Here is a 70,726-nt window from a genome sequence, read left to right on the forward strand (position 1 = left end):
GTCAATAGTTACTTCTCATCTGTGTCTGGGGCAGGTGGTCCCCAGCCCCTATCGACAGAAGCATAGCCACCGAGGTCATGTCATAGTTCTGGAAAGGAGTTGCACTTGGATCTGAGCCTCCTTAAGCAAATGAAAGTGACACGGTTCTTCTTCACCCCCTAAAGAGGATACAGTGTGGTGTCAAGGATTCTTCAGGTCATCCAGGTGGTGCTTAGGATGCATGGGGGGAGGGTACTCCAGGGCTGGTGGGCAGAGGACTGAACCAGGGTCAGCCCATGCAAGGCATATGCCTTAATTCCTGTACTATCTCTCAGCCACCCTCTCCCCTCACGAAGGATACTATTTATCAGCAGAGCTCAACTGAGATAAAGATGACAACCAGAAGCAAAGAAGTCTCTTGAGCAGAAAACCTCCAGACAAAGTTATCCTTTTAAGTGGCTGGAGAAATAATACAGTGGATAGGGCACTTGCCTTGCACATGCTGACCCCAGTTGGATTCCAGCACCCCATAAGGTCTCCTAAGCCAGCCAGGAGTGATTCTTGATTGTGAGCCAGGTAAGCCTTGAGCACTGCCAGGTATAGCCTCTAAACCAAAGAAAATAGAAAAAAAAAAGACCCAACAACCAAGAAACCAACAGAGTAATCCTTTAAAGATAGTACTAAGCAGCACCGCGGCTAATGAACTGAAGTAAAACCCACTGGAAACACAACATTTATTAAGGTGATAGAAACAATAACAAGTCTTTTAACCCCCCTTAAACTCAAAATCTGCTAAATTAGGCTTCCCTGTTTTCTCTGAGAAATGAGAGTCTGTCGCCAGAAATAGATAAACAAAACTATGCATGTGGGTATTTATTAAATTCTACCAAACCTACTAAAATCCCAAAAAGCATTTTAGACTGTCAATTATGACCACAAAGTCTGCGGCTTCTGTTTCTTTACAGAGACAACTTAAAGACAACACGAAAGTAAAATCAAATAAAGAAGTGAAAATAAAATGCAATAACAAATATAAGGGACAAAGAAAGTTCACATAAATATATAATTCATATTACACATCAAGAAGATAAATTCCCTACAAGGACAAAATTAATCTGAAGACTGAGTTATAGAGTCAGATAAATGGCTCAAAAGGGTGAATGCATGTCTTGCACGCAGGAGGCCTGGGTTCGATCCCCAGCATCACCAGGAGAAACCCCCTCACTGGCACAGAGTCAAGAAGCCCCTGAGAACTGCCAAATGTGGGTCAAACCTTCTCCTACCCCCCAAAAATATTGCATTATAAAGGGAAGGGGGGAGGCAAAATGACAGTACAGTGGTAAGGCCCTTGTCTTGCATACAGGTGACACAGGTTCAATCCCCTGCATCCCATACGGTCTGCCAGGAGTGATTCCTGAGTTCAGAGCTAGTAGTAACCCCTGAGCATTGCTGGGTGTGGCTCCCAAAAAATTAAAAATAAAAGGAATGTAGCTATTTATCACCAATAAGAAACATGATTAAAACCAAAGACTTTAAAATATATATAAAATGGGAATATTGTAAGTTCTCCTCTGTGTGTAAGCAACATGTTATATAAATTGATTTTACAGACACAAATATTAAGAGTGACTATATTGGATAATGAGCCAAACAATTCTCAAGTTTTAGGTCTTAAGTAATTTAATTATAAAGTTAGGTAAAGGATTTAGGAGGTAGCTCAGTGGTAGAGGGCATGCTTCACAAGAATGAGGACCTGGGAGCTCATCTACCACTCTACACACACACACACACACACACACACACACACACACACACACACACACACAGAGCACAAATGAAAAAAAGACATACAAAGGTCTGCTGGACCTATAATGTAGTAGGTAGAGCAGCATTTGCCTTGCACAAAGCTGACCCAGGTTCGATCCATCCCCGGCCTCCCATATGGTTCCCTGAGCTCTGACAGGAGTGATCCCCGAGTGCAGGGCCAGGAGGAAGTCTTGAACATAGCTGGCTTTGGCCCCAAAACAGAGGGGGGGAGAGAAAGAGAGGGGGAGAGAAAGAGAGAGAAAGGCTGAAAAAGGCTGGAAATCATCAAGGAGAAAAATATGTTAATTTGACTGCTTTTAAATTCCTTAGCACTTCATTAACTTCATTAGTTTATTTTCATTTCATTTTATTTTTTTCTATTTTGCCTAACTGACTTTTTTGGGGAACAATTTCTAAGACATACTTTTATTTTTTTTAATTTTATTTGTTTATTTGCCTTTTTTTTTTTTTTACACAGTTACAAAGTTGGGCTTCGGTCGTACAATGTTCCAACACCTATTCCTTCACCAGTGTGCGTTTCCTATCACCAGTGTTCCCAGTTTCCCTCCTTCCACCCCCCACTCCCAGTCTGCCTCTATGGCAGGCACTTTTCACTTTTCTTCTCTCTCTCTCTCTCTCTCTCTCTCTCTCTCTCTCTCTCTCTCTCTCTCTCTTTCTCTTTCCTTTTGGGTGTTATGGTTTGCAGTACAGGTTACTGACAGGTAATTATGTATATCTCTTTACCTACTCTCAGCAGTAAGTTCTTGTCTAGAGTGATCATTTCCAACTATCATTGTCAGAGTGGTCCTTTATCTTTAAGGAGAGAGAATTTTTTTTATTGAATCACCATGGGATACAGTTGAGTTTCAGTCATACAATGACCCACCCCTCCATCAGTGCACATTCTCTACCACTATCCCCAGTATACCCCCCACTTTTCAACCCTCCCCCTGCCTCTGTGGCGACAATTTCCCCCATGCTCTCTACTTTTGGGCATTATGGTTTGCAATATAGATACTGAGAAGCTATCATGTCTGGTCCTTTATCTACTTTCAGCACACATCTCCTATCCCTAATGATTCCTCCAACCATCATTGACTTAGTGATCCCCTAAAAAGAGAGAAAATTAAGTCAGAAATTAAAAGAGAAAAGTAATCTTAAGCATATAATTCTACTTTTCAATGGTTATTGAAACAAACATGCAACAAAATGTAATTTTTATTAATTATTAATGCTTTGAAATTATATGTGGATGTCTTTATTTGTAGACAAGAACTATCTAAGTGCTAAATCCGATGAATTTCCAGGGGCTCACTTCCAGGGGCTGTCTGAGTCTGCCTCCCCGCGGAAGCAGGAGCCCAAGGCTGATCAGCTCCGTCCTTTCCAAGCTGGCATTGGAAATACTGCTAACAGCTATTTGGGAAGAGCATGTAAATATGGGAATTTAAAAAATACTTTATTTGTAGCTGACCTGATTATAAACCTAAAAGTTCCAAGAAAAGCAACCCCAAAATTACTAGAAATAAAAAAATGAATTCAGCAAGGATGTTGCCAAAAGAAACCCTCATAGAACAGTGACATTTCTGTCAGTGAAATATAGCTTCACATTAATAAAAACATAAAACAAGAAAAGAGAGAAGGATTCCATTCATAACCACAAACCAAAAATAAATTTATTTGGGGTTTTCTTTGAACCACAAGATATTCCAAGAAAATTATTAAATCATAACAGGTAACATAAAGGAAGATGTGAATAAATGGAAAGAGATATATACCAGATAGATATATGCCATCAATGAGAAAATCGTATCTCAGAAATGTGAGAGTATTTTCAAAGTCAATAGATTTAATGCAATAACTACTTTTAGTTCTTTACAAAACAATTGTATTATGCATACAATCTCCTGTTAACAGCCAGAAGTAACCGTTGGAGTCCAAAGTCAGAAGTAGCCCCTGAGCACTTTTGAGCATGGCTCAAGTTCTCTCCTAAAAAAGACCTGTAGCAAGTATATTGCTCCTCAAATTGGAACATACACAGAGACATACACACAGGCACACTCATCTGTAGAATCACTTCCTTGGTATAGAATTTTAAAGTAGGATTAATTCTAAATTCTAGGCTATTCTTTTCCCTTGTCAGGCAGCGTGGCGATTACTAAACAGGCATGAACTCGGTGGCGCGGGGCAAGGGGGAAAAAGAAAAGTTATGTAACAAACAGCGGGACTTAATATCTCTATATTCTTAGCAGTGGAGAACTATCAAATGCCTCCTTGGCAATAGGACTGTCTTTTTCTTTTTTGGGGGAAACCCCAACAACGGTAGTGAGTTGTGTGTTGAAACATGGAATGTAATCGAGATAAAGCGTAAACGAAGTGAAACTTATCACTTACAAGGGTGGGGACTGGGGAGGTGGGAGGGGGCGGCAGGTATACTGGGGGGGTTGGTGATGGAAGATGGGCACTGGTGAAGGGAAGGGTGTTTGAGTATTGTATAACTGACATAATCCTGAGAACTATGTAATCCTCCACATGGTGATTCAATAAAATTAAAAAAAAAAATAAAATTCTAGGCTATTCTTCTTAGAGTCTACTCCAGGTCAGGCAATGGTCTTTGCAATACTATGGCCACAATATGTGGTATTATTTCTGACTTTATGTTTTTTACTCCCCACATATAACAAATGAAAAATATATACAGGGCAAGGGATGTGGCTCAAGTGGTCGAGTCCTTGGGTTCCAGGCTTCATTACCACAAGTCCTCTGGAGCTCCCCACACAATTGGGTGTGGCCTCCCACAGGCATTACTATAACAACACAACAAATAGATGCAGAGCCCATCATGTCTTTCCACCTTCCCTCCTCCACCTGGAAGCCATGATGGCCTCTTGCCTGACCCTCTCCTGGTCAGCATCTCAGAGGTCTTGTCTGTTGCTGCTCCTCTTCCACAGCTGAACACGTTCCTCCTCCATGAACTTAGCATTCCTTGTCAGCTGCTGTACTTTCTTCTGGAAATCACTTTCCTCCACTTAATTGTACATTTTCTTCCTTTCTTTGGCTCAAATGCCCTCTTCCAATGGGATCCTTCTGAAGTTGCCCCATCAAACACTTAATTCTTCCCCACCTTACTTATTATATCTCGATCTTTTATCTACTTACGTGCTAATTTGTTCTTGGGTTTGAGACCACACCTGGCAGGCTGTAAAGGCTATTCCTAGCTGTGCTTGGGGACACTTCTATTGGGAATATTACTTGGTTTCAGGATGGAACTTGGATGTCCTCCTTGCAAAGCCTGTGCTCAACTGGTTGAGTTTTCTCTTCTGCCCTGAATTTATCTAAAAATTTGTCTCTCCAAGTTCTCCTCCATCAGAATGTGAACTCCATGAGAGTATTGATGATTGTTCATAGCTGTATACCCTTGGCATCTAGAATAAATGTCTGGTACCTGCTAGGTGCTCAATAAATATTTCTCAAGTGAACAAAGTAGAATAAAAAATTCTGTCTCATAGATTTCCTAGTTTGTACTTAAGTCATAACAAGGAGAAAAACAAGTAGAGCTGGATATATAGTATAGGAGTTAAGGCACTTGCCTTGCATGTAGCTGATCCCAGTTCAATCGCTGGTATTGCAAGTGTCCCAAGCACCCCCTGGAGTGATTCTGAACAGAGCCAGAGTTAGCTTTTTAAAAAATTTTTTAATTAGAGAATCACTGTGATGTACAGTTACAAATTTATGAACTTTTGTGTTTGCATTTCACTCATACAGTGATCGTTTACCCATCCCTCCACCAGTGCCCATTTACCTCCACCAATGATCCCAGTATCCCACTCACCACCCCCACCCCAACCTTTTGCGGCAGGGCATTCCTTTTTTGTTCTCTCTCCTTTTGGGTGTTGTAGTTTGCAATAGAGGTATTGAGTGGCCTTCATGTTCAGTCTGTAGTCTACTTTTAGTTCACATATTCCAACCCGAATGGGTCCTCACAACATCCTCTACTTGGTGTTCTCTTCTCTATCTGAGCTGCCTTTTCCCCCAGCATGTGAGGCCAGTTTCCAAGCTGTGGGGCAGACCTCCTGGTCCTTATTTCTACAACTCTTGGGTGTTAGTCTCCCACTCTGTTATTTTATAGTCCACAGATGAGAGCAGTCTTTCTATGTCTGTCTCTCTCTTTCTGACTCATTTCACTTAACATGATACTTTCCATGTTGATCCACTTATATGCAAATTTCATGACTTCATCTTTTCTAACAGCTGCATAGTATTCCATTGTGTAGATGTGCCAACGTTTCTTTAACCAGTCATCTGGTTTTGGGCACTCTGTTTTTTTCCAGATTTTGGCTATTGTAAACAGTGATGCAATGAACATACAAATGCAGATGTAATTTCTACTATACCTTTTTGCCTCTCCAGGATATATTCCCAGGAGTGGTATTACTGGATCAAATGGGAGCTCAATTTCTAATTTTTTGAGAATTGTCCATATTGTTTTCCAAAAGGGCTGAACCAGTTGGCATTCCCACCAGCAGTGAAGGAGAGTCCCCTTCTCCCCATGTCCACGCCAACACTGGTTGCTTTTGTTCTTGCCAGAAGTTAGCTTTGAGTAACTCTAGGTGTGGTCCCAAAACCCCCAAGTAAAGCAAAACACAACCATACAAAAAGATTTCATCACTTACTCATTGATTATTTGGGTCATAGAAAGGAAATTTATGATGTTAAAGGAAGTTCATATATTGGAGTAGTATCACAGATCTTACTGAAAGAGTAAATTTTAGATGTACCAGAGTAAAATAGACTAGTATTTTTAAAGTTTAAAACAAATTGATTTTGTTAGAATGGTTGAGCTATAAAGTCTGTTGAAATAGACTTTTTTTGTGAGGTTATTTTTCTTTCCAATTTTTATTTTGGCACTGTGATTTACAAAACCGTTAATAGAGTTTCATGCATGCAGTGTTCCAGCTCCACTCCCACCACCAGTGTCAGCTTCCTTCCACAAACATCTTAAGTTTCCTTTCTACACCTCACTCCACCCCACTGGAAAAATCAACTTTTAGAAAATGTAGTTATTATAGTTTGGGTCATATATTTGCAAAAAGCACATATCAAACTTTAAGTGTTGACACTTAGAGTTTTGATCTACACAGTTACCTCACCTCAACCCACCAAACAAACCAAGACTCTCCACCAATGCCTTTTTGTTGTATTGGGTCTCCCTCATCATTCGTGTCATGCTCCCCCAACACACACACACACACACACACACACACACTCATGCACATTCTCAAAATGACTTACTTGGCCTTTTCAGTTCTACAATCCAGGGCCAAGTGTTTGGCATCATTTGACACCTTCGATGCTCTTATTTTGTTTCTCTATATGTCACAGAGTCACAGATGAGTGAGATCATCCAATATTTATCCTCCTTCTGACTTCACTTAGCATGATATTCTCCAGTTTCATCCAAGTTGCAGTGAACTGCATGATTTCATCATTTCTGACGGGTAGGCACAATATTTTTTTAAATAAAAAAAAATTACACAGTTAGCTCCTATTTGAAGGAGCCATAAATATTTGACTATTGAAGAAGCAAAGATTTTTAAGGACAAGATAAAGCTTTGAGTATGGAGATTTCTGAAATTTACAGGAGATAGCTATTTAGAGAGCTACAGAAATAAAAGCTATGTGGGAACTATAATTTTTAGAAACTTGCTCCAAAATAGGAAAGAACTTATACAAATAAACAGCTCACATCTGGATTTTACTCTAGAAGGTGAAACAAATTGTCCCAAATAAAAAGGAAGAAGAAACATCACAGAGAAATGTGATGTTTATACAATATTTATACAACAAAAAGAGGCTTATATACACAACTTTGAGGTATCATTATAGAGCTATTAAACTACAAGAAGCAGATAAAGACCTGAAGAGATAGTACAGTGGGTAAGGTGCTTGCTTTACATGAAGCTGACCCCATTTTGATAGTTGGCTGTAGGATAACACAGGGTTTGTTCTTTCAGCCTTGCTGCAGAGAACTTAGGTTTACCTGATTACACCCATCACAGTGCTCCCGAATCACTCCCATTTCTTTGTTTATCTGTAAACTCTTCTCTGTACCCTCCTTCCCAACTAGTTAATCACCTTTTCCCTGATCAGATTCTGTTAGCTTGTGTGATCAGATTCTTTTAAGGACTCTGAACTTGTATTGTTAGTTAGTGTCTTTCATAGCTTACCTTCAAGCAATGTCCTTTCTGTATGGACACTAGGGAGAACATTAATATTGTGCTTCATAACTTGGGAGTTGATTGACTCCAATAATATCTACTCCTGGGCATCTGCTTTCTCGTCTCAGTTCCCTTAGTTCCTAACACCCCAAATGTAGGGTCCTGACGAGGGATGGAATGGACCCAGGGCAAGCTGTGAGCTACCCTGGCATCAAAATGGGCCAGGCCAAAGCACCACAGTACTCAACTATAAGTTGAGGGCATGATCATGGACAATGCTGTCATGATCCAAAGGTAACAACGAGATTAGGACCCTGCTGGGGTTAGGAAGATTAACCTGGCTTGAGGACTGTGGTCTGGAATGTATAGTGAGATGTCCTCAGGAAGAACCAAACTTTAAGATTATATCTCTTACTGTGCTCATACAGAATGATATTGCTAGAAATATTAGAAGTAGATTTACTACAACTATGTAAGTGGATTACTAGCTGAGGAAAGGAGAAAGGGACACACCCCTGTTTGGATCCCACCCTTGAGCAGATCTAGTAATCTTCTTTTTTTTTTTCTTTTTGGGTCACACCTGACGATGCACAGGGGTTAGTCCTGGCTCTGCACTCAGGAGTTACTCTTGGTGGTGCTCAGGGGACCATATGGGATGCTGGGAATCGAACCTGGGTCGGCCGCATGCAAGGCAAATGCCCTACCCACTGTGCTATTATTCCAGCCCCAGAACTAGTAATCTTCTTAGATGAGATTTTGTCCTTGAGGAGTGGTCTTACCTCTTTGTTGATGTGTTAATGTTCCGACCCACCTTTGTGTTACCACCCTATGTGATTGCTATATAAACTAAGACTGTAGGAGAAGTAGAAGAGAACACACAGAAGCACAGGGAACACACAGAAGCAGGGGGAACACACAGAAGCAGGGGGAACACACAGAAGCACGGGAGAAGACAGAAGCAGGGGAGACATTGAAGCAGAACACAAAGCGAAAGAAGTGAGAGTGAGTGGGGCTTGGGAGAGAGAGAGATAGAAGGGCGCTCGAGAGAGAAGCAGAACGGGAACAGAGATTGGATTAAACTACAACTGATACCGAGCAGCCTGGCACTCTTTCCTTCCTTCACCTGCCCATCTCCATCAGCCTCCCTAGAGTGGGGGAGGTGGCGTAAGACTACCAAACGCAGGCAGCGGGAGAGATAGAGCCCCACTGGCCTCTTTTGTGAACACACAGTTGGCACTGCGTATGGACCCAGCACCACCAGGAGTGATCCATGAGCATAGAGCCAGGAGAAAGCCCTGAGCACCACTGGGCATGTCCCCTCCCCCAATAAAAAAAAAAGTAAAATTAAAAATAAAATAGAAAAAGCAAATAAAAATTATAAATCTCATGTTAACAGAACTATACGGAAATAGGCATATGTATGTTGGCTGGTGATAATACTTAATCCCTTAAACAATCAACTGATGTCTATCCAAAGCTATACAATGTTTATATCTGCTGGGATATTTATTCTACTTTAGGAAGCTTATCTACAAGGAAGTAAGTACACCAAAAATTAAGCAAACAAAAAATCTGTTTTAGATTGTGTAGGAGAGCCAAACTTGGAAACAACCCAAGTGCCAATAGTAAAGAAATTTCTAAGCAAACTTTCTTTTGATAATATGTTGGGTCTTAAAAAAAAGTGACAGTATGGGGACTTTTGAAATGATGGTATGTGAATGTCCACAAAACAGAGTTACCTCTGATGTGTTAAATTTAAAGTTTGATCTTTTTGACATCAAACTAAGATTGCCTTTGGTCTAGAATTTGAAACTTTGGGACTATATACTTCTGGGTCTGCTTTTATGGTGAGGAATCATCAAACCTAGGGTTCTGCCCTCCACGATATTGAAGATAAAGGTATCGTCAAAGGTGACACGGAACTAAGCAATCTAGTAAAAACAGAGATCAACAAATGGGACTACATTAAACTAAAAAGCTTCTGCACCGCAAGAGATACAGTGACCAGAATACAAAGACTATCCACAGAATGGGAAAGGATATTTACACAATACCCATCAGATAAGGGGTTGATATCAATGGTATATAAAGCACTGGTTGAACTCTACAAGAAGAAAACATCCAACCCCATCAAAAAATGGGGCGAAGAAATGAACAGAAACTTTACCAAGGAAGAAATACGAATGGCCAAAAGGCACATGAAAAAGTGCTCTGCATCACTAATCATCAGAGAGATGCAGATCAAAACAACTTTGAGATACCACCTCACACCACAGAGACTAGCACACATCCAAAAGAACAAAAGCAACCGCTGTTGGAGAGGATGTGGGGAGAAAGGGACCCTTCTTCACTGCTGGTGGGAATGCCGACTGGTTCAGCCCTTCTGGAAAACAATTTGGACGACTCTCAAAAAATTAGATATTGAATTCCCATTTGACCCAGCAATACCACTGCTGGGAATATATCCCAGAGAGGCAAAAAAGTACAATCGAAACAACATCTGCACATGTATGTTCATCGCAGCACTGTTTACAATAGCCAGAATCTGGAAAAAACCCGAATGCCCCAGAACGGATGACTGGTTGAGGAAACTTTGGTACATCTATACAATGGAATACTATGCAGCTGTTAGAAAAAAGGAGGTCAAGAATTTTGTAGTTAAGTGGATGGGCATGAAAAGTTTCATGCTGAGTGAAATGAGTCAGAAAGAGAGAGACAGACATAGAAAGATTGCACTCATCTATGGTATATAGAATAACAGAGTGGGAGACTAACACCCAAGAACTGTAGAAATAAGTACCAGGAGGTTGACTCCATGGCTTCGAGGCTGGCCTCACGTTCCGGGGAAAGGTCAACTCAGAGAAGCGATCACCAACTACATTGTAATCGAAGGCCATGTGGGGGAAGGGAGTTGCGGGCTGAATGAGGGCTAGAGACTGAGCACAGCGGCCACTCAACACCTTTATTGCAAACCACAACAGCTAATTAGAGAGAGAAAACAGAAGGGAATGCCTTGCCACAGTGGCAGGGTGGGGTGGGGGGGAGATGGGATTGGGGAGGGTGGGAGGGACACTGGGTTTACGGGTGGTGGAGAATGGGCACTGGTGAAGGGATGGGTTCCCAAACTTTGTATGAGGGAAGTATAAGCACAAAAGTGTATAAATCTGTAACTGTACCCTCACGGTGATTCTCTAATTAAAAATAAATAAATAAATTAAAAAAAAAAAAAAACCTAGGGTTCTGCCAAGACTGTCAACTGAAAGGTCCAAGAGATTTCCTGGTGGGGTTTGAGGCTGGTAGTGAGGAGTACCTTGGTCCCTTGGGTGCTGGTACGTTGGAAGTGGGGAAGGGGAAAGCAGGATTGGCAGGTGGGGCTGAAAGGACCGAGGCTAACCCTGCACGTGGTCACCCAGTCTAGGAGGAAGAAACCAGCAATCTCAGAAGCTCCTGCAATGGAGAGAACTTCACCCAGTGCAGAGAGCTGCTCTCAGATACCAGGAAGTGTCCGGGAGGAAATGCCAGAGTCAGGGTTCAACAGAAGAGAATTTCACAAGGCCCTGAGGAGTAAGTTCTGGAGGAAGCAGACCTGAAAGTCCCAGTGGGGACACAGGGGGAGTGGAGGGGACCTGTGATTTACTAGTCCAATTCACAATCCAGACTACTGGGCAGAGAAGATGTTTGCCCAGCAAGGCGCCTGAATTCTCACCCCATCACTTAGCAGCTGAGTGACCTCGAATAAGCCACTGACACTCACTGTGGCTTGGTCTGCCTTGGCAAAATGTGGAATGACCAGAATCTCCATCTCAGAGTTGCAGCAAGGACTGGAGGGACAGAGCAGAACAGAGCCTATACTGAATGTGTAGCGATACTATAGTGGTATGTTGTCTATGTGGCCCAAGTGTCTAGGAACACAGCTTGGAGAATCAGGAAGAGCTGGATCAAATTTGAATCTCAGGAATTTTGTTTTTGATTTATTTGGGGGCTCCTAAGTGGTGGTCCAGGGGTCCCGGGGCCACAGCTGTCAGTGGAGTGTTGCACAGGTCCTGGAGTGGAGCCTCCAGACTGCTCTGGTGATACTTGGAAACCATCAGGGCCACAACTGTCAGTGCTCTATAACCTTCCGGGTTATGCTTAGGGATGTGTCAAGGCTATGCGGCATTTCGAGCCCATGCAAAACACTAACTCCTGGCCCTTTTGGTTTGGTTTGGTTTTGGGGCCACATGCAGAGGTCCCTGAAGTCTACTCCTGGCTCAGAGCTGGTGGGAGGAGGGCGATTGCTCCCAGTGCTAAGGATGGAATCTAACTTCTTTTACTTCTTGACCTATCTCCCTGGCCCAAGCTTCGAGAACTTATAGTAGAGGATAATTGGGCCAGAGAGATAGTACAGCCAGTAGGGTACTTCCCTTGCGTGAGGCCACTCCTCAGCATCCCACCTGGCCCCCTCTGCACCACCAGGAGCAATTCCTGAGAGCAGAGCCAGGAATAATCCCTGATCATTACTTGGTGTGGCTTACAAACAAACAAACAAACAGACAAACAAACAAACAAACAAACAAACGAATTATTAAACTAAGTGAGATTTCACCCAAACTCATTTCTCAAAACTATGGGTCACTGCAGTTGTGTCTGGGGAGGGGTGGGGGTGGTAGAGCCAGTCTCAGCAGTGCTGGAGGACCATGTGGTACCTGGGTTCTGTTTTAGGGCCCCATTTCAAGGCGTATGCTATGCCATTGTACTGTCCCTCAGGCCCCTCCTTCTTGGGTGGAGGACATTAATTTGGGAGGAGAAAGAGAGTCTGTTTTCAAGGTATTACCATCTTAAATGCTGGGCTCGCTTGTCCAGGTGGGACTCCCCAGCCTTCTGATCAGGTGGGCTGCCAGGTAGACCTCCTCCAGCAGAGCTCTCAGACAGCCTCAGGCCCTGACAGGAAGCAGTGCCCTGGAGTTGCTTCTAGGACAAAGGGTTGGTCCCCAATGTGGTACAATGGGACCATTAGGGACAAGAGCATGGATGCTTCAAATATTGCAGATCCAGGAACACACCCAAGAATTAGGAAGTACCTACCACTCACACTGTGATAATCTGCCCAATCCTTGATTGAGAGCGAATAGTATCAAAATCAAAACCCTATGCCCTTTTTTGTGTGTGGGGGGGTCACACCCGGTGATGCTCAGGGGTTGCTCCTGGCTCATGTACTCAGGAATTACTCCTGGTGGTTGGAGGACCATATGGGAATTGAACCCGAGCTGGCCGTGTGCAAGGCAAATGCCCTACCCGCTGTGTTATTGCTCCAGCCCCCCAAAACCCGATGCTCTTATGTTTTTCCTGGAACAATGACAAATATCTCTCCAGGCCAGGGTCTGAAAGGATACGCTCTCTGAGTGAGAGAGAGAGAGAGCCTGAGTGCAGGGCGCTGGCCAGAGGCAGCTTTGCTGTATAATGCTCTGGTTCCCTTCTCTAGGAACCCAACAGAACTTTTCTAAAGACTAACTCATCTTTTTTTAGGGGTTTTGAACTTCAATTTCTTTGGCTTGTGTTCTATTATATTGGAACTTAGGACAGAAGATTCAGGATTTTTCTTTATAACTATTGACTAGACACATACTGTGAGGAGGCTCTGTGTTGAGAGTTAAAAATAGAATGCTCTTGTGATAGCATACATGTCTAGCAGAAGCAAGGTCCTAAATTATTCCCAGGCACCACAGGATCCCCTGCCCCAGAACTGTCCAGCTTTGCTGGGGTGACTCCCCCCCTCAAATAAAAAATGAGCCTGGATGAATTCTCACTCGGCCCAGTAATTCTCTGCTCTAATTTCCTGAAAATCAGGCTGGAGAGAGCTCATAGATCTGGAATGCATACTGTGCATGCTGGACCCCAAGTTCCATTCCCGGTACTACATAGTCCCTGGAGTACCACCAAGAGCAAGCTCAGAGCTGGGACTAACCCCCTGAGCACTGCCCAGGAAAAGGAAATTGAGGAGGAAATTCCAACTCCAAGTTGCTCACATTAATTTAATGTACAATTTAAGAGTAAGTTGTAACTACATTTGTTTGTGTTACTGTATTTGTTGAAGTGTTTTTATTATCTCTGGTCATTTACAGAGTCAGGGCCTTGACATAGAACACAGATTTTGCTGCTACTGCATCTCACTGCCTTAGCCTCAGGACAGAAGCCCAGCAGGAAGACCCTTTTGAAATCCTGGCCTCTATCCTCTCTCCTCCCACTCAGAATGGGAAACTGAACAAAGGTTTTTAGATGCTGTTATCTCTCCCAGCCTACCCCAGAGGACCAGGCAGCTGACTGAAGCCTTAGGCTAAGGCTTGGAACCAGTCAGGGAGTTTATAAGTGTCTTCTGGGAGTGTTTGGAGATGCCTGCTTCTTGGTCTGAGTGAAAGGTTTGGGCTCCCTCTGTTTGAACATTTATGTACTTCTTAGCTTGGGAAAATAAAAATCAACTCTCTCTCTCTCTCTGTATGTGTAGTAAGAACCTACTAGTTGTATTAGTTGTATCACTAACTGAATAAGGCTTCCTAAATAATTCCAAATCCTGATAAAGTTACCTTGTGTGTGCTCTTAATGATATGACTGGTGTCCTTATATGAGAGAGCTGGGGGAGCTGTGACTTCAGAAGAGGAGATGCTGATGTGATGATGGATGCAGACACACTCAGAAGATGAAGGAAAGGGCACAACCCAAGGAATACAGTGTCCTCTGAATGCTGAAAAAGGCAAGGAAGGGATTACCAGTTAAGGGATGGGTACAAGAGGTGGAACACATGCCTTACAAACATGAGGCCCAGGATTTGCTTTGGGGCATGCCTGCCCCCATCTCCATCCCCTCAGCACTACTGGGGATAGCCCTATTGGGAATGGAGCCAGCCCTGCCCAAGCACTAACAGGTGTTGATCTCAACAAAACTAAGAAGGAAGGGAGGAAGGAAGGGAGGAAGGGAGAGAGGGAGGAAGAAAGGAGAAAGGAGAGAGAGAAGGGAAGGAGGGAGGGAGGGAGGGAGGGAGGGAGGGAGGGAGGGAGAGAGGAAGGCAGGAAGGAAGGAAGGAGAAAGGAAAAAGAGAGGAGGGAGGGAGGAAGGAGGGAAGGAAGGAAGGAAAGAAAGGATGGAGGTAGAGAGGAAGGGAGGGAGGGTGGGAGGGAGGAAGGATGGAAGGAAGGGAAGAAGTGAGGGAGAAGGGAAGGAAGGAGGGAAGGAAGGAAGGAAGGAAGGAAGGAAGGAAGGAAGGAAGGAAGGAAGGAAGGAAGGAAGGAAGGAAGGAAGGATGGGAGGAAGGAAGGAAGGAAGGAAGGGAGGAAGGAAGGAAGGGAAGAAGGGAGGAAGGATGGAAGGAAGGGAAGAAGGGAGGGATGAGGGAAGGAAGGATGGAAGGAAGGGAGGGAGGAGGGAAGAAAGGAAGGAAGGAAGGAAGGAAGGAAGGAAGGAAGGAAGGAAGGAAGGAAGGAAGGAAGGAAGGAAGGAAGGATTCTTCCTTCAGAGCTTCCAGAAGGAATCACCCGTCTGGCACCTGGACTTTAGCTTAATGTGAAAAACTGATTTCCCACTTCTGGCCTCCAGAACTACAGAACATTGATGTGGGGGTAGTAGTGAGGTGAAGGGATGGGACATTGGTTTGTTTTTGTTCCACAGCCAGAACTGCTCAGGAAGAAATTCTGAGCAGAAGAAATTCTGGCTCTGTACTCAGAAATTAGTCCTGGAGGTACTCAGGGGACCATATGGGATGGCCCAGGTTGGCAAGTGCCCTATCCGCTGTACTATCTCTCCAGCCCCCGTTATACGTGTATTTAAGTCACTGCATTTCTGGTGATTTGGGGAAGCTGCAAAGGGTAAGGAGTACAATAATGTCAGTGAAATAAGGACTACAGGAGTGGATGAACAGGCTCCCTGTGGCCTTGTAGATCCTAGTGCAGACAGGTGTCATAGGAATCAAAAAGGTGTTGCCATTGTCTCTTCCAAACTGGGAAGGACTATTGAAGCCAACTGACTTAGCACTCTGAGATGTGGACAGGCACAGGGATTGCTCATACTCATTCACCAAGAAAATGTTTATTGAGTGTCTGCTCTGAGTGAGATCCTGTGTGGGATTTGCTGGGGATCTGAAGATGAGTATGGCAGAGTTTGTATCTTAAAGGAGTTTACAGTTTAATAGCAGAGGTCCAGAGAGATGGCTTAATGGACGGGAGCACAGGCTTTGCATGTAGGAGGCCCAAATTTGATGACTGCTACTGCAAATGGAGTGATCTTTGAGCACCAACCTGGGACTAGCTCCTGAGCACTGTTAAGTATGGACCCCCAATAAGCCCAAAAAAGTCTGAGAGGCCAGAAGGGTAGTATGGTGGATAGGGAATTTGTCTTGGATGCAGCTGGTCTGGGTCCTATCTCCAGCACCACAAATGGTCCCCTGAACCCTTTCAGGAGTAATACCTGAGCACTGAGCTAGCAGTAAGTCCTGAGCACTGTGGGATGTGGCCCCTCCAAAACAGACAAGCAAAAACCAAAATCTAATTGTTGATAATTTGGTGGTCATTTTATTACATCAGTTACTTAACCTCTCTGGGTTCAATTTTTTCTTTGTAAATCATAAAAAAGAACCCTGCTCTCCAAATTATGGGGGCCAAATCATAAACTACATGGAAAATTCTTTTGTGCCTTTAAGTCATATTACAGGGCAGAATCCCAGGGTTTCCATATAAACCTTCTTTATTTGAATGTTTCTGCTGGCTTTCCTGCTGTGATCAGCTTTATCTGAGAGGGGCCTGGCTGCTCTTTCTGGTGTGAGAGTTGAATAAGATTTGTGACTTCTGCCAGGGTTTACCAGGCTTTAGGGCACCTCTGCAGCAGGCAGAGACGGAGGGGCTGGTCTTTATTTATTTATTTATTTATTTATTTATTTATTTATTTATTTTTTGCTTTTTTTGGGTCACACCCGGCAATGCACAGGGGTCATTCCTGGCTCATGCACTCAGGAATTACCCCTGGCGGTGCTCAGGGGACCATATGGGATGCTGGGATTCGAACCTGGTTTGGCCGCGTGCAAGGCAAACGCCCTACCCGCTGTGCTATCACTCCAGCCCCTCTTTATTTATTTTTATTTTTTTGCTTTTTGGGTCACACCCAGTGATGCTCAGGAGTTACCCCTGGCTCATGCACTCAGGAATTACTCCTGGTAGTGCTCGGGGAACCATCTGAGATGCTGGGAATCAAACCCGGGTTGGCCGCATGCAAGGCAAACACCCTACTTGCTGTGCTATGGCTCCAGCCCCGGGGGCTGTTCTTTATTAGGATCTTTTTTCTTTATAAAATAGTCCTCCATGGACTGAAGACATAGTAAAGGGATCAAGGTGCTTTCTTAGCATGTGGCAAACCCAGTCCCATTCCAGGTACAATTGTGGTCCCCTGAGCACCTCTGGAAGAGATCCTTTGTAGGATAACATTGGTTTGTCCTTTCTGCATTGCCACAGGGAGCTTAGGTTTATTGGGTTGCTCTCATCATAGTGCTCCAATTCCTCTGTGTTTATTTGTAACTTCTTTCTTTGTGCTCTGATAACTTATAAATATTGGTTTTCTCTTCTCCTTAAGTTCTTTGCATAGTTAATTCAGACCAATGTCCTTTTTGCATGGGCACAAGAAGACAGTTAATACTATTCTTTTGTAACTTGGGAGTTAATGGACACTCAGTGATATTCACCTCTTGGGCATCTGTTCTCTTGACTTAAGCCTCAGTTGCCCTAACTTCCTAGCACCCCCAAAAGCAGGGTCCCAACGAGGGACTGGATGGACCCAGGGCAAGTGGTGAGCTATGTGCTACCCTGGCATCCAGATGGGCCTGGCCAAATTGCCATAATGCTAACTATAAGTTAAGAGCATGGTCATGGGCAAATTCTGTCATGATCCAAAAAGTAATTACTAGATTCGGACCCTGCTAGGGTAGCACTGTAGCACTGTTGTCCCCTTGTTCATCGATTTGCTCAAGCGGGCACCAGTAACATCTCCATTGTGAGACTTGTTACTGTTTTTGGCATATCTAACACACCACGGGTAGCTTGCCAGGCTCTGCTGTGTGGATGGCATACTCTCGGTAGTTTGCCGGGCTCTCTGAGAGGGATGGAGTACTCGAACCTGGGTCAGCTGCATGCAAGGCAAATGCCCTACCTGCTGTGCTATCGCTCCAGCCTGCTAGGGTTAGGAACGATTAATCTGGCCTGAGCACTGTAGTCTGAGTCTGTGGCAAGATGTTCCCATGAAAGCTGCCCTACAAGTTCTTACTGTATCCATACAAAAATAACTAATATTAAGATGTTCATTAAGATGTTACTTAATTTATTGGACTGAGGAGAAGAGAACTACCCCTAGATGGTGTTTCTACCCTTACGCCTGATGAGCAGTCAGGAAGGGCTTTCTTATATTGATTTTGCTACAGACTGGGTGTAGCATCCGCCCAGAGTGAAGGAGTTGGAGAGATGAGAGTTGGAGGAGTTGGGAGAGAGAGCAGGGAGCAAGATGGAGCATGGAGAGATGATCAGGAGAGACAGGAGGAGACAGGAATGAGGGGCAGTGTGCGACTAGAATGGAGGGCTCAGACAGACTGGAACAGGCGCATGGGGAGAATGGAATAAATGGCAACTGATCAATCAACTGGTTTGGCCCTTGTTTCCTCCTCCATCTGCCCCGGCCTGGGCCTCCCCTGCTGGGGGAACAGCCTGAGACCACCCCAACCCGGGCGGTGAGGTGAAGAGCTGTCAGGGACTCCCCTGGCCACCTGGGAATTATACAATCCTTGAGCACAGAGCTAGGAGTAGCTTCTAGCACCTCTGGTTGTGGCACCAAACCAAAAATAAATAAATAAAATAATGTAAACATGACCCTCAAAAAAAGAAAAAAGAAAAAAATTAATGAGAAACTTAGCTAGTTGTCATACCCTGGGAAGGAAGATGAGAATAGTTTCTGGAATAGATGATCTATCCTTGGGAGCCAAAAAGTCAGATGCTGTTTAAAGTATGTTCTATTTGGATCTCTGCTGATATGCTCCTATCAGATGACATAGTGATGAAAAATTGGTGGAGAATGTTAGCTCTGGGACAAAAGTCCCAGAAGAGGGTTGAGTTCTGGTTAAAAATAGAGGGAAATACTCAGCCTAGCAGTTGCAGTCTGGTCTCTCGGCTGCTCCTTCTAGCCCCTTCAGAGGAGAAAGGAGCATCTTCTCGGGTCAGCTATAAGGACAACACTGAAGGCGGGGGGAGGGGGGAGGAAGTCTGTGCCAGAAATTGTTCTTTTACCTCAGAACTGGAACAATTCAATGAAAGGGATCTGACTTTCCTATTTTGGCTTGGAGGCCATTCCTGGCTCAGTGTTCAGAGGCTGGTCCTGGTGGTGTTTAGGGGACCTTGTGTGCCAGGGATTGAGCCTGGTTTTCTGCATGCAAAGCTTGTGCTCTGTCCATGGGAGCTCTTTCTTTAACCCAAGGATTATGGTTGCTTGTTTCTTTGTTTTGGGTCACACCCACCAATACTTGGGTCTTACTTCTGGCTCAGGGATCATTCTGGTGGTGTCTGGGGGCCAATATGTATGCAGTTCTGGGGATAGAACATTGGTTGGTGGTGTGCAAGATGAGGGCCTTACCTACTGGACTCCAAGGATTCTGATCTTTAAGGATGACTCTAGTCATCTTTAGTATTCATTTGAAAGTTCATTCTTTCCTGGACATTATCTCAGATGACTGTATCTCCGTCTTTCTGCCTCTGTCTCTATCTGCTCTCTCTCCCCCTTTCCCAAGGGTGGCTTTTATTCTGTATCTCTTGGGACAGTTCATATTTCAAATACTTCATCTAGTGATTCCTATGTTAGAATGTGCTAGAAATGCAAATATTTTGACAACCAGGCAACAGCTTCAGAAATATTTTTGTATCACCTCCAAATAATAAAAACAGCACACACTTGTATAGTGCTGTTTTCTAGGACTTACAATTTATTACTATTCCCAGTTTACAGATAAGGAAACTGAGGCATAGAGAAATTAAATGATCCCTGTGGTCAGATCCAGTGAGCCAATTTCCAGCTCAGAAAATATAGTTCCCCATACTGAAGAGTTAGTACAAGGGTTAAGATGTTTACTTTGCATATGTCCAATCCCAGTTCAATCCCCCAGTATCACATGTGGTCCCCTCAAGCACCACCAGGAGTAATCCCGAGTATAGAGCCAGAAATAGCTCATGAGCACAGTCAGGTGTGGCCCCAAACCAAATAAATGAATAAAAAGAAAATTTGCTCCTCACAAACACCCACTGGTTATGTGCCTTTGTGGGCTTCACTGTGAGTAGAGAGTAGAAGTGGAAACAATTATGAATTGGTTCATTAACTCAGAAAAACACAGAAGGCACAGGAATAAAATTATAGCTGCAAAAATTATAATGATATGGGAAAAACTTCATGATTCAATTTTGTAAAAATTGACACAAGGGTAATATTAGTTCTCCCTTATCCACAGGGGATACATTCCAAACCCTGCTGATGCATGCCTGTAACCACAGACAGCACCAACCCTATATAAATGATATCCTCTCCTTTATATACACAGCTATAATAAGTTTAATTTATAAATTTGGCACAGTAAGAGATTAAGAAGTATTACTAATGGAAGAAAATGCAACAAGTTTAACTATGCATAATATAAATTACGTGAGAGGTTGGAGAGATAGTACACTGGATAGGGCTCTTGCCTTGCATGCGAATGACCTGGGTTTGATCCCTAGCACCCTATATGGCCCCCCAGCACTACTGGAAGTAATCCCTGAGTGCAGATCCAGGAGTAAACCCTGAGCATCACCAGGTGTGTCCCTCCCACCCAGAAAAAGTTAGATAAGTGTGTTCTCTCTTGCTCTTTCAAATACAGACCCCACTGATGTTAGGTAGCTGAAACTGAAACTGGATAAAGCAAAACCTCAGAGAAGGGGGTAACTATTATGTGCATTTGATATCAAACTATATAAAATACAGTTATACTCTGAAAATGTATCCATTCTTTCACCAGTGTACATTCATTTTCCCCACCAGAATTGTCCCCAGTTTCCCTCCAGCCCCAGCCCTGCCTCTATGGCAGGCACCTCTCTCTCTCTCTCTCTCTCTCTCTCTCTCTCTCTCTCTCTCACACACACACACACACACACACACACTCTCCTTTTGGGCATTACTGAAAGGTTATCATGAATATCCCTTTACCTACTAGGCTGAGTGATTTTTATTATTTGATTTATAATCTTGTGTTTTCACATTTCCTATAATCAGCTAATGCTAACTTTACAAATAGCAAAAAAGAAGTTAAAAAATAATTATCCAGTTAGAACAAAATAAGAAGCTGATGGGGGCAATGGGGTGAGTGGAGGGTTTGTCCCAGTGATTTGAGGTCCAGGGTAGAGGGTGGAGCTGTGTGGAAACTGGGTTGTGGTGGGATCTCATGGCCTCTCTGTGTGTGTGGTCTCCACGGGGCAGCCTCATGGTCAGAACGTGAGGACATGGTTTCGGCAATTACTTTTGAATGAGGAAACCAAAAGAATAATAATATAAAAAAAACCCAAATCTCTCTCTATTCATAGCAGAGGTCAAATGGCCCGTGAAACTGGTTCCAGAAAAGATGAGCATGTCGGAACTTGGAAAAGGGCCTCTGAGATGCTGAAATCTCACCTTTCATATCAACCCATGATCTGGCACTTATTTTGTTCTGGGCTTTGATTCAAGTTAACCAAAACCAGGAAGGAGAAAGTGGCAATCAGGAATGAAAGTGTCACTTCTTCCCCTGCTGTCCTGGGGAAGTGTGCATATGAGGGTGTACACAAGTGTGATAGTTGTGCGAGTGGCTGAGTGTGTACACGTGTGTGCATATGATAGTTGTGTGAATGTGTGTATGAGTGTGTATATACGAGTATTTGTACACGTTGGTAGTTGTGTGAATGTGTGTGTGTGTGTGTGTGTGTGTGTGTGTGTACACCTGGTAAGATCTGTGAAGACAAGAGCCACAACCACTTTCACATATCCATTTTCTGGTTTCTGCTCTGCCCTGAGCAGGAATGGTGAGCAAAGTGGGAGAGCGTGGGGGGGGAGACAACTTTCTTGTCTGTGTGTCACAGAGGATTGTTGCTCTGTTCCGCCTCTTTCCAGGTCTATGAGTTGGTCCCCAGCCGACTCCACTAAAGGAGACATTATCTCTGGCTGAGTCTGAGAAGCCTGCGGTGAATGATTTGGAAGAGGCACAGGACGGAGGGGTTGGACTCTCAATTTGTTTGTTCCAGTGCTATGAATGATATTAGCAGCCAGCTCATGGCTGCTGTCAGATGGAATGAGATTGCATTTTTATGGCATGCCTCACACATACCAGATGACTCGTCAATGAGAACTATTCCCTCCTGTTGGCAGCGCTGGGGCAGGGAGAGGAGTAGACCTTCCTCCCGGTGCCTGAGACCTTCTGTGAGGTCTGGAAGGCTAGGCCTGGCCCCCGGCTCATGATCCTGGGGATAAACTCTCAGCTCCTGTGTGTCTTGGTTTTCAGTCCTGTTTTACGGTTGAGATTTATTTGTGTGATAGTCTTCCCCCACTGACTTTGCTCACCATTCCTGCTCAGGGCAGAGCAGAAACCAGAAAAGGAATGTGTGAAAGTGGCTGTGGCTCATCTTCACAGATCTTCACATACACACACATTCACACACTCACATAAGTGCCACACATGTCACGCTAGTATATACACACTCATACACACCCCCACACACACATTCGTACAACTATCACATGAGCACACATGTACACGCTCATATACACCCACTCACACAACTATCACACTTGCATGCACACTCATACACATCCACACACTCAGACAACTATCACACGTGCACAAGTGTCCATACATTTACATATATCTACCCACACAAATACACAACTATCATATACATATAATACTAATACACACACCCCCACTCACACAACTATCACAAGTGTACACACACACACACACACACACAGTCACACACATAGAAGACAGACGGGCCACAGGTGAGGGAGCAAGTGGCCGGCACCTGAGACAGGTATGGGGCCTACCTCAGCTGGAAAGCGCTCTGGGCTTCTGTCCAGGCCCTCCTCCAGGAACTCACCCTGAGATGGCCTCTCCCATCTCCCGGCAGAACCTCCTCTGCCTCAGCAGTCACCTTGCCCTGGAGCTGTCCCAGTGCAGGCCAGAGAGAGTCCCAGAGACATTCTTGTGGTTCCCCCAGGTACAGGTCAGCTGCCACAGCCCGGGGGCCTCTGATCTGAGCCTCCTGGGGTGCCGTCACTGCTCTGTTTGAGTGGCTGCCCTGCCCTCTCTGGTTCTACCACTCTGGGAAGCAGGACAGAGCCATTTCCTCTTCCCTGAAAAGGGAGAGGGAGGCCAGGGGGCATTTGTTGAGGCTGGTAGTGGACGTGGGGGAGCCTGGGCTCTTTCCCAGGGGCTGCTCTGTGCCTCTAACAGCCAGATGAACAACCAGTCCACCTCTTGCGACTTAACACCTCAGGTCAGGGGTTACTGACGCCCACCCAGATCCTACCAGGCCCCAGGCCCCCACCAACCCCTTCCTTCCCCCGGCCCACTGTCTGCACGAGGTTAACCTCAGACCTCTTCCTGGTCATCTCTGATTCACTTTCCTGCCTCTGGCCGGATAATGGTTTGGGGTTTGGCTGGACCCTGCTGCCTGCATACCCCAAGCCAAGTTCCTGACCCTGCCTGCTGCTGGGCCCCCGTTGTCTTCCAGGACACCTTCCTCCCCAGTCTCCTGCCTGTCCCGGCCTGCCAGCCAGGAAAACTCATGGGCAAACTATCTTAGTCCTTACCCTGCAGGGCGCTTCTACTTGGCCATGTTCTGCTGAGAACAGCCAGCCCTGGCAGCATCCAGGTTCCCAATGCCTGTCCGTAGGGGACCTGTGTCTGGCTGAGACAGTGTGGGACCAGCAGGCAGGGGGTCACACTACCCCAACTCCTTTGTTGGGAGGCAGCCTTTTGGACGCTGCTTTTGGGTTCGTCCCATCACTGGAATGCCAGGCCTGATATACCTGACTGCTTTCTGAAACTAGTTCTATGGCTCAGTCCAAGTTCCCATGACCAGGCAGTCCGAGATGCCGGCCAATGACCTGAGTCCTCTTGCTTGGAATCTGACTCCACAGACAGGCAGCTTCCTAAAACAGCTCCTCAGCTTCTGAAGTCCAGGACAGGTCTTGGGAGTCTCTGGCCTTTCCGGTGCCTCCTGCAGTTTCTAGAAATGCAGATGTGGAGCTATGCTTTCTGCTTGTTTTCTGCCTGGGTTTCCTTAGAAGACTTGGGTATACATTACATCCACACCCGAGGACAATAGGCTTCATGGTACCCCATCACTGTCAGAAGCTCAGGAGGTATTTCTGCCGAACCCCCTCCTCTGCTTGGCAAAGGACTTACAGCTCCTAGATGTATACTCCACTGGCTAGTACCAGCCAGGCTAGCAGGAAGTGCCACTCATTAAAGCAGGTCAGAATTTACACGAAGCTCTGCTTTTGTTCATGCACTCAGGACTAACCTGAGTTAGTCACATTTACTGAACTACCTCCTGTGTGCAGACTCTTATGTACTGGCATGCAGGAGGGAGACAGCATAGTTTCTGCTATGGTTCATAATTGGGTGGGTCAGAGAGACACATCAACCATTTATGGAAGCCCAGGGAAGGAAGGAAGGAAGGAAGGAAGGAAGGAAGGAAGGAAGGAAGGAAGGAAGGAAGGAAGGAAGGAAGGAAGGAAGGAAGGAAGGAAGGAAGGAAGGAAGCACAATTGGCCTCAAGATAGAAACAGGCTAGGAAGCCTTCTTGGAAGAGGTGACTTTTAAGTTGGGCTTTGAAAGATAAAATATGAACATTTCTTCAAAAATAATTTCCTCCTCTGGGGAGCTTTTGATAGGAAGGAAAGCACTAGCTTCAGGGAAATGACAGGATAGTAATGGTCTTAAAGGCACAGAAATGAAGAACCTACATATATAGCCAGAAAAAAATTATTTGGTGCCATTCCTGGCCCTATAACCTTGGCCCCTGTTGGAGGAGTATTGTTTACCCAATGGACTACAAAGATTCCTTCCTTCCTTCCTTCCTTCCTTCCTTCCTTCCTTCCTTCCTTCCTTCCTTCCTTCCTTCCTTCCTTCCTTCCTTCCTTGCATCCTTCCTTCCTTGCTTCCTTCCTTCCTTGCATCCTTCTTTCCTTCCTTCCTGCTTTTGGGTCATACCTAGCAGTGCCCTGGGGCTCCACCCTGTTCTGGGCTCAGTGATCACCCTTGACAGTGCTTTGCGGACCATGCAGGGCCAGGTATTGAACCCAGATTCTCCCACAAATAAAGCATGTGCCACAACTATCTGAACTAGCTTGCCAGTCCTCAATGTTCTGTTTCTTTGTCATCCAATATGGTAGCCACATGTGGTGAATGTGAATGGTGCAACCAAGGAACTGAATGTTTACTTTGATTTCTTGTATCACTTGTCACTTGTGATCCCATTGGTCTTCTATGAGCTCGAGCGGGCGCCAGTAATGTCGCCACTTATCCCTGTTGCATGCTAGTGTAGCCCAGTGATATCTGCTAACTCCAGGAACAGGAAAAGCCTCAAATCTTTGATTTCATTTGAACTTTCAGTTTAATTTAAACTGAAATTGCCATCATATCAGATGGTGCAACCTAGCATGGTTCTCACTAAGGGCTCCACTGAATCACCAGAAATATTTTAAGAAATATCCCGTGCCAGGTGCCCCCTTGAGATGTTGATTTTATGGATCTGGGGTGGGACCTAGGTGTTGCCCCGTCCCTTTTGGCAAGCAGCCCAGGAGAACCAGAGTTGAGAACAACTGATCCAAAATGTGGTCCACCATGCTCTCAGGGATGGAGAGGCACCCCCTTGCCACAGGGTTGGCTGGGATTGGGATCAATTTGGGCTCTGTTGGGTCTGCAGTTATATCCCTTTCAACTTCCCTCTGGTCCAGGAGGGCTGAATCCTTGATCTCTGCACTCTAAGTAAGAAGGCCTGGCTCTGAAGTCCCTCACAGACTGCAGGCCCTGTCACTAGCCTCTCCCCCAGCCCCAAGATGGTACTCATCATTTCAGAGCTTTGAGAAAAGGTCGGTGGGCAAGGTGGTCCTGGACAGCTGAGGTCAAGGTGGCCTCACTGACAGGCCAGGACCCTTGGACAGAGCCCAACCAGCCATTTTCCCAGGCTGGGCACGTTGAGTGGGGCTGGTGGCCAGGCCTGAGGTTTGGCTGCTTCCTGGCTGTCTTCCGACGAACCAGATAGGCCAATGAGTGTGTCTGGGGCCCAGAGGAGGCTTTGGGAACATGCCTGCAGCTTGGAGACGGCCTTCCTTCCCTGGAAAAAGCTCTCAGAGTTGGGGCTCACCCAGCAGCTGCTGCCTGCCTACCCCCATTCTGCCACCCACACCCCAAAAGTAACTTTTCCCATGACTCACCATGGCAGCTTGTGCACTTCTTTTATTATTAAATATATAAGCAGCTTCCTATTTTTTAAATAGATATTTAAATGACTTTATATAAAATAATTCATCGCTTCCAAGTATAAAAACAATTCTCACAGTGTGTGAGTCAATATTCCCTCTGGCTTTCTCGGAGGCAAGAGGGGGTTCCTGTGCCGGCATTGGGGGTGTCCCCTGCTCGCTCTTGAGCTGCTGAGTGCCCAGAGAGCTTCTGCAATGGGGTGGAGTTGCTTTTAAAATACTATTTGTCTAAAGGGAGGGAGGGAATAACGTCTTCCCTCATCCCCAGTCCTGGTTTTTTTCCCTTCCATTTCCAAACACATTTATTCCACATCCAAGAGAGTCCGTGATCAGAAGGCCTCCACAGGGAACCTTCTCTGCTGCCCTTCTCTCAGCTGTCAGCAGCAGGGCTAGGGCAGTGGGGGGCAGGGGAACCCTCACTTTCTAGGGCAGCAAGGGAAGGGCATGACCCAGAGCCAGGGAGGGCAGGGGCCCTCAGAGGAAAGCCCCAGGCAGCAGTTGAGGAGGTGACTCAGCAGCACAAGGGACTACCCCATGACCCCCAGCCCTGCTCTCCCCATGGAGGCCTTGGGCTGGCCAGAAGTAGAGGCTCTAGGCAGTGCCTCCTGGGCCCTCCCCACCCTTGTGCAACCTGAGAGGTGGAACAGTGGGGCTTTGGAGACAGCTGGTAGCATTGCTGCCTGCTGGGGCTGGGCAAGACAAGAGTGAGAATTCGGAATGGGGAGTGGGGAGCTGTGCAGATGAGGTGGGGTGCACTCCTGTCTCTCAGCCCATACTGAGACTACCCGGGTACCTGTTGCCATGGTTGGGCATGGTTGAGCTATGGTTGGGCCAGAGGCTGGGTCCCAGAAAAATCAGGCGGCATCAGGGGTGCACAGGCCTCCCCCTCCACCTCAGGGGCACTTCCTCCATTTCAAAGATGCATTTCAGTCAGAGTGCCCCCTGCGTCCACCCACTCCTCACCCCCACCCAGTGCCCTCTCACTCATCACTCCCCTCTTGGGAATGCCAAAGTGCAAGATGCAGAAATCTGGGTGTACATGCAGCCGAAAGACCTGCTCCGGCCGGAGGCTTGCTCTCCCCACCTGCCCGTCTGCACAGGGCATCCTGGCACAGGGCAGGGCTCTGGGACTCCTTCAGTCGGCTCGGGCAGGTACAGGAAGCAGGTGGGGAGCGGGCAGCCGCTCAGCAGGCAGGTTCCGTATTCACAGTGCAGTGGTCTCCAGGCAGCCTGCAGGCCCAGGCCTGGGAGGGGCGGGGGCAGAGGTCCCAGCTTGAACTTCCCTCTTGGCATCACGAGCCCCCACCAGGCAGGTCCTGAGAGCAGATCTGGCCTCCTCTGTCACCTGGCACCCCACAAAGGGCACTAGGCAGAGGGTGCGGGTCCCTCGTGGTGTCGGAGCAGCAGGCCCTGGAGCCCTTGCTTCCATCCGTCCATGGGGCTGAGGCCTGGCTGGACGTGACCAACGCCATCCCACCTTGTGGAGCTCAGGCTTCTCTCTCCGGAGACAAGTCCCTGCTCATCACTGTCGGCTCTCTGGGTTCCCCGCAGGGCCCTCGGGCACCTCAGCACCCACCCTGCTCTCCCACACTTTTGCGGGCTGGCGGGCTGGGCAGGAGGCAGGAGGAGGCTGGGGCTCTGGAGGGGCACAGGATGGTTGGTAGCGCTGGCCGGGAGGCCCTGGGGCCTGCGAGAACAATCAGCAGCATGGGGGGGCCTCCTCCGGCCCCTCGAGTCCAGAGTGAGGGCTGAGGGCGGCCGCACCCCACCACGATGCTCTGGTACAGTCTGGGGCAGGCAGGAGCTCCTGTGGCGGGTGGGCCACCTTCCCAGGAGAATGGCTGGGGCAGTGGGGGTGGACACCCCTGTAACATCTCCCATGGAGAGACGGTCCTGTGTGCCCAGCTGCAGGTGAGAGAGAGAAAGGCTGGTCAGCATGGGGGAGCAGAGGGAAGGGGCATATTCTTGTGGGCTGTGTGTGGGTGCTGCTGGCCAGACTCCCCTGCCCCCCTCTCTGTTCTTCATTCGCTGTCATATACACCCCAGATACCACACGGGACCAGGCAGCTTTCTCTGGCAGCAGCCCAGGCCACAGGCTAGACTGGCCTTGGGCCTCCCCCTGGGAGTCAGGGGTCCGGAGGGAGCCAGGGCATGGTGGAGAAGGAAGCAGGACCATAGTGCGGTGGGGGTGGGGAGCATATGGGTTTTGCCTAAGCAGAGGCTTCAGGTAAGAACTTCTCTGGCCCAGCACAGCCTCAGGGAAGCTTCTTCTCTCCCCTCACAGAGGCCAGCAGGCGCAGCATTGGGGACGGCTGGACAGAGGAAGAATGCAGGTTGCTGAGGAGTTCAGAGATGGTTCTGGAAAAAGGAAACTGCCACCCAACCATTGACATGTGAACTCCAAAACAAATCAGCCCCCCACTTCTGCAGGGGCCAAAGGACTTGTCTCCCTAGCCATCCTCGGGAGCCAGGGCCCTGCTGTCCCCTCCCCCCCTGCCCAGCATCCTCGGAACGCTTTGTTCCCAGAGCAGAAATCCCCTGGCCTCCCTCCAAGGGCCTGACTTTGGACCCTGGGTGGTGGCATTTTCCTCCCGGACCCTCCATGGGCCCTACCAGCATGGCCAGTGATATGTGAGAGGAAGATGGGACCACAGTCTCTGGCAGCCAGCCCATTCCCATGCTCCAGAGGGGACCCAGGGAGAGCCAGGAACTGGCCATGTGCCTGCTGAGGGCAGCTGGCCACAGGCCCCGAGGGGGTGCAGGACCAAAGAAAGACTAAATGGGCCAGTTCCACACAGCTGTCCCTGGGGAGGAGGAGCCATGTCCGGAATTCCCGGGGAGGCCTTTGCTCAGGCTCTCTCCACGTCCCCCTCCTCCTCTCTCTGGTCAGAGCAGCGGTCAGTGAGGCTCCTGCTGCTGGACCTCCTGATTCCAAGGAGTGGGGTGCAGACCCTGCCATCTATGCCTTCTCTCAGTGAAATCTTTCTGCTTGTCTGTTTTTGCCACCTAAGCTTTGTTGGAGGTGGGGGTGGGGGTGGGGCTGGGGGCCCTTCCTAGTGAAACTCAGCTAATGGGTGGAGTGGTTCAAAGCTCTTCTCTCAGGATGCAGATGAGGGGGAAGGCTCTCCCAGGCTACAGTCAGCAGTGCTGTCTAAGTGACACTGGAAGGAGGAAGAGGAAAGCGGGGGCAGGTGTGAGAATAAGCAGGCAGGGAAATGAGGTGGGGTTAGGACGGGTAGTGCAGAGGACTAAGATCAAAGGATGAGGCTGGTGGTCAGAAGGGGGTGCTGCACTGAATCACAGAGTCCCCGGGGTCCTCGGTCTAGCCTCTGTGGACCTGGCTGAAGGAGTCAGGAGCATTTCCATGGTCCTACCAGGGTTCCATCTGACCCGCCCAGCCGACGGCAAGGTGGGCCCCGACCCTACGGCCGGTTTAGATAGGCAGCTTCTTGCTCCCTGTTCTGGATGCCTGCCAGCATCCCTATCTCTCTGGGAGGGGCCCAGACCTGTCAGTCAGCGTGTGGCAGCCCTGGGCGTGAGCATGGCTCCAGCCAGGTCACGGCTCCCCGCCTTGTGCTCCTCTGGGAACAGGCCAGCAGCCAGAGCCGTGGGTCCAATCTTCCCTTCCTACTGGCACAGCAGGGGGCATGACCAATCCACATGGGGCTCATCCCCACTACTAACTCAGCCACTCTGCAAATCCAATGGGCCGCCCTGGCCAGTCAGCTCCTGCTTAATAGATGCCCACCAGTTGGTCAGTCAGTCAGTTTGTGTCCGTGAGTGAGCTGGCCAACCAGAGGCTGGTCCTTTCAAGACAACCAGCCAGGGCCAGTCAGCCAGCCAGCTTTGAAGTCAGTCAGTGACCATTTATTGAGTTCTTGGCAAGCATGAAGGAGCCCTCTCTGTATCAGAGCCTAAGAGATAAAGAGAAATGCAAAAAAAAAAAAAAAAAAAAAAAATGGAAGATAGTCCCTGCCCTCCAGGGGCTTTATAGCCTTCTTGGGGTTTTGGGATATACAGGTGCACACAGACTAAGGTTTTAAATGTATAAAAGCCACATCCAAGTAAAGAAGTGCAAAACGGATATAGTATTAACAAAATACACAGGAGTAGAGGAGTGTGAATTAGAGGAGCAAGTCCTGGGTGTGGGGAGAGTCATAGGAGCCTCTGCACGGGTTCCTGTGGGGCCAGGGATGATTCGAATAGGTGGGTGGGTGAGGGCAGTATGGGCTACCTGGAATCAGGTGGTCCCAGGATGAGGCTGAGGTATTGGAAGAAAAAAAAATTTTTTTTAAGATTTTGGACAAATGAAGGTGTGCTCAGGACTTATTTCCAACTACAGAGTAGAGATCACTCCTGGCAATGCTCAGGGGACCATATAGGATGTCAGGGATCCAACTGGGGTTGGCTTGAGTATAAGCCAACCTTACCCTCTACATTATCTCTCCAGCCCAGCAGAGACACATCTTCTTTTTAATTCATACAGTGGGTGAGGACTCTGAGAGGCACTAACCCATGTGCAGGACACTCTCAGGAGCACCACTCAGAATGAAAAGGAAAAACCTTTCAACAGTCTTGGAGGGCTAAGGGAGGGTATGTTCAGAGACCATCAAGCTAGCTAAGCTGCCCAGGGGTCCAACAATCTGGCTTGACAGAGTCTTCTGGAAAAAGGAATGAGGGTGTTAACAGATCACATGCTCCACATATGATAACAATATGACACAGTTGTTAAAAACAACAGAACCCCCCCAAACTAATGCAACCTCAAACTGTGTGAATACAAGCATCTTGTCCAGATAAGTAGGGTGGCAGTCCCACTGTACTCTGAGATGGTCAGACAACATCTGAAGCACTGTGTCCAGGGCTGGGCACCACATTTTCAGAGGGACATTGACAAACGAGAGTGTCCAAAGGAGAGCGACCAGGATGGTGAAGGGTCTGAAAACCATACCATATAAGCAATGTTTGAGGGGCTTGCCATACTTCACTTGGTGTAATTTTTATGGGGGCTGGGGGAGGTGCAGAAAACTGACTTAAGTTCTCCCAGGGCTCTCTTGAGTACTGGAATAAAGACCCAGGCAAGAAGTGGGTCATGCTGGCATGAGGGAGGATCCCTCACAGGGCTGCCAGCTAATAGCTGGAAGTATAGCTCAGCTGGAGCAAATGAGGGGCAACAGGCTCCCCATCAGGCATGTGGAAAGGGGACTTCAGGCCAAGGAGTCGCCAAAGCCTTTCTGAGACTAAGGGCTCTGGCCCTTAGGCACGCAAAGCACGGAGGCAGGAAGGAGCCTAGCTGAGGAGGGCAGCTGGTGCAGAGCCAGGGGGAAAATATTAGAGTTGAGGTGCCCAGGGATGCAGGCAGCGCCACTGGACTTCCCCAGGAAAAGCACTGACCCATAGGATTTTAGTTGCGGGAGAGAAGGTGGCAGCAAGACCCATCTCGTGATGCACAAATAATAACCCAAACCCAAGACAGCAGAACCCAGCCATGGAGCAGTGAGGGGAACCGAGGCCCAGAGGGGAGGCAGAGAGGATAACGTGAACAGGACTGAAAGAGAGGTGGGGAGGGGAGAGGGAGTGAGGGGTGTGGACCTCTGGGAATTTGGTGCAGGCTGGGGTGAGTGGGAAGGGGTGTAGCTGGTCTGAGGGACACAGAGAAGTGACGTCAGCTGCTTACCTGAGATTCCCCTACACTGGTGCTTCCACCTGTCTGTCTGCATCCTGAGTCAGGGGGCTGTGGGCAGAACACAGGACAGGCCTGAGGCTTTAGCAAGGGCATGAGGGGATATGTCCAGCTGGGCTCTAGCCCTCCCATGCTGCAGCCTCAGGTTGGGAAGACCCACACCTTTCTGACCTTCAGGAGAAAGCAAGGCGGGCAAATAATTCTCAGCTCTTTCAGACAGTGCTTCCTCCACTCTGCCCTCATGGGAGTCTGAGCTCCCCATCCTCAGAACAAGTGGACAGCAGGGCAGAGAAATGGTCACTGCAGCCAGTGCTCCCCAGCCCTTAGTGACTACCTGATCCCCCACTCTCACCTGCCCTCAGGTTGCTCCATGGGGGACTCCTCTGTCTGAGGCTGCCGATGGTGGCTCTGGGGACAGGAGAGAAGAGAGGCCCTCTGAGGAGTCAGGGAGAGTGATGATCCTCTCTGGAAGTGGAAATCCAGAGGAGTTACCAGGCCCCTGCTCCTCTCCCTGACCATAATAAGGTGGGCAGGCAGGCCCTGCCAGCTCTGGGGAACGCCCTGCCCTGGTGTTTGCACACCAGCACCTCCTCCTCCTGTTCTCCTCCCAGCTAGCTTCTCCTCCCTCTCTCAGGCCCAGAACATTCTCTCCCACTCCCTTCTGCTCCCATGTCTTCCCGGGGAGTCGACATCCTGTGCCCTCCCTGTCACCCTGCCCCCTCCACATGCACACACACCCCTGCTCCCCCACGTCCACGCTCTGCCCCCTACCAGCCACCTGTCTCTGGACTGGCAGCACCCATCCATCTCCCAGGGGCACGTCCACACAGCCTGTGCCCTGCTGGGGTCCTCCTTACCCGCCGCTTCCGCCTGTAAAAGAGCAGGCCGCCAACAGCGAGCAGGACCAGGATGATGCCTGGCACCAGGAGGTGGAAGACAAAGCTGGAGAGTTGGGGGTCGGAGAGTCCTGCGGGCTGGCTGCCTCGGCCTGCGTCAGTCAAAGGAACTGAGTTAAAACGGGCTGGGGGCCAGACACCGCCTGCGCCGGCTGGTGCTCCTTCCAGCTCTGTGGGGCTCCTCCGGTCCCTGGTGCTCCTCTTGCCCTCCAGCTCCCCGAGGGGCAGAGTGGGGCTTCTGGAAAGGTGCGGCTGGGCAGACAGGGTGGAGGGGCTGCCGAGGCCAGGTGGGACGAGGGTCGAGGTCCCGGCGGAATCTCGGCGGTCTCTGGGCAGGGCTACTGAACCATCTGTCTTCTGGGGCATGTGCTTCAGAGCCTGGCTTGTGGGTCTCAGGGACCCCACCCCAGGCGTCAGGGTGCTGGGAGCGTCCGCCTGCTGCTGGCCCTTGGTGGATCCTGGGAGTGCAGATACTTCGTGGAGGGAGTAGATGGCGCCAATTGTCCCTGCCTGGACACTGCCTCCGGCTGGCCTCGAGGAGGAGAGCTCTGCCTGGTGAGGGTCAGGACCCGCACTTGTCTCTCCAGAGGCCTCTTCCAGCTCCCAGTTAGCATCCAGTACAGAGTTGAGAACGTCCTCTAGCCCCGGACCTGGCCCAGGTGAACTTCCGGTGGGGCCGCCCTCGACGCTGGGGGACTCCAGCGTCTCAAAGCTCTGGCAGGTACTCCTGGGGGGTCGCTGCTTGGCACTGCCTGGATCCGCTGTGTGAAGGGGCTGCTCACTGGGCAAGAGGGAATTGTCTTCCGTTCCCCGAGAACCAGCCCTGCTCAAGCTGGCCAGAGGGGCCTTGGAGGGGGCGAGGGACTGCAGAGGGAGGGCAGAGGCTGGGCCACTGCTAGGGGTGGCTTTGGGGTACAGGCAGTTGCAATCAGGCTTGGTCACCACATCTGAAAGAACCACAGAGAGAGGGAGAGAGAAAGAGGGGGGTGGGTGGAGACAGAGTCACCAGCCTCCAGCACAGCTTTCCCAGAGGGGCTCGAGAGCAGGATGGGGTCTCATCATCTAAGTCAGCCCGGGGACTGAGGAGAGGCTGCAGAGGGGACACTCGAGGGGCTGGCCTCAGGCAGGGGAGGGACAAACGAACACAGGCTCGGAGACAGAAAGCAAAGAGGGGTCTTAGGTTCACAAACTGCAGGAGCAATGATCTGAACGCAGAGAAGCCCTGGGGTCCACTGCCCCAGCAGGGGAGGAGCTAAGTCCACCAGGACCAGCACAAAGATGCCCTTGCTGCTCCCCAAAATTATGCCCATAGGAAGGCAGTGGGGCCCACACAGTCATGGGCCAGAGGGAGCAGGGGTTGGGGTGTGGCCAAGGCTTGAGGCCTGGGAATTGAAACAACCAGACTGGGCTTGGCCACTGCCCCTGCTGTGGGCAGCAAGGCTGTATGGAGGAGGGCCTGGGTGGCACAGGACGCAGAGACGAGGGCACGCAGGACACACATGTGCACAGCCGAACTGGCCCAGGGAGGTTTGCATGACGCTCAGACTTCAAATCCAGCCTTGTCCCTTGTGGGGTCACTCAAGGTATCTTGGGGACTTCTGGAGTGAGGGTCTCCCAGTGGTGCTCAGCAGGGTGTGTGGAGCAAGGGCCCCAACTCCAGATGGAGCCTTGGTGCCCTCCAGGGAACCCCCAAAACGTCCAGCAAGCCTGCAGAGCCGGTGGGGAAAGCTGCCATGCCTGCAGGCTCTCCCAGGCATGAGGGCCCTTCCCCAGCCTCATTATCCCTTCCTGATGCCTGCACATACAGACACATGTAGGTGTACATGCACACACATGTTAGGAGAGACATGTGCCTGGGCGCCCCCCGCGAGGGGGGGTGTCCACAAAGCCACATATGTACACAGAAGGGCATCTGCACACACAGGAGCACAAGTAGCATCCACGCTGTCTCCTGGGGGGGGTCCCTCCTGCCCCTCTGCTCAGCCCGTAGACCCCTTTTCCTTCCCACACCAGCCCTCCCTCTGCTACCTTGAGGAACCCCCACCCTGGGGGCTTACCTTGGCTGGAGCATTTAGCAAAGCTCTTGTTGCAATTCTTGCTGAAAACATTCCAGTCATTTTTAAGGAGATACTTTGTCTCATTAAAAACATTCTTGATCTTCTCCAGCAACTGGAGGGGCGTCTCATTGAAAGTTCGGACACAGGCCTGAAAGGAGAGCAGGGACCCCACACCCCGAGACTTGGTGAGCAGAACTCCTGGGGGCTCCAGTTTGTTCGCCAGAGTCCCTTGGCCTTCCTCACACGGCTCTTCTTTTCCTTCCCTAGCTCTCCTCTCCACTGGGGTGCAGCAGCATCTGTCCTGAGGTCGTGAGCACTGACTAGTTCATTTAATCCCTACTCATGGGCCAGACAAACATCATTCCCAGGGATTCATGCCACCGTGGAAGCAAGGAGGTCCCTGCTTGAGATGGGCACTGAGTCCAACGAGGCACTGGCCCTCCATCCATTGCCACAGTGTGGTGAGTCCCGTGGAGTCCTCATTGTTCTGCCGCACAGCCAAGGAAACTAACTGAGGGCCAGGTGTGCAGCAGTAGGATGGAGCCGTGCCAAGGGCCTGGGGCAGGAAAGAACCTGACATGCTGGAAGACTAGAAGAAGGTGGGCGTGCCTCAATGGCCTTGCCATCTGGCTAGGAGAATGGGTCCCACCTGCCTGTCCTGTCTCCTCAGTGCTGGTCAGCGGGTCTGAATAGATGGAAGGAGGGAGTGGGCAGAGGTCAGGGGCCACAGGGCCTTGGCCATGTCAAAATCATTCAACTTCATCCGTGAGGCATTGACAAAACAGTGGTGCAGTTGCTGGGAGTGGGCTGGTGGCTGGAACTGCTGGAGTTTTTGAAAAATTGTCTTGCCTGTGGTGTGGACTGATGGGGGGATTGATGAGGGCCCTTCTCAGGCCTCAGGGTGTTCTGGAAGGGGGTTGAGACTGCTCTCTGTTTGTGTCAGCTCTTAGGACCCAAGGGCCCACAGCTGCTGGCCTCCCGAGGGCCCCATACCCTCCTGGCTTTCTGCTCACCTGTGAGCACCTATTGTCAGCGTACTCCCCTTGCTCCCCTCCTAAAGCTGCCTCTACACCCTGACCCTCCTCGGCCTCTGTCCTGGCTCACCTTGCCTGTAGCCAGGGACCCACCCCGCCATGCCCCTTGGCCTGCTTGAGGCGACTTCCGAGTTTCCTGCTGCTCATCTACCCAGCTGCCCAGGAGGAAGCGAGGGCTGGACTGGTGGGGGGAACTTGCTGCCTGTGGCCCTCCTGTGCTTAGGGAGCCCAACGTGGCTGTTTACCAGCGAACAAAGGCATGAACGCTGGAACGTGGAGCCCTGGGCTCAGTGCCATCACTCATGGGCTTGGCACTGCTGGCCAAATGACCTCTCTAGTTTGGGCTCCATCCCTAAGCTACAAAGTCAAAACAGGAAGGCCCGCCAGCCCATGCCTGGCCAGAGCTGTTTAAGAAAGAGGTAAGCTGGTTCTCTTCTCTCTCTTTCTCACCATTCTGCATAAGCATCTGTTTCCCTCATACTTCACCTTGTGACTTACACAGGTGCCTCTTTAGACAGCGGGGACCCAAACCCACCTGCCTGCCTTCTCTTCCCTGCCATCTCCTCAAAGACTTGCAAGGGCCAGCTCCCCGGGTTTCAGGGCTTCCCCTCACAGATCACTCCTGGAGGGGCCCAGGGGACAATATGGGGTGTCAGGATCAAACCTGGGTCAGGCGCGTGCTAGGCAAGTGCTTTACTTGCTGTACTAAGGCTCCAGCCCTGAAGCCATCCCCTCATGTTGGGGGGAGGGGGATGTCATTATTGGGATAGGTTTGTGAAAATGTAGATTCTCACGGCAGATCCAAAGACTCAGACCTTCTCTGGGGTGCATTGTGGTATGCTACATTTTAAACAACACCCCAAGGGGTTCTTATGAACCATAATACCAGTTCATTTCAGAGACAGTGCTCTCTTATTAAAGTGCATGTGGGCTGGAGCGATAGCACAGCGGTTGGGTGTTCGCCTTTCACACGACCGATCCGAGTTCGATTCCTCCGCCCCTCTCGGAGAGCCCGGCAAGCTACCGAGAGTATCAAGCCTGAGAGGCAGAGCCTGGCAAGCTACCCATGCGTATTGGATATGCCAAAAACAGTAACAATAAGTCTCTCAATGAGAGACATTACTGGTGCCCGCTCGAGCAAATCGAGGAGCAACGGGATGACAGTGACGGTGACATGTTTTAATATAAAACAATTTTCTCCCCCAATCCTTTGCTCCCACAGCTACTTCTCTGTTTCTTTCTCTAGGCCCTTGTGTAGTCAGGTCCCTGCCTGGCAGGATCCCCACTGGCTCTTCTGCTGTTTTTCTTTTGTTTGATTTTTTTTTTTTTTGGCTTTCTGGGACATACTTTGCAATGCTTAGAGGTTATGCCTAGCTCTGCACTCAGGAATTCTGCCTGGCGATGCTCGAGGGACCATGTGGGATGCTGAGGATTAAACCTGGGTCAGCTGCGTGCAAGGCAAGTGCCCTACCCACTGGCCTATCGCTCTGGCCCCGAGGTTCCTCTGGGCTGTTCCTTTGATCTGCCACCAGCCTCCAACAGTCACTTTTCAGTGCTTATCTTGTGGCTTCTCTACTCCATGTGATAAAGTTGCCACTTGCTGCCCCCCCGCCCCCACCCTGCTGGGGTTCCTGGGCCTGCTGCCTTTCTCCAGTGCTATGCAGTCCCCAGGCTGCACAGTCCATCTTCCTGATGATCGTTACCTGTGATATTTGTCATGGCCAAGCTTCCTGCCCACTTGCCATTTCACGTCACCTACCCCGGAACCACCTGCACTTCCCTAGCCCTGCTGAGTCACCCGTGCTTCCTCACTTTAGTGTCTTCAAGCTTCTGGAAAGTCAGAACTTTTTTTGTTCGGTTGGTTGGCTGGACTGGAGCCATACCCAGCAGTGCTCAAGGCCTATTTCTGCACTCAGGGATCACTCCTAGCAGGACTCAGGGGGCCAGTGGGGTGCCGGGGATCGAGCCGGGTCAGCCGTGCACAAGGCAAGTGCACTGCCCACTGTGCTTTCGCTCTGGCCCCTTTCCTTTTTCTTTCTCTCTTCTGTGGTGGAATGACTGTGATCCTATAAACCACCTCTTTGGTTGTCTTTTCAGCTGTCTTGCCACCCGCAAATGTAAGTTCTGTGTCTCTGGGGGGTTTTGCCTGTTTTTGTTATAGTCACCGGTTAGCTATTTGCTGAACCAATGAGCAGTCCTTGTGGCTTATCATGCTTTGGGTCTTGTTTGTCTAACAGTAGTCAATCTCACCTGACTATGAAAACAGAGGAGTTCTTTCTGAGAAAGACATCACCAAGGTTTAACTCTGTGGCCTTTGGGCAGAACTTTGGGAATGAAGGAACAGGTGAAAGATAGGCCCTGACATTGGGCCTATGGCAATGAATGAGCTCTGACATACGGTGACCCCATCCTCAGGCCCCGGGCCACCTACCTTGTCCTGCTCCTCATAGTCTTTGGTGAAGCAGCTCTTGAGATTCAGAGACAGTTCCTGGAGCTGCATGATGACGTTGGCGTTGGGGGTGTTGTCTTTGAATCGCATGGTGTCCTCCAGAATGTCCTGCACCAGCAGAAATGCCTTCTTCAAGTAGCACACAGGATCCTTCTGCAAGACAACCTGGAGTTTACGGTCTGGGGATGCAGTGGGGAGCCCAGACTCGGGCCAGCTGCTCCCAGTGCAGACTGCCAAGCCCTGGCCCCATAGGGGAGAGACCAGAGCTCCCTTCATCAAAAGGGCGCAGTCCTCAGCTGACCTTTCACACTCTTGCTCTGGGACCCGGCACTAGAGTGGGGGACTGTGGATTCTGGTCAGAGAGAGATCTTGGGATTTCTGATAGATGAGGCCTTAATGCCGTGAAGCCAGCATGTACCACCAGTGGCTCATATTAGAATGTGGTTTACTTAATGTAATTGGCTTGTGTTTTGTTTTATTTTTTGGGCTACATCCAGCCAGAATCAGAGCTTTCTCCTGGCTCTGCATTCAGTAATTACTCTTGGTGGGCTTGGAGGACCATATATGGGATGCTGGGAATGGAATCTGGGTTGACCACAGCAAGGCAAATGACCTACTTGTTGCACTATCACTCTGGCCCCAGTTAATGCAGATTAAAGTGCCAGTGTCTCTGTGATAATCAGCATGGGGTAAGTGGGCAGGGTGCCCTGGGAGTCTTCCTTTCTCTTTTCAAACTTGTTTTGTGTGTGTGTGTGTTTTGTTTGGGGGACTCGCCTTGCAGTGCTCAGGGCTTACTCTTGGCTCTGCGCTCAAGGATCACTCCTTGCTGTGCTTGGGGGGACCATATGCAGTGCTGGAGATTTAACCCAAGCCAGCCACGTTCAAGGCGTCTGTACTATTTCTCCAGCTCAAGAAGTGTCTTTCTTGACACTTTTTTCCCCACAGTTTTTCAGTTCATGACCCCTCATCCTCGAGGCTCTTAGGGCACTGGAGACCATCTCCTGGCTTAGAGGGAAAGACAGCGTTTTTCCTCCCCAAAGACATAGTGGGCGTCCTGATGGAGACCCTGATTTAGCTCTGTATTTTAGTCACCCGCTGTGACTGGTGCTGGCTCCTAAAGAACACCTGTTAAGTGTGAGCATGCGCAGGGCGAGAGAGGTGGGTGGGGCTGCTGGGAAGGCATTTATTATAGGCACCAGGCAGAGCTTGTTGGGGGATGGAAGAGACACGAGGACAGGGCCGTGGAATCGAGACTGGAGCTTTAGAGGCCAAGAGAACCCAGCTTTCTCCTGGAGGGAGGGTCCCTGCGCGGTTGAGAGGGAACCTGGAGGGAGCCGTTTGGCCGTGAGAGAATGAGCGCCCCTAGTGGCCGGTTGCAGCCATGGGAAGCCGGGAGGCCAGTTAGGAGGTTCTGGAAAATGCTGGAGTCATTGGTAGGTCCAGATTTGGGCAGAACTGGTAGAACCCAGCGGGGCTGCTGGGAGGCAGGACCTGTAACTGGGAGCTGATCGAGCAGTGGGAGGAGGAAGAGGGAAAGGGCTGACACTGGGCTGCCGGGCAGAGATGGCATCCTGCCTCCAACATGGCAGATAGGCCTGTCTTCCTGAATTAAAAAACAGGCCTCTGTCACTTCCTACTGCTGCCATCCTGAAGAAAACAAACAAGTGCAGAGAACCACATCGTGATCTTGTCTGGGTGCAACCAGGAAAGGCATGTCTTGACATGGAGCAGGGCAGAAGGCAACAATGGAGACCCTGGGCCCTGTTGAGCCCTGGACCTTTGCATCTCAGATTTGGGCATGCAGGGATTATCCTATGTCCTCCGGTCCAGCTCTGGGATTTCTCCTATCTTTATGCACCTTATATGTCCCCCATCTCCCGTCACTGAAAAATGCATGAAGTTGGCACAGGGGCCTGGGAACAGCAGTAACTCACCAGCTGCTCCTGGTCGACAAACTCAAAGGTAATTTGGCATGAGGTCTCCATCTGGCTGTCAATCTGCAAGAGAGAGCAGGGGCTGGGGTGGCAGTGTTGCCTGTGGCTCCACCAAGCCTCCCAAAGGTGGCAGGCTAGAGTTTCTGGGTAGATCTCGGTTTGCACCTCAACTGTCCCCACTCACATTGGTGAGAGGAAGGGCTGTACCATCTGTAGAGCCGAGGGGAGGACTGCAGGCCACCTGCCACCTCCCACCCCATAACGCAGGACAGAAGCCAGCTGGCTAACAAGGAAGATCTGAGTGAAGATCTAAGGCATGATCTCCCACCAGGGGGTCGTGAGATCCCTGTAATGGCAGGAATTCAAAGCTGGAGAGACTCTGGGCATTCAGTTATCTCTAGGGGCACAGGCTAGATTCCCTTAGCCCCACACTGGCTTTTGGTTCATCTTGTGGCTTTCGGTTCATCTTGTGTAACTGTGAGGGTGAGATGTGCCAGGAGTGGAGGGGTGGGGAGGGGAGAGCAGCGGGAGGCCCCATCTACAGGCCCCAAGCTCAGGGCCCTGGAGCTGGTCTGAGCTAGTGTACTGCTGCCCTCCAGCTCCCGCCCTTTCCACAGCCAGAGGGATGGTCCATTCTCTTCTGAGCAAGACTGCAGCCATGACAGTGACCTGATTGTGCCTGGCAGAACTGCATTCAGAACTGCTGAGGACTATGCCTCCTTCTAAGAATGAGGCACCAGGTCCTTTGGGGCCCTGGTGGCAGGCTGCCCCATCCCAGTGTCCAGCCAAAGCAGGAAAGTGGGGGGCAGAGTCCTGGGAATCAGGCAGGAGCTTTCCCTCCCAGGCTGGCGGCACATCTGAGAGTCCAGGAGCAAAGGCAATATCTGGACCCAGCAGGCGGGCTGGGCTGGCGCCCTGGAGGAAAGCGTCTCTCAGAGGGAGAGCCGGCCTCAATAGCCTTTGTAGAGTCCTCAGTCGACATTGTGTCCAGGCAATCATTAACCCAGGCAACCAGCTGGAAACCCACTCTCTGGATGGCCTGCGGGGACCGCAAGGCTAGGGGTTGGTGTGGGGGTGGGGCACCCCACCTCCAAAAAGCAATAAGGGGAGAACCAGGGGAGTGAGGAGGGAGCCCCAGGCCAAGTCCTGCACATTTCTATTTCCCTGCCCCCTTCAATGGGCTCCTGCTTCCATGTCTATACCCCTTACCCCCCTCCCCACTCACCAGCTTCTGTAGGTTCTGCAGGTGTCCATTGCCGATCATGTGACTACAGCTCTCTGGCACTTCCTCGGTGACACTCCTGCTCACCAGGAGACCAGCCAGCAGCAGCCAGGGGCCCAGCCATGTCTGTGATGGAGAGGGCATCATTCATCTGCAGCCCTCATGCCCCCACCTGGGAACCCCTGTGCCCTGTGGTGCTGCCACAAGCAGTACCCCCTATCTAGAGTGAGACAGGATCTCTGCCCCCAGAAGGAAGTGGCCCCCCAATCCAGCTTTCTTAGGAATTTTCTTTATTGGTGGTGGCAGAGAGGGAGTGGGTCTCACCAACGGTGCTCAGGGTTAACTCTTGTCTCTGGGCTCAGGGGACTGTATGTGGCCCTGGGCTGATTGCCTGCAAGGATCCACTGCTCTCTCTCTCTCTCTCTCTCTCTCTCTCTCCTTCCCTCCCCTCAGGCCCTTCTCAGGATTCCTGAACCAGCAACAGCACAGTCTTACTCTCCCTCCATCCTAACCCCAACATCATCTCCTCCAAGGAGTCCTTCCAGATCAATCCCAGATGAAGCTTATCTACACATAAAGCTCCAAGCACTTGGATGGCGTTCCCCCCCCCCCCCCCCCCCGTCTACATTCCAGTGAGGCAGGAAGCTCAAAGGATCTACACATTAGAATGTTCCAGCAACCTCAGGTGCTGACCAGGCAGCATGAGAGTTTCTCTTTCACTTGTTTATGCACCAGCCTCCAGATTTCGAGTCAGAGATACTTCCCTTGGACCCAGCCCTACTTCCCAACTGATTCCACACAGGTCAACTCTGCCACTGGGAAAGAACAGGAACCCAAACTCAGTTTTGCTGGGGACCATGCCGGAGACCTCTTGGAGCACTGAGTGGATATCAAAAGGAGCCCAAGGGATTAATCAGAGGAGGTGTTGTCAGCTCTGTGCCATCCTTGGCTGGTACCTGCCTCTTGAAGCCCCATCAGACTCTGCATCCAGCTGGCCAGCTAGATTCCAGCCCTGCAAAGCTTGCTACATTCTCTCCCCTTTTCAGCATCCTTGGCCCTGCTCACCCTGCACCCACCCACAGTGATGGGGCTGAGCGCTAACCACCCATCCATCCTGCTCTCTCCTCCCTTCCTACCTCCCTCCCCAGGGCTGCTTTCCCTAAAATTTCTCCCTGGTTCTGGGTCTCCCCTTCTCCAGAGACCCTTGGACACTGTCCCCCATTCCAGTTTGCCTCCTGGCAGGATGCCCCCCTATTCAGGGAAATGCTCCTAGGGTGGAGTGCAAGCTGGCACCTCTCTGGGCTCTAGCTCAAAAATTCAGATGATGAGACAAATACAGCAAATAAAGAGCGCATTGGAAAAATACAGGGAATCGCCGAAGCAGCCTACAGAGCGCTGATTTCCATGGAAATCAAAGCCCCAAATGTTTACCAGCCCTGGGGGCCCCAGGGAGACACTTGGAAAATGGAGAGAAGTTGATGGCAAAAGGGAGGGGGAGGATGGTGGGGAAAGACAGGTGCACCAGGGCCCCTCCCTGGGATACAGGGCGGCAGCATGTGGATGAGGGAGGGTGTACTGGGTGCAGGGAGCTTCAGGACCCCTTGGGCAATTCAGGAGGCAGTTGTGGGGGTATATGGCCATCCTGGCTGTGAGGGACCTCCCATTGGATCCACTGGAACTGACAGGGCCATGCAGCTTTTTCTCCTGGGCTCAGGTGTAAAGATGTGAGATGGGGACACTTCTCTGACCGCTGAGATGTCGCTTCTTACCCCAAGGCCAGTGGGGCTTTCAGATGGATATCAGGCATCAGGGTGGGGACAGGACAGCTCCGCATGGAAGGCTGCCTCTGAAGGGCCCCCCCCATGCTCCCAGGGCCCCCGTGTGGCCTCTGAGGAGGGACTGGACTACACAGGCAGCCAGGGGTTAACACCCCATGGCGTTTGGCTGGGCTGGCCCTCCTCTTCTCCATTCCTCCTCCCTCCCATCCGCTGACTGGGGCAGCCTGAAAGAATCTGCGTGTGTCTGGCTCAGAGATGCTGGGACAGCTCAGCCCGGGGCCAGATGGCCATCCTCACCTGCCTCCATTCTGCTCTGCGTTACCCATCAGGCCGCTCCCACCGCACCCCTCCTTCCTCCAAGATCACACTGGCAGAGCCTTCTCAGTCTTGACCAAGACTCACCCTTCCCCCTCAAGCCTGCCTCCTCCCCCATTGCTGGCTCACTCACTCTTCCTGGGGATCCCCTCTTCTCTCTCCCCCTCACCTGACATCCAATCTCTTCCCCTTCCAATATTGTTCTGCCCCCTCCCTCTGGGTTTCTCCTCTCACCCTCTTCCAGGGCTCTTCTGGCAAAAAACTCTGAGACACCTTGACTGTGAGCCCTGGCACCACCTGCGCCTTCTGGCACATCTGATGCCAAGGGTCAGCAGGGGAGCCCCGAAATGGGGAGCAGCATGGACCCTCCTTCCACTTCCCTTCAGGCCCACCAAGCCCAGCACTCCCCAACTGAGAAAGAATTGCAAGAATGATATTGGGACCCAACACTAAGCAATTTGGGGGCCTGCCGCTCCCACACCTCCAAATCGGCCACTCCAGTCCTGAGCAGCTCCGCTTTTTAAGCTGGAGCAAGTAGTGACTCGCCTGACTCCTTGTGTGCCAGCAGGTTCCTGAGTCCAGACCCTGGCGTTGGAGACGCTGAGTGCCCCTCTGAACTTTCCGTGCCCACTCAGGAGCGCCCATTCCCCAACAGGAGCCCAGGAGCCTGTCTGCACCCCGGGTCGAGAGGTGCCCACACGGGAAGGCTCTGCACCGGGGCCTCGCCACTCGGCCTGTCTCTTGGGGATGTCCGGGCAGCGGGAGAGGGACAAGGGCTTCGGAGGGGCTGACCCAGTGTCCACGGCTGGCTCAGTGTTCCCCTCCGCGCAATGGGGCGAGCCGCCATCGCGTCCCGGGAGAAGCAGGCTGCAGCGCCCGGAGCAGCAAGCAGCAGAGCCGGCCTCTGCCCGCCCGCGCGCGCCCAGAGCCCGCCCGCGGGGAGCCCCAGTCCCGGGCGCGAAGGAGAGCGGAGCCCGCGGCGGAGGGGGCACCCGAGGGACCGCGCCCCGCGCCCGCTTACCGTGGGAGGGCAGCGCCCGGCGGCACCCCGCGCGGTCATACGGGCAGCTGGGTCCCGGCCCGGCGAGTCGGCCGCCCTCGCTCGCTGCAGAGTGCGCGCCCCGGCCGAGGGCCGCGCCGTGTCCCCGGAGCGCGGCGCGAGCGGCGGCGCCAGCGGAGCCAGGGAGACTTTCACTTTCCCCGAGCCGGGCTCCGCTGGCCGGCGCCTCGGCACGGCCTTTTAAGCTCGTGGGGCATGTGGTTTATGGGAAATCACCCTGGACGCGCGCCAGACACACACACACGCGCGCGCGCACACCCGCGCGCGCGCAGGCCCCGGCCCCGCGCCCCTCCCCCCCTGCGCGGCGGGTGCCCCCCGCCGCGCCCCGCCGAGCCCCGGGCGCCCCCGGGTGTCTGCAGAGGCTCTGGCCGGCCCCGCGCCGCGCGCCGGTGGCGGCGGACAAAGCCTGGCCTTTCCGCTTGGACTCTCCAGGCAGATCCGGTGTTCGCTCGCTCCTTCAAATACTCGTCTCCAGGGGCTTTCCCTCCAGGCCAGAAAATTCCCAAATCTGAGCAGGAAATGGGCCGAGAGCGCGGGCAAACACCGCGGCCCGGGCCTTCGCGTGCCGCGCGCGGCCGGCCGCACCTTATCAGCGGCTCCGCAGGCGATCCCTAAGCTGCTCCCCCAGCCTCGTGTCTCCCCTTCTCCGGACGGACGGGGTCAACGGCGGCGCTACCTGGCCAAGAGGGGAGGCGCTGTGTCCTGTGACCGGGAGTGGGGAGGCGCCGCTGCGTGCCAGCAGACACTCCAGGCTCTTGACCTGCGGGTGATGTGAGCGCTGGCCCGGCCGGGACCCGGCGACGGGCATCTGCGCCCCACATAGCCCTAGATGCTTTTGGGATTGCATTTGCCCAGGCGATCCATCACAGTTTGTCTTGAAATGAGAATGAAATGAAACGAGGCCTAAGAGAGGAAACTATGTGTTATAATGTCAACTTCAGAAGCCTTTCCTTTCCTCCATGTGCCATGTTTCAACTCCTCTGTGGAACCTGCGCCCCGGGGAAATGATGTCATATGGGTCCTCTCTTGTCACTTGTCACTTGCTCCAGCCCCAAACGTCCTTGCCCAGACCAGCCCTTCTTTTTCAGTTGCTCTTCCCCACACCTGACTTTCCAGCAAACTCCATCCAAGTCACAGCCAAAATCACCCAGCACCCTCTCCACCAGCAAAATTTCTGTGATTCCATCCGTGACTCCTTTCCTTGTGTTCCGCGCTGGGGCACTGACACCTGCTCTCACAGTGGTTGGTCCTCACTGTTGGCTTCATAGGGCTCTCAAGGAAAAAAAATGTCTCTGTGATGCTGCTGCTTAGCGCTGCGCAGGCTTCTTCCTGCTCGGCCCTGAGAACCCTCCCTCCAAGTCAACGGTGTCTGGCAGTGGGCAGGTTAATGGGCAGCACTGAGTCACTGAAGGTAAGCAGATAACAGTCAATTCATTAGGAGATGAACAGTGCAGTCTGCTCTGTGCCATGCCCTGTGCTGGCCTGGCCTGGCTGATGAGTGCCAGTGAGAACCCTGCCTTTGGGGAAACTCTCTTCAGAGCCTGGCATGCCGTGGAGAGCCTGGAGGAAGGAAGGCTAGCTGGAGCAGAGGAAGGAAGGCGGGAGGGACGTGCTCACCTCCCCCAGGCTGACTTTGTTAAGTGGTACAATAAAGACTTACCCGCAAAGATCTGATAAGAGGCTGGAGCAAGTCCTGTGCAGGGATAAACCTCTTGCTTTTGTTGAGTCAAAGGTGACTCTTCCCTCCTTCACCAACCAAACCTTCTGTGGACCCACTGAGGGTGTTGCACTGAAGCCTGGCACTGCCTCTGGTAGTGGCCAGGTAGCTGGGCATCAGCACAAGGCTCCGGTCCTTGTCGCTGGTCAGCTGAGATTCCCTCTGCAGCCAGGTCTGAACCCTGACTCTGCCTCCTCCTGTGAGTGGGCAGCGAGGTGGCACACGGCTCTCTCAAAGGTTGGTTCTGTATCTGTGTGAGATGCTAATATCCTTTCTCCTACCAAGCTGTTAGACGTGGACCAGGACAGTATCTGGGAAGTGCTGTGCATTCTGAGGGCAGTCAGTGCTGCTTTTATACTATTGCTCATCTACCCTCGTGTATCTGGGGCAGGGACACAATAATGGTGCCGTGGACTTGAGAGTTCCCGGGCCAGTGTGTCCCCACTTTACCTTTCTTTTGCTGTGTCCCCTTAGACAAAACTCTTAATCATTCTGAGCCCCTCTCCCCCTTTGAGCAACAACAACAAAAAGCCCTTTCCTCAAGAAGTGGTGATGGGGTTTGATGGGAGGCAGACAGCAAACCACACAGAGTGCGCTCAGCGAAGGGAGGAGTTTGCCATCCCTCTATGTGGCAGGGTAGCTCTGCCTTCATGGGGCTGCCTTTGTGGGGTACAGACTAACGGAACTTGCAGCTGAGTCATCTCTTATTTTCACAGAAGAAGATGGGGCCTGGGCATGTGACTCAGTGTTATAGCACTTGCTTTATCTGCCTCAGACTTTGAGTTTGAGCAATGTCAGGTGGGAACTCCCAGAAACCCCCCAAAAGCACCACAACTCAGCATGTGAGCACAAGTGTGTGTGACCCCTAAAGTGTCACGAGAAAGATAACAAGGGGAAGGGAGGATGGGGAGGAGAGAGCATGGATCCATCAAGCCTTGGAAAAGCTTACCTAAAAGAGGCTGGGAGAGCTTGTGGAGTCCCCTGGTGCGAATTCTATGCTCATTTCTGCTCTAGGGGAGCCGTCCAGCCCCCCAGCCCCTGCTGACTGGGAGATGCTGGGGAGACAGGTCCTGGGCGGAGCTCAGGGCCAGAGCTGCAGGCTGGCATCCCTTAGTGCATCCTCAAACCTGTGTGAGTCTCCCTTTGTGAGTACTGGGACCTCAGGTACCCATGCCACCCTGTTAGCAAACAGGAACAGGTGGGGAAGCCGTGGGATCTGGCCCACATAGGAATTTGGCTCTGTGCAGGTTGGGAACCTCAAGGGTGAGGCCTGGGGTGGGCCAAGTCCAGGGACCACATGTTCTTCCCCCTTGGCCTCGGCCTCACTCCCTGCTGATGGCTGGTAGAGTCATGTCCGGGGCCCGGTCCTGGGGGAGGCTCAGAGGAATTCAGAGCAGTGCAAGTTTTGGGGTTTTGCTGGTTTCCTATAGTGTCGTGGAGAAAGCAGTGCTCAGCTGACCCTGGAGAAGGGCAGGAGGGGGTAGCAGAGCTACCCTGTTTGCCAGAAGGAGTCTGGGGTGAAAAGAAAGAGACTGAAAAGAGAAATGGAGATGGATGGCAGGAAGTGGGAGGAAAGCTTCAGTTGCTGATTGTCGAAATGCCATTTCCTGGAAATTATTTGATGGGCAATTTTCCCTTGAGATATTTTCTGGGGAGTTGACATCTATTACAAAGTTCTCTCTCTCGCTGTCTCTGTCTCTCTCTCTTTCTCTCTCCCATTCTCTCTCTTCCCTCCCCCCCTTTCCCCCCTTTTTCTCTGTCTTCCCTCACTCCTTCTCTTCTGTCTGCTTTTCTTCTTACTTCACCTCTTTATTCCTTGTCTATTAATCCACCACCCCTTCCCTCCAAATCAGCTTCCAGTTGCTCTGGGCAGTGACTGTGGGGTGATGGCAGGAGCTGTGGGTGCTGCAGTGAAATTTAGCTTTCCTGCCCCGGTACTCTTGATAAGGTCCTCCTGGAGAGGACCAGCGTGTGCTCAGATTCCTGGTTAGCCAAGACTTAGGCCTTCTGTCCTTTGCTGTCTCGGTCTTAGCACTACCAGCCTCCTCAAGGCCCTGTCCTCTTCCTGTTTAAGGGGGGAAGGGTTGATGGGCTAAAAGCCACAATGGAGGAAAATGTAGCCTGGGCTTCTCATGGTCAAATGGGAATGGCAGCTCCCAGCCTGCCGCTGCTAAGGCCTCCTGTGGGAATGACCAAGAGCCAGGGTTTGCTCCATTGGAGAAACACCCACTTCCCTGGCTGGGGAGGACCCAGCTGTCCCACTCCCATGGTTGCTGCAGAAACAACGGCACCAGCCTGTGGGGCTGATGCTGGGTGGGAGGCACCCCTGGGCAGTGGGCTTCACACCCTGGCCCTCTCCTGGCCGAGTTGGGCTTCCTTCATGTCCTCTTACAAACCCACCAGCACTGATCTCTCTAAGCTAGAGTTGAAGAAATAATTCATCCATTGCTGGCCTCCCAAGTGGCCTCTCCACCTGCTGGAATCACAACCCTCAGTCGAAGGACCTTTCCAGAAGAAGAGTTTGTTCTAACCCCCATCAGAAAGAGTCACAAAGAGGATGACTGGCCTGGGAGCGTGTGCCTGCTGCAAGCCTGACCCACTTCCTCCATTTGCTCCTGGGTGACTTCAGAACAAATGAGGCAGAGAATTACCTGGAAACAGGAAGTGAGGAATAACTGTGCTCAACTTCTGAGGCATGAAACAGTTTTGAGTATCTACTGGTGGCCAGTTCCTGGGCCACTCCCCATCCATCAATCACAAACCCTCCCTGCCACTGGGCTGAGTTGTGAAGGTCGGTTTTGCAGCAGGGCATGCATGGGATGGGCATCCTTCATGTCAAGGTCCCAGAGTGGCCTGGAAGTCACTGAAAGAAACCAGAAAGAAAGGTTTGGGAGATTTGAGGCCCCAGAAGCAGCCAGGGTACAGAGCAGCTGAAGGCTATTCCTTGCCCAGTCTTCTGTGTTGGTTTGTCCAGTACCGCTGCATGTTCCATGTGCCCGGGGGACGGCCAGTGCGCAGGTGTGAGAGGGCGCAGGCTGCTCTTCAGAATTGCTGGGGGGTAGGAGGAGGCATGAGAGAGTCTCCCTGAGGACTCATCTCTGAAGCCCCAGGCTTGCTGGTCAGCTGGTCAATCTCCCTTCCACTGACAGTGGTCAGTACCTCTCCCCGGAGCAGGAAGCATCCTTGAGGGCAGAGCATTTGTTCTGTGTCTCTTGGCTGAAATCCTGGTTCTGCATCCTGATATCTCTGTGACCCTAGGGAAGTTATGTAACCTTTCTGTGTTTCAGTTTCTCTCATCTGTAAAATGGAACTCATGGGCAAGAGAGATGGCATTGCCTTGTATGCTGTTGACCCAGGCTTAGTCTGACAGCACTCGATATAATTCCCCAAGCCTCACTAGGAGTGATCTCTGAGCACAGTGCCAAGAGTAAGCTCTGAGCACCACTGGGTGGGTTCCAACCCCCGCCCCACTCTATGGGGTCCATAATGGCATCTCTCTTGTAGGGCTTCTATAAAGTAATGTGTATAAAATATTTAGAAATTTGCCTGGAGTGGCCAGAGCAATAGTACAGCAGGTACTTGCATGTGGTTGATCCAGGGGTGTTGATTCCCCAGCATCTCATATGGTCCCCTGAGCAACACCAGGAGTAACCCCTGAGCATTGCTGGGTGTGATTTAAAAAAAAAAGTCAAACAGAAAGAAAGAAATTTGCTTGGAATACAGTAGGTACTTTATAGAGGGTGGAGTCAACATTATTAGGAATTAGGAGTTTGTGTGTGTGTGTGTGTGTGTGTGTGTGTGTGTGTGTGTGTGTGTTGTGTGTGTGGAGGGGGGTGGTCCTTGCATCTGTTATTCCCCCGTGCTAATCAAGGCTTAATGGCCAGAGGGCCTCCAGCCAACAGTGCCAATGACGCCACAGAAGCACCCTAATAAGGGGCCGTGGGCACAGGGGCTTCCATCTCAGAAAAGCCCCAACTGTGAATAATACGCCTTGGAATTCTGCTGTGGGGGAGAGCCTGCTCTGCGGTCAGGGGGGTGGGGGACAGGCTGAGGCCCAGGGCCTGGGGCAGCGGACAGCGCGTACATGCATACATGGTCCGGGCTCTGAGTTGCTGACAGGAGCAGGAATGCGGGGGTCCTTGGGAGCCTCTTCACACCCCCTGACCACAATGGCCCACATCCTCAAAGCTCCCAACCCCTCTGTTCACTAAAAAGCTTCCTGGTTGCTGCTGGGCCCGCCCCTCCCGCATTCCAGAGCCCTGTGGCTGCCAGGAGGCCCTTCTCCTGTCCCCTCCCCAGCCAGGACTCAGGGACAGAGTCCAAGCAGACCTGTGTTCAGCGGGAGGGCTCCTTGGAGCAGTGAGGTGCAAATTCAGTTCCCAGAATGAATTCCTCCTGAGTCGGCAGTGCCCAGCTCTGTGCCAGAAGCTGGGAGGAGCACAAACCAGATGATCTGGTCCTCTGGTCAAAGGAACATAAGATTTAACCTTGGCTTGAATTCTTTGGATTAGTTGCTGGAAACCTGGGCACCTCCATGGCCTCCTGCATGAAATGGGCCTCATAATCGCCGTGACCTCATAATGATCGCAAGGTGAGAGGATCAGATTAGAAGTGTCCTGAAAAACTCCCCATCCCTTGGAAGTCTCTGCAGAAGTCGCGACTGCAAACATAGGATTTGGGATCAGAGACCTGCTCCCCGGCTATCGACCCTCTCACTGTGAGACCTAGGCAGCAGGGGGAGCGCCTAGAGGTCTTGTTTTTAGACAGAGGCGGTTAAAGACTGGTGCTCCGGCAGTCAAGGGCCACTTGGAGATGTGGGATTTGGAGGTGTTGAGGGGTCACCAAGGCCATACCCCTGGGTGCTAGGGGCAAGGGTGGGCAGTGCATGTTCAGGACTGGACTCAGGGTCTGCATGTACAAGCTAAGGGGTAGACTTGTTGCCTCCCCCAGTCCCAGAATCTTCCAAACTTGCACATCCTGGTCCTGAAGTGACAGGGACGCTGCCTGTCTTAGAGTTTATGCTGTGTCCTGACAGGAGAGACACAGGCCGCAGCCAGAGAGGGTTAGTCACAGTCATTCATAGAAGTGAGAGTGATGGAAAGTCCAGAAAGGAGTCACTGCAGAGTCCACTGAGTTCACAGCATCAACGTTCCACGAGCTACAGCTTGCCATGTAGCAATCACTCAATAAATATTTGCTGATTGATTAAGGACGATTGATCTTACTCTGCTGCCAACAGCCTTTGTGTAAAGCTGGAACTTCCAAGACTCCTCAGCTCAGGCCTTGGTCTGCTCTGTTAGAGATGGGACCTTCACCTCTGGAACCCCTTTCCCCTCTTACCCTGCCAGCCTAGGCCAACATTTGTTTCTCTCAAAACTCAGAGTCCACTCAGAGGCCAGTACACAAATTTTGCACAAGGGAGCCCTGGGTTTGATTCCCAGCTCTGTATAGTTCTCTGGATATAACCAAGCAACCAAAAACATTGAGGCAGGAGAAACCCCTGAGCACTATTGGTTGCCACCCCCAAACCAGTAAAAATAATAATACCTCATTGAAACACCCAGTTGCATCTCATGCAAAAAGACTATTGTGCCCAAAATATTTTATGGTGGAGAAAGTGGAGGAAAAGCCCTAGGCAACGTATCTTTAGAACATAGCACTACAAATCATATTGCAGCTTTTCTTTGAAATTTGTGTTTGTCTGGGGCCACACCTCATGGTTCTCTGAGCTAGTGCCTCTGTGTTCAGGTGTTGCCCCACTGGTGCCCACCTGACTGCCCATCTGCCTGACCATTGCTCCCCACAGTCAGGTTTTCTTTCTCCTCTCCACCCCTTATTGCTTTGGTCTCTGTGTCTCTCTTGTGCTGGTGGTCCCCTTTTTGTGTGTACTTTTACTAATTACTTAGTTTTTGTAGGGGGTGGGGCACACCCAGCAGTGCTCAGGGCTTAATCCTGACTATTTTCAGTGAGTCATGTGCAGTGTTGGGGATCAAAGTCAGGTTGGGCACCTGCAGGGCAATCCCTTCCCACTGCATTATCTCTCCAGCCCTGTGTGTGCCTTTCTTATTCTTCCTTCAACTATACAATGATGAGCAGCATGTGTGTGAGTGCATGTGTGTGTGTGTGTGTGTGCGTGCGTGTGTGTGCGTGTGTGTGTGTGTGCGTGCCTCTGTGTGTTCAGTGTGCTCAGGGGCATGGGAAACCAGTTCCATGAGATTGATATTGATGCACCTGGCTTAATATTTGGGTCATTGATGTGGTGTTGCTTCAGCCTAAAGGTGCTTCCCGGACCCGAGCGATAGCACAGTGGGGAGGGCATTTCCTTTGCATGAAGCTGACCTGGGTTCGATCCCTGGCTTCCCATATGGTTCCCTGAGTCCTGCCAAGAGTCATCCTGAGTGCAGAACCAGGAGTAACCCAAGTATTGCCAGGTGTGACCCAAAAAGAAAAAAAAAAGGTGCTGGCAGCCACCAGGGCCACATGCAGCAGTGCTTAGTGGGAGATCCAACTCGGGGCCTGGTGTGCGCATAGCTTGCATTCTAGCTTTCTGAGCTGTCTCCTTAGCCCTTTTTATTTTTCACTGGACTGATAAGATGGGGTGTTCCACCAACAACTGTTGAACTGATGAATGAGTCAAAGACTATGGGAATGACTTCAAGAATCTGTGCACTGGAACTTTCCCTCTTTCCCCTCTTCCTAAGTCAAGCTCCTGTCTTCCATGTCCCTCTGCCTTCCCCTGGGCTGATGTCTGCATCACATGCTTGTCACAGGTCCTGGTGCTGGGGTAAGGTCATGCACCTGGGCTGGCTGCCAGAGTGTGTGGCTGGCCTGGCTCTGTCAGAGAGCCCAGGTGTAAGAGGAACCTGGGGAGTTGTCTGGGAGCAACAAATACCCCAGAGACCATCTGCGCACCAGGATGGTGGCTGCAGCCCTGGGTCTCGGGCCTTCACCACTGGGCCAGGGGCTGGGCCACAGAAACCTCACTGCCCGTCTGAGCAAGGAAGTCCCCACATTAGAGCCCTCTTACCTGCCCACTTCTCTACAAGATCTTTCTCAGTCTCCATGGTTTGTGAATCCCGGGGTGTGGGGTGGCGGGGGAGGGGATCTTTAGTGTGTTGAAGACTTTTTTAGGTGAAGTATGTGATCAGCCCCTTCAGAGCAGGGAGATGCCTTTCCAATCTTCTTGTATAACTTCATGTAGGTAGAGGGATCTACCTACACTGGGGCTGTGAGATCCTCCCTGCGTCTCCCAAGCTCTGACCTAGCAGCCGGAAGGCTGAGCAGAGACAGACTGAGGGACAGAATGGGAACCATTGCGTTCCCTCTGGCCCTCTGGGAGTCTCACCAGCACATCTCCAGGAGGCTATGTGGTGGCCTATGAGTTTTCCAGAAGTCATCCTTCTTCTGAAGCCACTTCCTGTGTGGCTGTTGAAAGAGCTTGTTGCCACTCTGGTAGAAATGAAAGCAACACTCCCAAGGCAAAGGTGATGGCAAATGCAGAATCGATGGCTGAAGCCAAAGCAGTGGGTTGAAGAGGCAGGATAGGGGTGAGTGCACTTGCCTGGCTCACAGCCAAATTCAGACAGATCTCTGGCATTGCATATGGTCTCTCAAGCAGCAGAAGTGATCCCTGAGCATAGAACCCAGAGTAAGCTCTGAGCACAGCTGGGAAAGTCCAAACAGCCTCTGAGGCTAGCCTGGGGGATGGTGCTCTCCACCTGGGGGACTGCTGCTTCCTCCTCTGGTCAGGCCTCCTATGTGGATAGGAGCCACCTGCCCACTCGACTCACCACATTCCTCCTCTTTACCTCCCATCCAGAACCAAGCCCCCAAATCTTCTGTGTGTGTGTGTGTGTGTGTGTGTGTGTGAGTGAGTGAGAGAGAGAGAGAGAGAGAGAGAGAGAGAGAGAGAGAGAGAGAGAGAGAGAGAGAGTTGCATTTATTATCAGTAGGGGGAAAGCTTTTAGCTCTCCCAGCCTTATAAGTGGGGCTGTAAGACTCTTTTTTTAAAAAATTTTTTATTAGTGAATCACCGTGGGGGTACAGTTACAGATTTATACATTTTTGTGCTCATGTTTCCCCCATACAAAGTTCAAGAACCCATCCGTTCACCAGTGCCCATTCTCTACCACCAGTAAACCCAGCATCCCTCCCACCCTACCCAGTCCCATCTCCCCCCACCCCACACTGCCACTATGGCAGGGTATTCCCTTTTGTTCTCTCTTTCTGATTAGGTGTTGTGGTTTGCAATAAAGGTGTTGAGTGGCCATTGTGTTCAGTCTCTAATCTACATAAGGGCATGCGTCACCCTTCCCCCGCATGACCTCCGACCACATTTTACTTGGTGCTCCCTTCTCTGAGTTACCCAGAATGAGAGACCAGCGTCCAAGCCATGGAGACAGCCTCCTGGTACTTATTTCTACTATTCTTGGGTGTTAGAAGACTCTTTTTCCAAGACTAGGTTTTTCTCTGATTCTACAGGCTATACTGCTTGGTTTAACCTCCAGGTTAAAGTATCCAGATTTCAACATCAGAGGAAAGGCAGGGTTTCAAATCTGTTCAAACAGCGGAGTTCTTAGAAGCCAGTGTCTATTTTTATGGGACTCAAAGAGAGTTTTTATTTTTTATTTAAATTTTTTAAATTAAAAATGTTTATTTTATTTATTTAATTTTTAAAAAATTGAATCACCATGAGAACAGTTACAAAGCTTTCCAGTTTAAGTCTCAATCATACAACGATCAAACACCCATCCCTTCACCAGTGCACATTTTCCACCACCAAGAACCCAGTATACCCCCATCACACCCCTCCCCCTGCCTGTTTGGCAGACAATTTCCACTTTACTCTCTCCCCACTTTGATCACATTCAATATTTTGACAAAAGGACCACCATTATTATTTGGAAATTTCCCCAACAATCAGACCTGCTGAAAAGGCATCATTAGATAATTTGTTTTCTATTGCTGATTATGAAGAGCATATGATGTCTGGATTTCTGATATTTTAGTAATAAGTCTGGAGGAATTTCTGCCAAAAGCTGCTGGGTTCCAAGGTTGGTTTATGTGCCTCTGGGATCATGGCCGTACAGGACCCGGAAGAGCAGTTTGTGTGCGGCAACTCGTCAAAGAGAGTTTTTAAACAAGTAAGATGAGCAATATCAAATCACCTTTGCCTGTACTGTAGCAAGAGGTGCTGGATCCTTGGTGCTCAGGGAGACAGACAGTCAAGGCCCAAGGATGAAAGGACCAAGTGCTGGTGAGGCTGAGGAGGAAAAGAATGGCCCTGGTAGGTCAAGAAGTACAGATTCTATGGAGAGTTTCTAGATAAACTGAAAATGCACTTCTCACATGAGCCAGCAATTCTACTTCTGGGTATTGAGTCAAAGTATATGAAAACACTTATTTGAAAAGATCCGCACCTGGGCTCATTGTGACCCTATTTACAACAGCCAAGAGGTGAAAACAATCTAAGTATCCAGAGGCTGGAGCAATAGCACAGTGGGTAGGGCGTTTGCCTTGCACGCAGCCGACCCAGGTTCGAATCCCAGCATCCCATATGGTCCCCTGAACACCGCCAGGAGTAATTCCTGAGTGCAGAGCCAGGAGTAACTCCTGTGCATGGCCGGGTGTGACCCAAAAAGAAGAAAAAAAAAACAGAAAGAAAACAATCTAATCCAGAAAGACATCAGAGGAGGGAGAAGACATGTGCCTTGGTCACACTCAAATCCCCACTAGGGGAAGGCATGGACCCTGCTCTTTGGGACAATTTGGATGGGACAAATTTGAAGGGGATCATGCTAGTGAAGTGAGTCAAATGCAAATATAAATTCATTCCTGTGTGGAACACAAGGAATCAAAAAATGACGAAATAGTACCTTCAGATTTTGACCCCAAAATAATGGAAGCAGCAGGGCTGGGTGTGGGAAGCAGTGGGAGGGGGCCGGAAACAATTTGCTGCTGGGGGTCGGGGTTTGACCTTGGGGATTGTGCACTTCATTAACTGAAACATGGTAAACCAAATTTACCTCCAGATCTTTGTGACATTAGAGGAAGCTCTAGGACAAAAAGGATGTTGGAACTTTATGTTCTCAATGTGCATTATTCATACCACGTCCCAGGATAGAGAGCAGGGGCTCCTATTTCTATGTGGGGGTGGGTTGGGGTCTCTCCTGTAGGTAAGAATGGGAGAGCACTGGGAATCCCAGTAGGGCTCACCCTTGACCTCTACGGCCTACGATCCAGAGGGCTCCACTGACCTTCTAGTCACCCTATATTTCTCTTCTTCCACTTCCCTTTCCTTTTAATTATCATAATTTGGGGTGGGGGTGAGGCTGGGGGTGCACACCTGGTGCTCAGGGACTACTCCCAGCTCAGTGTACATGGGTATACATGATCCAGTGGTGATTCAATCCCCAGCCCGGCAGACAAAGTATGTACTCCAGCCCTTTGAGCTTTCTCTTCTTTTCTCCTTTTTTTGGGGGGTGGTGGGGGTGTCTCACCCAGCGATGCTCAGGTTTTATACTCAGAAATTACTCTGGGCGGTGCTTGGGGGACCATATGGGATGCTGAGGTTCGAACATGTGGGTCAGCTGCACACAAGGCAAATGCTCTACCTGCTGTACTATAACACCCGCCCCTCATTTTCTTTTTTTGTAGGTCACCCCTGCATTATCAGTGAAGCTCCCAATCATCCCTTTCTCTTCCCAGAAAGGTCATGAGACAGAGACAGCTAGACTTGGTTTTTTGGGTTTTTTTTCTTTTTAGGTCACACCCAGCAATGCACAGGGGTTACTCTTGGTTCTTCACTCAGAAATTACCCCTGGCAGTGCTCAGGGGACCATATGGGATGCTGGAAATCGAACCCGGGTCGGCCACATGCAAGGCAAACACCCTATCCGCTGTGCTATCACTCCAGCCCCAGGACAGCTAGACTTGGGAACAGGATTATCTGGGCTCAAATTCAGCCTCTACATTTGGACATACTCTCTGTCCCCCTCGTCACCCTGTTTATCAAATGGCACACATAGGGTGCCCTTCTATTTTATGTGAGAATAAATGAACTAGCACAGAGGTCAGCAGACCTTCCCTGAAAGGTCAGTAGTCCTGGTTTGCTAACCATCACAAGGATTCAAACCTGCCTGAGTCTCATCTGGGGCATGGGTGTGTGTGTGTGTGAATCCCTACAGCCACCCCAACAGAGCCCCTGCGGCCAAAAACTTCCAGAAACCAGTTGCCATCATGCTCATGGCCCATCTGCACAGGCTCGGGACGAGCCTCATCCATGAGAATGAATCTGCTGAAAAACTCAGGTACGAGGGTTTTGACTGAAATCTCCAGGCTCTCACAGAGTTGGGAATGGGTGATCTCCCCTATCTCCCTGTTCTTCTGGGAGCCTGGCAGTCATGCCCACAAACTTCTTCTGGTGCCATATAAGCTCATTAACAGCCATGGTCCAGAGACTCACAAATCTTGGAAGAGATCAACAAGATGCAGAGATGTCTCCGGACCCCAAAGTCATCATCCAGCTAAAATTTAACTCCAACTGTAGCACTCTATTTAAAATTTTAGAATTCTTGGAGCATGCAACATTTCATGCTCTACACCTCTGATGTACCAAGAGTAGCACACCACATTTGATGAGGTATAAAGTAGGAGGCGACAGATCTTGATTCAAATATATATGTATATATGTATATTAATAGATTATTCGTAACAATAAATACAAAATAAATTATATAAGACCTACTTTGGGGGTAGACTTTTGGGGTGGTGGTGGAAAAATTTGAAATAATGGTGGTAGGGAGGTGTAATGCTGGTGGGATTGGTGTTGGAATATTGAATGTAATAAATTATTATGAACAACAAATAAAAAAGGATTCAAGCCTGCTAATATATCTTGAACATAGCCAGAGAAGATACATGAAGGGGCATGGGGCGGGCAAGGCTTTATTTATAAAAATAGGCAGGGCACTGCCTTTGCCCTAGGTCCCAGAGCTTGCTGACTTGGTGCATCCCTGAAGAAAGTGCTTGGCACATAGCCAGCACTTAGTAATGCCACAATTATTATTCATCCGTGAATAAATATTTGAGCACCTTCTCTATGCCCAGTACATTTCTACGGAACTGGGGATATAGCTGGGAGCACATGCTCATTTCAAGGGCTGGTGGAGTGGAGCTCACTTCAGGGATGGGACCTGGACTCAGTAAGGCACAAAAAGTGGGGTCTAGCCAGGCCAGAGAGTGACCAGGGCTTATGAGAGCATGAGTGAGGGACGGTCACGCTAGGATGCCCGACATTGGAGGGCGGTGACCGATACCTCTCCCAGATGTGGGATCGAAGCTGAGACCAGTGGGACCAGCTCTGTAGCAAGAGAAGATTAAGATTCTAGGTAGAGAACAGCTCTGTCTCACTCATTTATTTATTTATTTATTTTGCCATACCCGGCAGGGCTCAAGGCTTACTTCTGGCTCTGAGCTCAGGGATCACTTCTGGTGGAGCTTGGGGACCACATGTGCTGTTGGGGTTTGAACCTGCATTAGCCACGTGCAAGCCATGTGGAGGGCAAGTGCCCCATCCCCCCTCCACCCTTTAGAGCAATATATATATATATGTATATATACATATATATACATATATATATATATATTGTTCTTTGAGTCACACCAGGTGATGCACAGGAGTTACTTCTGGCTCTGCACTCAGGAATTACTCCTGGTGGTGCTCAGGGGACCATATGGGATGGTGGGAATCAAACCCAGGTTGGGTGTGTGCAAGACAAACACCCTAACTGCTATGCTGTTGCTCCAGCCCAGCAAGATCAGTTTTATTGAAAAATGAGAAGGGAGAGAAAGAGAAAAATCCATGTTTGAGAGAGTACATAGATATACCCAGAGTAGAACAAAAGCAAACACGCAAATATCGGTGCTCTAGGGAGATCCCGGGGGCAAGCACCAGTGCCTTAGCTGCTGTACTGTCTCTCCATTCCTGTCTCTCCCACTGTGTCCCTGGCCCAGGTCCAGGCCAGCATCCAGGATGCAGTGTGGGGAGAATGTCCCAGGGTGGATGAAGACATCTGAGGAGACATGAGGAAAGGGTGGAGGCAAGGAGAGGGCAACCCAGGGCCCCTCTCTTGCTCCTCAGTTTTGCTGTGGCTCTCTGTGGGGCCATATTTCCCCCACAGTCTTGGTCCTCAAGCCAACTCCGGGACATTTCTCTTTCCCTCAAGCCCGCCTTAGTCCTGCTGGTCCCTACCTTCTTTCTTCCCACTAACTGCCTCAAAGGCATTAGCCTGGATGGGCCACCATCTGCTCTATACATGCTCTATACCATCTCTGCTACAAACTTGCTCCCAGAACACTCAGCCCCTTCCCACAGCCCAGGGGGGGATATGGGGATGCTGGATGGGGTGGGGATCAGACCCCTATGAAGGCCTCTAGACTCCTTTGAAAGGTTGGGCCATGCCTGGTAGTGCTTAGGGCTTACTCCCATCAGAGGACCTTATATAGTGCCAGTGGTCGAAGCTGGGTCAACCATGTGTAAAGTAAGTGCTCTCCCACTCTCCTATGGCTTTGAACCTGCCCTCCAAACTCTTGGTTGGTTGAGAAAATGCCTGTGTGATCTGAGATATAATTGATGTAGAAAAACAACCCTGTTTCTAGGATTTGGCACTCATGTATACCATAAAGCCATCTCGGCCAGGCAAGGGAGCAGGTGTATCCGTCACCGCCCACGGAAATCCTATGTCCTCCAGGTCCAGTGCTTTTTTTTTTTTAATTGAATCACTGTGAGAATAGTTACAAAGCTCTCAGGTTTAAGTCTCAGTCATACAATGATCAAAATGATCAAACACCTGTTTCTTCACCAGTGCACATGTTCCACCACCAAGAACCCTAGTATACTCCCCTCCCACCCCCATCCTGCCTGTGTGGCAGATGATTTTTCACTTTACTCTCTCTTTACTTTGATTACATTCAATTTTCAACAGAAAACCCACTACTATTATTTGGAATTTCCCCCCAACAATCAGACCTGCCGAAAAGACATCATTAGATAATTTGTTTTCTATTGCTGATAATGAAGAGCATATGATGTTGCACGGCTGTGACAGTGGCCGCACGGTTTTGGAATTCTGGTATTTTAGTAATTAAGTCCAGAGGTATTTCGCCAGCAGCTGCTGCATTCTGAGATTGGTTTGTGTGCCTCTGGGAGTATGGCCATTCAGGAGCAGAGGAGCCGTTCATGGGCAGCCGCTTGGGGTCTCTTTTGGGTTGGGAGCAGGGCCAGTTCTACTCCCCCATCACGAGATTTCCTGTGCGCCCTATCACCGCAAACTCCTACCTCTCTGTCCACTTGGCTCCGAAAGGTGGCAGTTGCCATGCTGCCACAAAGGGGAAAAAGGCCGAGGGACAAAAACCCTCCTCCTCCCAGGGTGACACAGGGCCATAGCTTAGTTCATAGTTCAGGAGCATTTCTGCCAGCAGACGCTGTGTTTCTGAGATTGGTTTGTATGCCCCTGGGATCATAACCGTTCAGGGGCGGAGGAGCTGTTCCTGAGCGTTTTTTTTTTGTGTATCAGGTTTGGAGAAATAGTCCTGGTCCCCACATACCAGAGCCATGTTTGTAGAAGCTCGTAGTCGCTGGGATTCCAGAGATTGCACCTGCTCCATTTGGGGCACCCCGGTGTTATCAGCTTAGTCTGGGGTCCGGAGCATTCTCCAGCATTGTGGTGCCCACCGGCCAGGATTCTTCACTGCCGAGTGCAGCAAGATGGCGCCAGGGCGGGTTCCAGTGCTTGTTTTTGTGGTGAGGACACTTCACCCGCCTTCCCTCTTCAACCAGTTTCAGGCACACGATGCAGCAGCAGCGTCATGGACAGACTGCCGCCTGGCCTCATGGAACATTCCAGCTCCCACCCCAAACGAGGCCACTGCTGTGACATCACTTTGGCACAGAGAAGAAGGTGTGAATTTCAACAGCGTTTGGGGTGGTAGCCAACCTGCCATGGGGAGCCTCTGGCTGCTTCTGTCGCAGAGAAACAACTTTACCAAATGGGTCTGGCTTCTGGCCCCTTGGGAGAGGTCAGTCCTCTGACCCTTCTTCCCTTCTTGCCCCCTCGGAATGTCTTGTCAGACTCCATCCTCAACTCTGATGCCTTTCCTTGGCATTGCCCTGGGAAACGCCGCCTCAGACCTAGAGCCTGCCTTGCCTGCCCGCTCCGAACAGCCAGAATGGCGCCTCCTCATCTCTCCCCCGTGGCTTCGGAGGGTCCCCAGGGCTGTCTGAGTCACTGGCTGGTGTCATCAGGCTGCTTGTCATGTGGCGCTGCGTTCAGGGAGGGAAGGTGGGCGGCAGGGCCAGGCCAGCATGCTCCCCGCCCCAGGAGCCCTCCCCCGTCTCCTGTTATGCTGTCTGGCCGTCTGGGTGCCCAGGATGTGCAGGAAGGGTACGTCTGACCTCTCTTCCTGTCAACAATGACTTTCTACTTGGAGCTGACCCCTGATGGGTGAATCACTGAGAAGAGCCACGAGCACCCCTCAGTCACCCCAGGAACTGATTGAGGAACGCTGAGTGAGAATTCTCCTCCCACAACTGCTGGGAGTCTGCAGCTGGTGGGGGGGCTCAGAACAGGTTCCCTGGGTCCCTCCCAAGTGCGGTGGGTCTCCAGCTCCTCCTCTCTCCCCAGCTCCCTGCCCTTGGGCCTGCAGCCTCACCAGACGGAGGCTCCAGCACGTGGCCACTAGGCTGACTCCCAAATGCCTTCCTATGATCTCCTCCTGCTCCTCTGTCCCCTCAGGCCCTCTGTGTCACTCCTGAAAGTGACACACGGGATAGTCATGCAGTTGCCTATGCCGTGTTGCTTCTTATCACCTATATTGGGATCTTTTCCAACACATCCATACTTTAATTTTGTCATTTGATTTATCTTTTATTTGGGGCCACACCCAGAGGTGCAAAGGGGCTATTCCCAGCTCAATCTTTAGGGGCATTTCCTAAAGTACCCAAGAGACCATGCAGTGTCAGGGACAGGCCAGGGGCCTCCTGCATGGAGACCGTGTGCTCCACCTGTTATTTCCTGGACCCTCTGTTTTTTTTTTGGGGGGGGGAGGGTGAGAAGTTGGTGGAAATGCCAAGGGTTGAACCCAGGGCCTCGCATATCTGAGATATGTGCTATGCCCTGGTCCATGTGCCCAATATATTTTTTTTGTTTTGGCTTTTTTGGGCCATTCCCGGTGATGCTCAGGGGTTACTGCTGGCTCTGCACTGGGGAATTCCTCCTGGTAGTGCTCAGGGGGCCATATGGGATGCCAGGGATCAAACCCGGGTTGGCTGTTTGCAAGGCAAATAGCTACCTGCTGTATTATCACAGAATGTGCCCATTTTGAGACCTCATGTCCATGCTCACCCTGTTCATCCATTCAAAAGACAGCGTTTGTTTAGCACATGCCAAAAGCCAAGAGTTGATGTTTCCACCCCTAACAGCTAGATTTGGCCAGCCCCCACCGATCTGACAGGCTTGTCGAGGGTATGGAGATGTCAGCAGGTGCTTGTGACTGAGCAAGATTAGGGAACACTGGATGGAGCCCCTTCCTCAGCCTTGCTCAGCTCATAGAGGGCTTACTGGAGGAGGTGGCCAGTTTCTTGAGGAGTGTGTAGAAGTTAGGGAGGCAAGATAACCAGGAAGAGTAAGGGGCAACAAAGGCACCTGGACCAGATGAAGCAGAAAGTAGGAAGTTCTAAAGCCAGGGACTGCACTCGAGGAACTGAAAGTTGGGCATTTAGTATAGAGTCGGGGGTGTGGCGGAACCATGTGAGTAGAAAGCAGGAGCTGAACTGGGGCTTCTCTGGGACCAGGAGAAGCCTCGGAAGGGCTGTGACAGGGACTCACAGACAGCTGAATGGACTCAACGTGAGCTGACCTGGGCTGATAGTGAGCTACTTTATACCTCAGACAGCTCAGCAACTCTGGGCCAACCATGATTAGAGGAGAGCAAACAGAATGCCCAGGGCCCGTTAGGAATGAGGCGGTTTGGCTCCTCAAGCCTGTGGAACATGTGTCTCTCTCACTTGTCTCTCTTCTTTGCTTGCTAATTTCCGCTCTGGAGAAACCCGTGTTCCCTCTTGAGCACATTGACCCCCTTTCTCGCCGCTCACATCTTTCGAAGCAATTTTCTTTTCTTTTCTTTTTATTTATTCATTTATTTATTTATTTTTATTGAATCACCATGTGGAAAGTTACAAAGTTCTCAGGTTTATGTCTCAGTTATACAATATTCAAACACCCATCCCTTCACCAGTGCCCATATTCCACCACCAAAAACCCCAGTATACCCCCCGCCCCTGCCCCCCACCCCCAACTGTATAACTGATGAATTTCACTTCATTTTCTCTTTACCTTGATTACGTTCCATATTTCAACACAAAACTCACCATTGTTGTTGGAGTTTCCCCCCAAGAGAGACAGCCCTACTACCAAGGAAGCATTTGATAATTAGTTTTCCATTAAAAGATTGTATGTTTTCAGTTTTTAGAAGAGGTCTCGCGGCCGCATTAGCTGCGTTAGCGGCCATGCGGTTTGGAGCTGTCCCAGTCCCGCATCCCAGAGCAGTGTTAGTTGCTGCTCAGTGTCTCCAGGGCTCCATCTGGAGAAGGTGTGCTGGCTGTACCTCCTCCGTCTGGATCCCCGGTGTTGCTGGCTCAGTCTCGGGTCCGGAGCATTCTCTGGCCGTGTTGCTCACCAGAACGCCTGGCTTCTTCTCTGTTGAATGTGGCAAGATGGCGCCGAGGGTGGGTCGAGGGTGTGACTTCCGGCGGCCGGGGCCACCTGGAGGCTGGGCTGGCGCTGCCCCACTCCAGTGGCCCCCCGTGGTTTGGAACTGTCCCAGTCCCGCATCCCAGAGCCGTGTTAGTTGCTGCTCAGTGTCGCCGGGGCTCCATCTGGAGAAGGTGAGCAATTTTTTTTTTAATAAAAACTACCTTGCTTTACAAAAACAAACAACCACAAAGAAATGAGGGGATTCGTTGAGACTGGTCACGGTGGCTGTGCCCAGTGCTGCTGATGTAGTTGAGCCAAGAGGAGGCCCCGGGGCTCTTTCCAGCTCCTGGGACATGCTGAATGCTTAGAACGGGCAGGAGAGGTGACAAGCAGGACTCTGGGTGATGTGGCACAGAAGAATGATATCACACACAATCCGTTTGACTCCTCTGAAGGGTCATTAAAAAGAAGCAAGGGCCAGGCCTGGAGTGGGGAGGGGAGTCCAGATCACTGGTGAGAGGTTTATGTTGGGGGAATCGCCCCCCACTTCACTGCATATAGTCTCTAGGCTAAGGGAGCATGAGGCAACCCTCCTCCCTCCATCCCTCCCTCCTGCTTCCCCGCAGGCAGCCGTGTTCTCCTGGACACAGCATGTGCTGTCTGGATTCTTGAGCTTTTTTACTAAGCACAAACCATCTCTCTATCCAGAGAGGGTCCACACGAGCCCGTTACAGGACACTTGCTGTAGCCCCCAATGAGGTTGAGATGCTGATGCAAAGAAAGAATAAATACTTAAAAATAAACCTTGAGTTTGTGGCTGGTTGGGCATGAGGAACAAGTGTGAAGCTACTCCTAACTGTCCAGTATGGTGATGTCTCAGTGTGTCTCAGTTGGGGTCATATGGTCCTGGTGGACCTTCAAATATTCCAAAGAGGCCATCGGTGAAGGTCACATAAACGAAGAACCACAGCATGAAGCTTGGTGGGGCGGGGGTGAAGGGTAGGGCAACTGATTGACCATTGAATGGTGGGTCACAGGAAGGAAATAGGTTGAGAAACACTGGCTTAGCTCATAGGAAGAGAAGCAAGTGGAGGTTTGGGGAAGAAGGAATCGGGTTCAGGTTTAGATCTACCAAGTCAGTAAGTCAGTAGTAAGGCCTCAGGTAAAGCCTCTGGTCACAGACTTAGGGCTCTGTGGGGAACTCCCTTGTTTACCACCTGCTCCACACAGCAGCATTCTGCATTTCCTCATCCCTCACTCCAGCACCGTTGCAGGAACTCCCTTCTCTGACAGAGCCCATCTCCCCTCACACACTCTCACAGATCTGCACCCCGGATCTCATCTCTCACTGCCCGCGACTCCCCCTTCATTTCCCTCTCCCCAGTTTGAAGCACACTCCGCTCCTCGTCACAAAGTTGTTCCTGTGTTTTCTTGTTTGTGCCCCCAGAGTGTCACTCCCTGAGGAAGGGTTCTGCTGTCTGCAGTGGGTCTGAGGAGCATGAGAAGGTTCCTCATGCCCAACCAGCCACAAACTCAAGGGGGCACTTTCTGGGCACCCGTGGGGAGCCAGAAGCTGCCTCCAGGCTGGGAGGAGGGACCTGGGAGAGAGCTGGAGGCTGGAAAACGGAAGAGGAACCAGGGAAGCAGCAGGAGGGCCCAGAGCAGGCCTTCAGTGGGTGTATGGGGGCGGGGCGGGGTGGGGAGCATACCTGACAGTGCTCAGGGACTACTCCTGGCTCCATGCTGCTGTGGGCGTCACCCCTGGTGGTCCTTGAGGGCTTACTTGAAGCATGGATTCTACCCGGATCTCCAGCATGCATGAGCTCAGCTCAGCCAACTCTCGTGGGCCCTGTATTTTATTTTGTGGTGGTTGGGGTGGGGGGGCAGCAAAGTGGGGCCTGTGGTTCAAGTCAGCCATACTGCTCAGGCTCTATGCTGTGAGGAGTAACCTAGGTCACCCTAGGGGTGCTCAGGGGCCCTGATTAGGCATGCACCTGAACTTCTGTACTATCTCCAGGCCCTTGTTGTTGCTGTTTTTCATGTTGCAGTGACCGCAGCAGTGCTTGAGGGCCCCAGGGTTCACTCTGGGTGATACTCAGCCCGCAGCCGGGAGCTTCACTTCCCATGCTTGGGCCCATCAGTGATCTGGGGCCATGGAGTCTGGGAACAGAGCTGAGACTCACTCTCTTACCGTGTGTGCCCTGTCCCCAGCCCTAGGGCTTGGACCTTGCATGGGGACATGAGAACATCTGAGATTGCTCTAACATTCGAAGGTGTTTGAAGGAGCTGCTGAGGAGCACGAGGATGGAGCCTGGGCATGCCGGTGGGAAGCAGGAGGAGGGCATGTACGGTGGCAGGGCGGGAGAGGAGCTGGCAGTCACGGGGTGGGGAACCAGAGGTGCTGGAAGACAGCCACAACCTCTGCTTCACTGGCTCCACTTTGGCTGAAAACTCCCTCTGCAGAGAAATCTTATGAAAGCATAAATCAGATCAGAAATCAGAAATCTTGTGAAAGCATAAATCAGATCCAAGCATAAATCACTCCCCCGCACAAAACCAAAACTTAGAATAAAAACCCGACTCTGGGGCATGATAAACAAGGCCTCCAGGCCCTGGCCCTGCCTTGCGCTCTGACCTCACCCTCAAGCTGGCCCTGTTTACTCCACTCTGGCTTCAGCATCTGCTCCTCGAGCCAAGCGCCGCCTGGTCTCTGGGCATCGCTGGCCTCTGGGCATCGCTGGCCTGGTCATTGCCCCCATCCCTTGCCATCTTGGTCTCTCTCCACAAGTCAGCTCCCGAGCAGCCTACGAATGAGCTCTTCCTTCTACCGTGGCCGTGCTTTCTTCTCCCATGTGCCAGAAATGGGAGATGCTCATATTTGCTCATTTTTTACACTCAACTGTAAACGCTAGAGGATCGGGGCTCCTGGGGTCTCTGTTCACTGCTGTGTGCCTGGGGAGCCTGCACAGTGTGTGATTGAGTGTCGGGATGGATGGATCCGGGAGCTCTACTGCAAACATGTGTCTGGCCTGCACAGAGCAGCTTTGCCAAGGAGCAGCCTCCTGCTACAGGAAGTGGAGCCTGGACGGGCCCTCCCCCAGGCAGGGCATAGGGCTGCGGGTGAAACGTTCCCAGCACCCTCCTCCACCTTCTCCCATGGTAGGTGGGTCCAGGTGAGGAGAGGCGAGGCTGGCTGAGGCTGAGTGCCCAGGACAGGAGGCGGAGCCTGGGGGGTTGGGAGGGGCAGAGTGGTAAGGAAGGGTCAGGTGGGGAGAACAGTCAGATCCTGGCTCCAGATCCTGGGACGCCAAGAGTCCACTTCTATTTCCCAGGGATAAGCTGGGACTTGCCTCGGGAGGGCAGGACCCTGTGAAGAAAAATCAAGGAAGCTCTGGCCTTTAAGCTCCTCTCACCTCCTCCCTCGATGCTGGGAATTCCCCACTTCCTGGTTGGAACTGTGGAGGCCTGGAGGGATTTTCCTCAGCCCCGGCATCTGGGACTCTCTCCAGCTTCCATCATGACTTCTCTGAGGCCTGCCCCCTCCCCGCATACACATGCCATTGGTGGGGGGATGGAGGCGAGGGAGGAAGCATCTACAGACCTCTGCACCTGCTCCTGGGCTGGCTGAGGGAACAGGTCCCCTCTGCCGCCACTTAGAGGTGACTCAGCAGTCATGCCAGCTCCTTTAAGCACTGGGCCTCTAGAACCAACACAGGGCCGGCCCGAGTGCCACTCGGGAGGAGGCTTCTGGGGGTGCATCTCAGTTTTTCCAGTGATTCACTCCTTGCTCCTGTCCAGTCCCTGTTGCTCCTTTCCCTGCCTCTGCTTGCTCCCAGTGACCCTTCTGTGCACGAAGGATAGGGATGGGGTGCGACTGAGCTGGGGCCAGCTGCCAGCTCTGCCGCGGGGGTGAGCAGTGACCCATGGAGTGTGGGTCTAGACAGCAGTCACATGAGCTGTGAGCACTTGTCTGCTTCTGAGACACGGCCTAGCCCAACGATGTCCTCACAGGTCCCCAGAGTACCTGCTGCATCTGAACAACTGGCCTGAACTCATTTTGGCAAGTGCTGACCCCACTAGACCAAGTCCAAGTCAGTGAAAGGAAGGACAAGGAAAGAGGGATGAGAAGACACAGCCCACGCCTCTCCCCTCTGGGGGCCCTCGGGTCACCCAAACAAATCACAGCAGGCTGAGCGGAAGCAAGCGTGGGGATCCACATAAATAAAACAGCTTTCTGAACTCAAGGAACTCTCGCCGAGGAGACAGACAAATCGGTCATTCCACTCCATGGAGGAATCTTCTGCTTTTAAAAATAATTTTTGTTCTCCCCTGGCCATACTCATGGGTTCGTTCTGGCTCTGTGCTCAGGGATCACTCCTGGCAGGGCTCAGGCAACACTGCAGTGCCAGGGGTTGAACTGCGTTAGCCACAGGCTAGGAAAGGGCCTTAAGCCCTGTTCTATCTCTCTGGTCCCTCTCCTGCTTGCTTGGTCATTAGGGGTCAGCTCACCCGCACCCTCTCCCCAACCCCCAGAAGATAGGCACCTTGAAGGCAGGGCCTGATTTTCTGTCTCACCAAAGTCTCACGGGCAAAAGTATTTGCAAAATCAATGTCCTGTGAATGATTTCTTATCGCAGACTAACACCCTCCAGGCTGATGAACTCTGAACTAAGAGATCAGAGAAGGCTCTCAGAGAGGAGATGTGATTGCAGCTAATCCTTACAGGGTGTAGTTGGAGTGGGGAAACAGAGGTCAAGGCCTGAAGTCAGTCAGAATATTCTCCTCACATTTAACTTCAAGTGGCCTAGAGATGCTAGTACCCAGTGAAGATACAGCTGGCCAGGTGAAAAAGAACCTTGGTACTAGGCTGAGGAGTTTTACTTTCTTTTTTCTTTTCTCTTCTTCCCTCTCTCTTTCCCTCCCTCCATCCCTCCTTTCTTCCTTATTTCTACCTTTCTTTTTCATTTTTGGAATACACCAGATGATGTTCAGGGGTTACTCTTGGCTCTGCACACTGGAATCCCTCTTACTGCTCAGGAGACCAAATGGGATACCAGGAATTGAGCCTGGGTCGACCACACACAAAGCAAGTGCCTTAACCACTGTACTATCTCTCCAGGCCCTCCTTTTCTGTTATTGGGCTATGCTCAGGGTTTCCTCCTGGCTCTGTGCATAGGAATCAATCCTGGTTGGGCTCAGGAGACTATATTGGCTTTCAGTGATTGAGCCTGACCAGCCAAGGCAAGTGCTGTACTATGTCCTGGGGGAGTAGGAGTTTGACTTTCATGCTGTAGAACAGATCCCTGGGGAAAGTTCAAGTCAGAAGTCACATAATGAGGGGGTTCAGGGGGAGGTTCTGGTGACAGCTGGGTGAGACCGAATTATGAGGAGTTGACCTCCAGGAGGTGTTGGGAAATATTGAGGCAGGGGTGGAGAAATCATTTAGAGAGTAGTTGTAATGCCAAGAGATGGGGGACAATGCTCTGAACAAAACGGGGCAGTGGGAAAGAAAGAGAAGACTTAGTGTCTAATAGGAGGCAGAGAGTGAAACAAATCTCTAATCAGAAAATCAAAAGGACACAGAGAAGGCACTGGAAGAGCAAGGACAAGGCACCAGGTTCTGGGCTGTGACCAGCAAGAACCCTTCAGCTTCTGGACAAACCATGACAAGAGAATGACTCAAGAGATGTTCTCAGTGGGTAGAGGCCTTCAGCCTGGGACTCAAAGGAAACTTTTATTCAAAGCTTCCTCAGAATCTCTTTCTTCCATGGACATTTGTCTCAGCTCCCTCCTGCCTCCCAGTTTCCCACCCACTACATGGCAGCCCCCACATGACCTGACAACAGGGCAGCATTGTCCAGCGAGGTAAGCCTGGCTGTCACTGTGTGTGACTTATGTGTTCATGAGGAGGCCCTCCCACCTTTGGCCCTGGGTGTGTCCCTCTCTGCTCATATGCTGTCTGTTGTGTCCTGGCCATCCCCCTCATCATCACTTCCCAAATGAAGTCACCCCACAGAACCCCCCACCCCCGCCTCCAAATTCCAAATGAGTAATTCTAACATCCTTTTCTCCTCTTGCTTGGCTCGTGCCTTCACTCCTTTACACACACCTGTTCTCAGTCTCACAGAACTCTCTAATTCCTCCCCATCCTGCACCCTTCCACCCTCTCTCCTCCCCCTGGCCCCTCTGCTTAGATTGCCCAATTATAGCTCTTCTCCCCTCTACCTAACCTCTTCTTTCTTGCAGCACCTGGTAAAACCCCAGCAGTGGGAGAACTGGCTAACACTTCCC

General features: G+C 50.8%; 1 protein-coding gene across 2 annotated transcripts; it reads right to left on the reverse strand.

Moving 5' to 3' along the window:
* Window positions 1-26,496: 26,496 nt before the first annotated feature.
* On the reverse strand, window positions 26,497-45,239 carry CSF1 (colony stimulating factor 1). 2 transcript variants are annotated; one of them, XM_004620073.2, is made up of 9 exons: window positions 44,927-45,239; window positions 41,816-41,938; window positions 40,591-40,653; window positions 38,639-38,809; window positions 35,174-35,321; window positions 33,078-34,063; window positions 32,573-32,628; window positions 32,215-32,271; window positions 26,497-28,442 (listed from the first exon to the last, which is right to left on the reverse strand). In XM_004620073.2, the coding sequence occupies exons 1-8, from the start codon at window positions 44,963-44,965 to the stop codon at window positions 32,226-32,228; spliced, it is 1,632 nt and encodes a 543-aa protein (XP_004620130.1). In that variant the 5' UTR covers window positions 44,966-45,239; the 3' UTR covers window positions 26,497-28,442; window positions 32,215-32,225. The 2 variants fall into 2 exon arrangements, with proteins under 2 accessions (XP_004620130.1, XP_054995759.1); XM_055139784.1 differs by having other exon boundaries at window positions 32,573-32,685.
* Window positions 45,240-70,726: the final 25,487 nt, after the last annotated feature.

Source organism: Sorex araneus, chromosome 5 (genome assembly GCF_027595985.1).
Source record: "Sorex araneus isolate mSorAra2 chromosome 5, mSorAra2.pri, whole genome shotgun sequence".
NCBI classification, from domain to species: Eukaryota; Metazoa; Chordata; class Mammalia; order Eulipotyphla; family Soricidae; genus Sorex; species Sorex araneus.

Bases quoted from the DNA above. Each gene is read 5' to 3' on its own strand.
- CSF1 (XM_055139784.1), bottom strand. From the start codon at position 44,965: ATGACCGCGCGGGGTGCCGCCGGGCGCTGCCCTCCCACG. The intron at 40,654-41,815 runs GTGAGTGGGGAG...TCTCTCTTGCAG, and splicing joins TGCAGAACCTACAGAAGCTG to ATTGACAGCCAGATGGAGAC. The intron at 38,810-40,590 runs GTGAGTTACTGC...GTTGTCTTGCAG, and splicing joins TTGTCGACCAGGAGCAGCTG to AAGGATCCTGTGTGCTACTT.